A 68,808-nucleotide genomic window follows, 5' to 3' on the forward strand; every position below is an offset into this window, starting at 1 on the left:
AAATAGGAGCAGGTTCAGGCCGTTTAGGCTTTTGGCCCTTCAATCTTGTTTCACCATTCAACATGATCATGACTGATCATGCCACTCAGAATCCTGCTCTCCCTTTCTCCTATACCTTTTGATCCCTTTAACCCTAAGCACTACACCTGTCTCCTTCTTAAACTCATTCAATGTTTGGGCCTCAAATACTCTCTGTAGCAGAGAATTCCTCAGAAAAATTACTCTTTTAATGAAGAAATCTCTCCTCATCTCAGTCTGAAATAGTCTACCCAGGACTGTTAAATTATGATTCCTAGCTCTGGACTCTCCAGTGATCAGAAGCATCCTTCCTGCATTCACCCTGTCCAGTAGCATTAGGTTTCCATGAGATTCCCCCTCAATCTTCTGAACTCCATTTTTTAAGGCCCGAACTGATCCAGTCGTCTTTTATTTGGCAGTCTTGCCACTCCAGGAATCAGTTGGATAAACTTTTGTTGCATTCCCTCCACCACAGGAACATCCTTCCTCAGGTAAGGGAACCAAAACTGAACACAATACTCCAGGTGTGATGTCACCAAGACTCTATATAATTGCAGCAAGAGATCCCTGCTTCTGGGCTCAAATCCTTTGGCTTTGAAAACCAATATATCATTTGCTGTCTTTACTGCCTTCAGCTCCAGCATGCTTACTTTCAGCAACTGGTATACAATGATGCCTAGGTCTCATTACACCTCCCTCTTTCCCAACCTATCACCATTCAAATAATAACCTACTTCCTGTTTTGCTATCAAAGTGGATAAACTCACATTTATCCATATTATGCAGCATCTGCCATGAACCTGCCCACTCACTCAGCTTGCCCAAGTCACAGTGAAGCATTTCTGAAGCATCCTCCTCCCAGGTCACCCTCCCATCCAGCTTTATGTTATTTGCAAACTTGAAAACATTACATTTAATTCCTTAAGTCTACTCATCCATAGGGAATTATCTTTCCACTGCCAGTAAGTTTGCGGGTCAGGAGGGGAGCACAGAAAATTGTTTATACGGCCTCACATCTGCATTAACCTCTCAGCAATTTTACATTGTGACAAACAAGACTTAGGCCAGCCCACCTCACCCATCCTTACCCCGATGGAGGCTTTTAAATAGCTAATTAATGACAGTTTAAGGATCATTTCCTGTCCAGCATCACAGTTCAGGGATTGGGCAGATAAAGGGTTAATGAGGCCTAGAAAATCACACTGCTCATGCTGATTGTGAGAAGGGTGTGAGTCTTCTATCAACTATCTCCTTCAATGTTCCCATTAAGCTGCATGGCTGTGCATACTTGTATTCACACTGATGTTCCACACACAACGATTGGCAAACTCATCGCAGCATTGATTTTTACATTTGCAATTTGCTGCTCAGACAGGCCTCAGAGACCTATGCAATCGTGACGAAAATTGGAAGGAATGATGGTCTCATAGAACAAAGAACATAAAACCGTACAACACAGGAATGGGCCAAACATGACGCCAAATTGAACTTCTGCCTGGCCTTGGTCCATATCCCTCCATTCCTTGCAAATCTCCTTCCAACAACTGGCTCACCCACCACACAAAAAGATCTAGACCCACTGGGTTTTCCATCATCCCTACTTCTCTATCAATGGTTTCAAGCTCTTCTGTCTATCTCATTTTTACCCGAAGATGCCATCACATACCAGATCCTGGACCTCCGGGTCAAAGATGTTGCTCCGTCTCAGCCACTGCAGCCTCTGGCCCAAGATACCTGCCAGCCAATCAGATAGACGTGACTTCCACCGTAGTGGAAGGTGGAAGTCCCACCTCCACCCAGTTAATACTTTTTGGAGCCTTAAGTGGAGCATTCAATATTACTTGGAGCGCATTCATCATTGCCTCTTCAACTGGCACAAAGGGATAAACTGCCATCCTAAAAATCCTAAACATAATTACGATTAAACAGCTTCTTCAACACTGAAAAACAATTTTATATTTATGGATTATCAAATGACTCCATTCAGAGCAACATAGGAACAGAAATGAGCCTTTAGCCCCTCGTGTCAGTTCTCCCATTCAATTCAATCAGGGCTGATCTCAATCTGATTCAATATCCCATTGGTCTTTACCTCATATCTCCTGATGGTTTTGGCTAACAGAATGAAGAGGGAAGTGTTGCAATTTGTTTGTGCAAAGGAGCAGTGGCTGAAAGAAAATAAAAACTTGTACTTATATAACACTTCTCATAAACAACATTCAAACCAAAGCACTTTACAGCCAATGAAGTCATTTTGATAAAGTATTCACACTTTTGAGTCATGGCAGCCAATTTGTGTACAACAAATTCCCACAAACAGCAATGTAATAATGACCATATATTCTGTTTCAATGTTGATTTTATGTCCAGCTGAGAGAGTGGAGAGGGTCTCAGTTTTATATTTCATCTGAAGGACCATAATTCCAAAAGTCCATTAACGTTAATATTATCATGTGTTCTAATTGGTTTTCTTTTCAGTCAAGATGTAAATTATAGGTGTATCCATCTGACTGCAGACAGAACTTTATTCCTAATCACACCCAACCAGAAACATTTCTGATTATTAACTGTCCAATTATTTAAAATATTAAAAACAATTATAATTTATAAAGTGGCTGGGAGATTAAATGGATTTACTGAGCAATTTTATTCTAGCTTGGCAGCACTCAAGAGCTCCACACAGTTTGTAGTTAAATACATGCAAGGACTGCTGTAGAGTTATTCAGTCATTTTTGTTTTACTGCATGGCAGCAACCCATTTAGGGGTTTGCATTTACCAGCCAGTTCCACGCAAAGTATCTGGAATCAAGCCAACTCACTTTGGGGAGTTTGTAGGAGAAGTTGTGAAACACAGTTTCCGTTTATTTAACAGAAATCTTTACAGAGTCACAGAAAGCTGGGGATAAAAATAGGCAAAATAAACCAAAGAACACTGTTTCACACCTCACAAATTTAGACTTTCATGCAATATCTTCACATCAAATATAAATAAAATGGATCAGTTAGAACTGAACCCAATGGTAAGGTTAACTCTTGGTAGTTTTTGGCAAGTGAAGATCAATATCCAGCATATGAGCTATTTGTAAAAAGGTAACTCCAGTCTGTTATTTGTCACAGAAAAGGCAAAAAAGAAGAGTTAGAAAGAACCAAGAATGTTGGTGGTTCACGCACCAAGGGTGGATTCTTATAGGCTCTGAAAGATGTGGGCGATGGCAAGATGAGTGGGCAAGATGGTCATGTCAATGTCAAAATCATCTGAACACAACTCCACTCTTTGCTCTAGGAGTGTGGCAAGATTCTCGCCAGGGAGCAGCGAATTGCAAATTGATATTCCTTAGTGGTTGTTAAATGGCTAGTTAAACAGCTTGTTAATGGTTTAACTTGCCACAGGTTGCAAACTCACTGTACAAACTAGCCATTGGGAAAACCCAGCAAGGAAACAAGAGAGGGTTCGTAATGGGTGCAACTCACTGCTTGCTGTAGAAGCTCTCCATTTTGGACATCTCAGGCATATTCCATGCTCTCCAACCACATATGCCTCATACCCATGGACACTAGCATCCAATATGTCCCACCCTCATGGCACATTTCTAATCCACCTACCAGGTTTTGTTGCACTTTGGACTGCACTAGCAATTAATATTGTAATGCTGCAGTAAGGACACTGTGTGCTCAGCGACACATACCTAGCTCATGGACAGGGCCAGGCTGCACCTCTAGGGTCTTCATTTGCTCTGAGCCCACCTGAATGCATGCAGCATCTTTGTTTTGCAGTGCCTTGCCATTGTGGATATAACCCTTACAGCCAGAGATACCAAGCTCATATTGCTATTGCCTCACCATGCCACTCAGTGCGAACACAAGCTTTCCATAGGTTGTTGGCAGGCCCCTGCCAAGTCAAGTAGCCTTCTTCACTCAGGGGATCTTGGCACAGTATCAAAGGCAGCCTCTCATAGCAGTTCAGTCAGACTCAGGATCTTCTCTTAAGGGGTGAGCTGCAGAATGACAGGCAGAAAATCACCTGTCTTTACTCTCTTGGCTCTATTGTATTGTTTTACTCCTTGGAGAGGGATAAGAGAGGTATTGCGGGAATGAAAGTGGATGGCCCAGTTATTACTGTTGGTGTATACAAGGAGATTTCTAGAATTAATGAGATGGAGGTGCAGAGAGTTTTCAGGATTAGTGGTGTCACAGCCTGGGGTAGCTGAAGGTGATTGGTGAAAATGTTGATGCATTAGTATGAGTGGTAGACTATGAACCTTGGCAGGAAGTCGATACAATCACAAGATACAGTGAGTGCAAGGTACTAGAAGGTATTACACGGTATGAGTTGGCACTCATGCTGGTAGAGTGGAGACGGTCGCTGTCCTTCTTCCTACAGTGTTGGACTCTCTTCCAGACAGCTGAGACTGCTTCAACACTGGTGGCAACTTTGGAGCATTGTGGACATGGTCTGGTGTTGTAGACTCCAAGGCTGGCTCTGCAGATTGAGAAATTCCTGCTTGTGCACTACCCCATCTAGCCAGAGCTCCAGGACAATGCCCACAAAGGGGAGCATCTAACTCTCCCTGATCTGACTGCCTGAACAAGTTTCAGGAACCGCGTAGAGCAGCTCTGTACTGATAATGTTTGTTCCACTGCACAGTGGTCTTTTACAAATGGCACTAAGGATGGCAGTCAAATCCAGGATCTCCAGGGAGGAGTGAGTTGCTCTGGGAATGGTACATGGGTGAAAATTGGACATGATCCTCACCATGAGGGCTCAAACGTCAATTAATGTGCAACTTTGATGAGATACAGTGAGAAAACCTGATCGATTTTGTGGCAAGAATCATTCCGCCAACCTGAACGTGACTCACACTTAGCTAAAACAGACAAAAGATTCAGCCCCAAAGTGCCGAACAGGAAGATGGAATTCAGATCTCACTCTGGAGTCATTTTTGTATTGTTGCGAGGCAAGCTGTTTAAGAATTTACATCTGACAGTCAGATCCGCACTTGCTGTCCAGAACCAACACAAACCATTTTGTCTCACACAACTGAGACTGGATTCTATTCAACTCAACAAAACAGTATGAAAATCTCATAACTCAACATTAACTGGCAATTGCGTTTTGAAACAATGATGATGATGGATTTAGGAAATGGAAAGTTTCACATTGATACAGTTGCACATCATTCCAAGGCAGAGGTTAAGGCTTATTGTTGGGAAAGTACAATACAGGGAATTTTACACTTTTTGTGGCCATGACCTGAGAAATCTTATAAAGGTGTCTAAAATGAAGCTGCTTTATTTCTCACAGCTCATATTTCACACTGCTAGGCTGTTTTTGAAGACTCAACTCTCTGTTCATTCAATTCATTCAGACAGCATTAAAAAGCCTCCCAATCAGCTAAGAATCTCAAGACTGGCAGGTTATGAAATACTCGTCATTTGACTGAATGGCTGCACTTGCAACAAGGTCCAGAGAAGCTCAACACCATCTGGATCAGAGAACTGGATTAATTGGCACCACTATCACAGGTTCAATACCCAGCCCTATGGCTACCAGTATGCTGCAGCTATGGTCTATACCTTCCAAAGTTCCCGTTCAGCTGAAGTGAAGTGCAGCCCTGTAACATCAGGAATGTGAGGCAGGCAAGCTCTGTCTAAGACAGCACAGGGAGCCACGCAACAATCTTAAAGGATCACAACTGCAACAAACAGGTCACACTAAACAATGTTTGTACCATAATAAGATATACTGCAACAACCTACTGAGGATATATTGACAGTTCTCCTCTGCCCTGTTACTTCTACAACTAAGAAAGTGAAGTATAGCAATGTTTCAGAATCACCGTCAGACGCAAGGACACATCCATTCACATAAAATATCGAGATGAACATATATAGCTGTACATATAGCGTTGTGTTGCTATGTTATTCCATCGGTAATGCCATTGTGGGAATGTAGGGAGCAGAAATTTGTGTGAAATACATTTTACTTTTAGCTCCACAGTATGCAAATAACAACACTAATCTCTACCCTGTCCAGAATCTAGTCTGATTGACAGCTAAAGACCCCAGTAAGGGCCACAATCCACTGTTTAGGAAGACCTGGACCAACATTTGACATTGGAAAAGTGCTAAAATCTAACATTCAGAAAGTAGCAACAGGACATTTAGCAAATCATAATGCAATCGAGCAGAGGTTTTTTTGGGTTAGAGAGAGCAGAGTGGATAACGGAGAAACAGTAAACCTAATAGATTTGGATTTCCAAAGGACATTCAGTAAAGTGCTTCCTAAAATCTTAGTACAGGATAAGAGTTCATGGGGGTGATACATTAGCAGTGACAGAGGATTGACCAACTATATGCATTATAGCCAAATTTGTACCAAGGTAGGTTGGAAAGCAAGTTATGAAGATACACCAAGTCTGCAAAGTAATAAAGATAGGTTAAGACAATGGGCAAAGAATGAGTATAAAGTGAAAAAATGTGAGTTTGGCCGCATTAGCAGAAAGAATAGCAAAACAATATAATTTAAATGGTGATAGCCTATAGACTACAGGCTACAGACTACAAAAAGGATTTGGGTGTCCTTGTATGCTAATCACAAAATGGTGGCGTACAGCACAGAAAGTAATTAGGAAGGCATATTGACTGTTGGTCTTTATCGCAAATAGGATTGAGTATAAAAATAGGGAAGTCTTGTTGCAACTGCAAAGTGCATTGTTAAGATCAAGCTTGGAGTACTATGTGTAATTGCAGTTTCCTTACTGAATGAGGGACACAGCTGTATTCAAAGTAGAGCAGAGACTTTTCTCTTGCATGATTCCTGGGGTAATGAGTTGTTTTTAAGGGGAAAAATTAAGAAGATTGTGTCGGTGTACAATGGAGTTTAGAAGCATGAGAGGTGATCTTGTGGAGACATATAAAATTCTGAGGGGGGCATGACAGGAGATAACTGATAAGGCCATAAGACATGAGAGCAGAAATAGGCAAGAAGTCCATTGAGTCTCCACCTTTCAGTGGGATCATGGCTGATCTGATAATCCTCAAGTCCACTTCCTCGCCTTTTCCTCTTGATAACCTATGATTCTTTGCATTATCCTCAGCACTTGACTTCCCACCTATTTCTGAGTCATCCACAAACTCAGTGATAGTAAATTCAACTTCCTTATCCAAGATATTAGCATTTATATTGTAAATAATTGTGGTCCCAGCACTAATCCCCATAACACTCCACTGGTTACAGGTTGCCTTCATGAAAAGGCCTCCCTAATTCCAACTTTTTGTCTTCAATTACTTAGCCAATTCTCTATCCATGCTAATATACCACCTCTAAAACAATGGCTATTTTCTTATTAAGTAGCCTAAAATGTGGTATCTTATCAAATACCTGCTGAAAATCCAAATATACATTGCTTCCACTATATCTAAGCTGCTTGTTACCTCCTCATGGATTTCTAGCAAATTTGTCAGGCATGACTTCCTCTTCATGAAGCCATGCTAACTCGACTTGATCATATGTAGGGAATTAAGGATGCGCTGAATGGTTGAAGGCTCAGTATCCAGGGGGTGAGTTGGAAGCCTCAACAACACAGAGTGTGAGAATCAAAGACCTAGGTGGAGAATTCACAGCATGGAGAGCGGAAGCAGGAGCCTGACAAGGAGGCCAGAAGGTAGGTTTGGAGTAAATCTGAGGCCTTGGTGGAGGTCAGGGGTGTGTGGGTGGGACTAGAAGTCTGAGGTGGATGTTTAAGCTCCTACCTGTGGGTTATAGTTCAGTCCTGGCTTGGAATTTGACCACTAGTGGGGTAGATCAGAAGCTTGGCAGTGATGAGAAACTGGGGGCTTGGCACCAGGGTACAGTGGGATATTAAAGACCTTTAAATATTTTAAGAAGGGCAACCGAGGTCTTATGAAAACTAGAAAATGATTTGGGTTTGGGGGCAGCAACTTGGTTTCACAGCAAGTTGTCAAGTTTCATTCAACATGGCTGTCAGCAGTTACGAGTAGCCATTTATGCCCACTAAGATGCCATCTGGGAAAAACTATGACAGCACTGCAGGATTCTTCCCTGGACATGATGGAAGACCCAGCAAGTAAATTGATGTAGCCTCCCAGCAGCAGACCTGGAAGATATTAATGCTGAATTACACAAGGCAGCATAGGTCCAGTGGGATGAGAAGCCCGCATCTGCACCTGTGGTGGGACTTCCCCTTCTGCATTGATGCCTAATATCTGTGATCCTAATTAAATTTTATTTTAGTGAAATGTTGCAGGCAGTGCCTCTATCTCCCAATGGGAATGCTGGCCATCTGAGTTTCTGGCCCTCCGACTGCTCTTGTCATCTTGGGGAACTCACCTGACTGCTTTAGTTGGACAGTGAATACAGAAGCATCCTTTTAATTAGTCACCTTCCCTGTGACTGCAATAGTACAATCAAGGTCTGGAGACTCATTTCTTCCTAAATGCATAAGATCTTCAAAGACAGCTGGATTTCACCCAATATATTCAAGAATCTGAGGAGGAAAATGAAACAGACCAGAAGTTGGAAAGGAATCTGGTGTCAAACCTGAGCTTCTTGAATAAAGGTGTAATAAGAACTTTAAAGAGTAATTCTCATTATAGAGTCATAGAAATGTATGACATGGAAACAGACCCTTCAGTCCAATTTGTCCATGCCACCCAGATATCTTAATTTAATGTAGTCCCATTTGCCAGCATTTGGCCCATATCCCTCTAAATCCTTCCTATTCATATTCCCATCCAGATGCCTTTTAAATGCTGTAATTGTACCAGCCTCCACTACTCTCCGTGACTGATGCAAGAAAGAGAATCAAATCAGAGGGCACAGAGACGTAACTGAGAGGAATTCTGGGAAAATGTTTGTACCTGCAAAACTAAAAGATGGAAATGGCAGGATTTAGGAACCTTGAGGACAAGGGAAACAGTAAGCTTAGTCAAAAGTAAAAAGGAAGCATAAAATTGGTCTCAGCTGCTACAAACTGACAAAACCCTTGAAGAGTGTAGAGAAAGTAGGAAGGAATTTAAACATGGAATTAGGAAGGCTAAAGAGGGCCATGAAATAGGTTTGGCAAACAGGATCAAGGAGAATCCCAAGGCTTTTTATGCATATATTAGAAGAAATAGGGTAGCAAGGGAAAGAGTAGGCCCACTGAAGGATAATGGTGGGAAGTTATACGTAGAGCCACAGGAAGTGGGAGAGACCTTTAGTGAGAATTTTGTATTGGTATTCACCAAGGATGAGGACATGACTGATGTCGAGATAAGGGATGAGTCTGTGAATACTGTAGAAAATGTCAGTATATTAAAGTAGGAAATTTTGAGTATCCTAAATTGCATTAAGGTATCCAAGTCCCCAGGGCCAGATAGGATCTATCCCAGATTACTCCAACAGCTAAGGGAAGAAGTCATTGGGCCTTTAGCAGATATCTTCACATCCTGTTTGCCCACAGATGAGGTCACAGAGGACTGGAAATATGGATGTAGTTTATATAGTCTTTAGTAAGGCATTTGTTAAAGTTCCACATAGCAGATTGGTACAAAAATTAAAATCACATGGGATTCAGGGTGGGCTGGCGAAATGGATACAAAACTAGTTTGGTCATAGAAAACAGAGGGTAGCAGTGGAAGGGCATTTTTCAGAATAGAGACCGGTAATTAGCAGTGTTCCACAGGGATCAGTCTTAGATCCTCGGATGTTTGTAGTGTATATAAATGACCTGGAGGAAAACATGGGTGGTCTGATTAGTAAGTTTGCAGATAACACGGAGATTGGTGAAGTTGCTGCTAGTGCCAATGACTGTGAAAGGATACAACACGATATAGATTGATTGGCAACTAGAGCACCGAAATGGCAGATGGAATTTAATCCAGACAAATACAAGGTGATGCATTTTGGATGATCAAATTTAGGTATTCATTGTACTGTAAATGACAGAACTCTTAGGAACATTAACATACAGGCAGACCTGGGCATGCAGGTCCACAGTTCCCTAAAAGTGAACCAGGTGGCCAAGGTGATTAAGAAGGCATACGGCATGCTTGTCGCCTTGGCCGGGGCATGGAATATCAGGATTGGCAAACCATGTTGCAGCTACATAAGACTCTTGCTCGATTGCATTTGGAGTACTATGTGCAGTTTTGGTTGCTCCTGTACCAGAAGGACGTGGAATCTTTGGAGAGAATGCAGAGAAGGTTCATTGGGACGTTGCCCAGTCTTGAGGGCACTGGCAATCAGGAAAGGTTAAAAAGACTAGTACTGTTTTCACCGGAAAGATCGTAGCTGGGAGGAGACCTGTTAGAGGTCTACAAAATTATGAGAGGCATAGATAGGGTGGATAGCCAGAGGTTTATTCACAGGGTTGAAGTTTCGATTACAAGGGGGCACAGGTTCAAGGTGAGAGGGGCAAAGTTTAACGGAGATGTACGAGGGAAGTTATTCACGCAGAGGATGGTAAGAGCCTGGAATGCACTGCCAGAAGAAATGGTGGAAGCAGGCATGTTGACAACATTTAAGAGGCATCTGGATGGTTACATGAATAGGTAGGGAATAGAGAGATATGGATCAGAAGGTTTGTTTATTTTTAAGTCAGTTAAGGTATGATGATTGGCACGGGCTTGGAAGGCCGAAGGGCCTGTTCCTGTGCTGTACTTCTCTTTTGTTCTTTTGTTCACTTTCTCTGGCAGCTCGTTCCATACATACACCATCCTCTGCATGAAGAAATTGCCCTTCAGATCCCTTTTAAACCTTTGCCCTCTCACTTTAAACCTATGCCCTCTAGTTTTGAATTCCCCTACCCCAGAGAAAAGATTTTGTCTATTCACCCTAACCTTGCTCCTCATGATTTTATAAACCTCTATAAGGTTACCCCTCAGCTTCTGACACTCCAGGGAAAATAGCTCCAACCTATATAGCTTCTCCCTGTAGCTCAAACCCTCTAACCCTGGCAACATACTTGTAAATCTTTTCTGAACTCTTTCAAGTTTAACAACATCTTTCCTATAGCAAGGAGACCAGAATTGGAGAACCACAACATGACCTCCCAATTCCTTCACTCAAAGCACTGAGCAATACATACCACTCTGAAAAACAATTCACTCTGGTTTGAGGAAAGTGTAAGTGGTTAGTTGGACATACTGGGATAAATAAGGTTTTGTTTTGCTGCAGGTAGCATGCTGCCTCTGTGATTGTGATAGAACTCATCTAAATGTCAAACCCATATGCAACTTCTTCATAGGATCATGTCTGGTGAGCAGTATAGTACTTTCTTCTTCAACATTTCCTTTTAAAGAAATGCCGTACAATGTAATGAGGAACAGGCTGGCAAACAGCCAATTTAAATGCAATATAGAACTATGTTATACTGTACCTCGACATTGTTTATTAAGCACCAGTGCTCTCAACAGGAATTGAAAACTTGTGGGCAAATCTGGTTGGAATAAGCAGGCAGCTTCATATCCAAGTGAACTGTAAAGATGTCTGACAAATTATGTGTTTATGGACGTAGTACAGCTTTACTTTAGTTTCATTTTTGTCACTGAGGTAATGGAATAATGTATTTCAATACAATTTACATTTTCTTGGTGTGTATTTTCAGATGAACGTTTTCGTGAACAGCGTGGCCATTTAAAGAGTTCCAAAATAACCTGGACAGGATTTATGAGACAAGTGGAGGTGCATCCAGGCAGACATAAAGCTAAGGAATATGACAAAAAGGCAGTTACCATAAGTGATGATGGGTTTTAATGACCTCTGGAAAAGAAATACTCAGCTCCTGTTTTTTTCTTTAAATACTATTTAAACTAAATACGTGCAATTCCCATCAGCTGGAGGATTCTATTACCGTAGCTCAAAGAGTGTAAAACATTTTTTTACGATTTTTGTTGACTTCTCTCCTCCTGCAGTCTAGTCAGAACATTCTTGCTTTCCTATTCTTAAAAAAAAAGCATTCATTTTAAGAAAACATAAAATTATTCATTATCCCCAATGGCTAAATTTCTTCTCCCATCAACTGAGATGTCTAAGTACACAGGAATCTCACACAATTCTTTGAACAAATTTACAACACTGACTGAAGCCAGCACTTGTACTGTTTCTGTGGAAAATTCGGTTCGAGTTGAGCAGAACAAGAGAACCCAAGATTAACAAATCATAACTGCATTAGTCTTGGCAGTTAAAGCCCTGCTATGTCCACGGCAGAATCTGTTAGACCAATAATCATTTTTCCTGTGTTATGGCATTGAGCTGACAGGAGTTGTTCACAAATGAGTCCGTGTGGATGAGAAACGCAGTAGCCATGTGACTGCAGGGTGATCGATTGGTGGTTTGTTTACTGAAACATATCCTCATTGATGTTAGCCAGAACATTTGAAATGAGCAGAAAGGAGGACTGCAGCTGTCACACTGTCCCATGAGTCTCTAAGCCCAAGTTCTAATAGGCACATAGTAATCTGGTATTACCTTGACATAAACAATGTGGTCCAATTAACACACTGTGACTGAGGTCTAGCAGGTGTAGAACGTAAGATGAGCACATCAGCATTGCCAAAGAACAACAGAGAAAAATACTGCTCCAAAACCCAATCATACCTTTATAAAGATGACATTTTCGTATTCTCCAATTTTCCATGAAGGTATTCCATTACAATATATGATTCCTTGGTACTAGCTTTCTTGAACCAGCCCAGTGTGATGCACCAGTGAGGCAGTCGTGGAGATTTATCTCAGAGACATATTACAACCAAATCTGTTCTAGTTGTAGCTAATGTCCACACATATTTTTGCCAGCTGGAGCAACTGGAAAATTATCCAAGATTCCCACTAGCTAGAGTTATGACAAACACATCAGGCAATTATGCTTAAGTTAATGATATGTACCTGGTAGCAGGGTTAAGACATGAAGTGTTTCACAAATTTCTTAATTATCAATTCAATAGTATGTTTAAAGGCTCACCAAGTTGTTTGGATTCAGTTTCTAAAATTTGAACAACTGTATAATTCCTTAAGGACATTCTTAAAATACATTTGTAACACTGTGCGGTTGAATGTACTCATGTAGGTAAACATTTTTATTTTAAGCACAATCTGGGAAAATTCTTACACACATTATCGAATGAGCTTTCTTGGCATCAGAATGCTACACAAATCAAAACAGACAAGAGATCCTTTCTTAGACAGATGTTTATATAATTTGGTCAACACATGCAGGTCATTTTACTATATCAGAATCCTGAAGTGGATCCTCAACCATTGGGAGCACATATCAGAAATTTGGACGCTCAACAACACTCCCACTCCACCCATGATTTTCTGTCCAGGAAAACAATTTTTTTAAAATTATTATTAGAAATTGTCAAAACAGCCTTCTTTCTCTCCAAGATTCAACTCTACCACTTAAAAGGTCAAATGTAGTGTTATGGAAGAGGCTGAGTGAAAACAAAATGCTTTTGGGGTGACTTCAAGTTTTCAAGACTGTTCATTGCAAATGAGTTCAAATATCAGGACACTAAAAATGAAAACTTTAGGACTGAATAGCAGAGTCAGGTGGAATGATTTTACATCAAGGGTAATAGGCTAACTTAACAAGATAGCATCGGGAACCATGAAAGAAAATATGGTCGGGTTTATGTAACAAGTAGAAATGCATCCAGACAGACAAAAGATTGAGGGATATGATAAAACACAGTTACATAGATGAGCCTAAGCTATTATGACCTTTTTATATCCCTTCTACCTTAATTTTAAAAATATTTTAGCTTTCATTTCTTATTCAATAACAAATATAACTTTTAATGATTTTGTGAGCTCCACAATATTTATTTATGTGTACTGAAGTGTTTTCTTCTTCCACATAAAATCAAATAAACACACATCTTTTCTAATTTCACTGCATTTATAATATTTAAGTTCTGAAACATGGCATTATAAGTGACGAATGGATCTGCACAGTGGAACACTTGAACAGATCTGAGTGTTAATATTTTCACTTAGGACCCAATGTTTAAAGATGGAAGTCATTTATGAATTTTTATTAAAATTTCATGTAATCTTTTTGAAATTTTGGAGGTAGCAACTTACAGCTTTACAGAGATAGTTAACAGTAGGTTGGATCATCACAAAACAAGCTCTCATTCCTTGCTCATAGATGAGGAATAGATAATAAACGATGTTGGAGTTTCCAGTTCTGCCCTTCTTTGTGATGGTTTTCTGCCAAACTATTTTAATGGATGGAAAACTGCAGGTTGGATGTCGCCTTTTAAATAATAAACAATTATCACATGATTTAAAATGGGGGTATTTAACAGGGTCAAAAGTTCAGAGTAGCTCAGACTAAAATTAATTCTGTAATGGAGATTAATTAATCAAGATGTGGTTTGCTCTCTGATACTAGAACCTGCTATCTCAATGTTGCCCGTTTATCTTGGAACATTGGTGGTGAGCTTCCACAAAATCTCTGCCTTAAACTAATAGAATGAACAGGTCATTTTCTGAGTAACAGCCAGTGACTAATGGGGTACCATCTGGATGCCAGTTATTCACATTATTTATTAATGATTTAGATGGGTGAACTAAATGTGCTATCTTTAGATTTGCAGATGACACAAAGCTGGGTAGGACAGTGGAGAGGCTTCAGTGTGACTTGGACAAGCTGAGTGAGCAGGCAAATGCATGGCAGATGCAGTATGATGCAAATAATTGTGAGGTTATCCATTTTGGTAGCAAACCAGGAGGGAGATTGTATTCTAATTAGCAATAGGCTAGGAAAGGAGGAGATGTAATGTGTCCTGGGTGTCACTGTACAACAGTTGCTGAAATTAAGCATGCAGGAGTGGCTGGCAATGAAGCTGCCAAGTGGTTTGTTTGCCTTCATAGTAAGGAGCAGGAGCAGAGATGACTTGCTGCAATTGTAAAGGGCCTTGGTGAGGGCTGCAGTTTTGGTCTCCTTATCTGAGAAGCAATGTTCTGGTTATGGGGGGAGCGCAATGAAGGTTTACCACGCTGATTCCTGGGATGGTAGAACTGAGGTCTGAAGTGAGACAGGACTGGTTAGGATTATATGAATGAAGTTTAAGAGAATAAAGGGGTACCTCATCAAAATTATAAAATTCTAACAAGGCTAGATAGGGCACACACTGGAAGGATGTTCAAAACCAGTGGTCAGAGTCTAAGGGTAAAGGATAAGTCATTTAGAACTAAGTTGAAGAGAAGTTTGTTCACCCTATGAGTGGTGAGCCTAAGCTTCCAATTGGCAGAAAGTAGCTGAGACCAAAACATTGAATATTTTGAAAAGGATCAATATAATTCCTAGGGTGTTAAAAGAGCAAAGGATATAGAGAGAATACAGTAACAGAGTACTGATAGGCTTATTGTCAGCAGATCAGCAGTAAATGTTCAAGAGGAACAACCTACGATTGGATGAAAGGATAAGAACAAAAGGACAGTCAGTAAGCAAGCCGCATTTTGCCACAGCGAGAGGAGAAGGACAAAGAAAACTTACACCATTGGAGTGGTGGGGGTTGGGGATGCTGTCTGTCAGGAATTGCATCTTCTAGGAGATATGGGGGGTGAAAGAGGCTGCAAGTTATTATGGAGAAGGAAGAAGATGCAAAGCAGGAGATGGGGAAGCTGTGAATAGGAGTCTTTTCTGTGAGGAGAGTGGGAGACTCCAAGCTGTGATGAGGAAGGTAAGCTGAAAGATGTTGGTGGGGGAGGGGAGGCTGCAGTGGACGGAAGCTGAAAAACAGAGAGAGCAGTTGTAAATCTATCAACAACAGTATACTATGCTAAGCAGATCTGGGAAACTTGTACTCACTGAGGTAAAAAACGCTTTACAAAGTAAGGTGAAATCTCTTGGTTGAGGCTGCATATATTCAGGAGCTACTATATGGGAAGTGAATTAGAGTTCTGAGGAAGAGTCATTATCAGACTCGAAACATTACCTCTGTTTCTCTCTCCACAGGTGATGCCTGGCAGTTAAAATATGAATGGAACTTACAGATTTAGATTTAGGCTTTATTGTCACATGTACTCAAGTACAAAAGTACAGGAATACAGTGAAACGTTTTCCATGTTGCCACGCATAGCACCAACTTAGGTACAAGTGCCTAGGTACGAAAACGTAAGAACAAGGCAGAAAAAAACAAAGAACAAAGTTAAAAGTTAAACCTTACAGCCACTCTGAGTATTAAGTCAAAAAATGAAGAAATAAAGCTAGAAGTTCAACCATTGGAGTCATTCTTAAGTGCTTAGCCATGCTGGGACTGCACTTCCTACATGTGCTTGATCACTTCCACTTTGGTGCACTTTCCCTTTACTAGCTCAATCTCCCCTGCTCTCATTGTCGCTGCAGATTGCCACTTTGGATCTCAGACCACCGAAGCCTTGATCCAGGCACTGTCCACCAGGGAGAGTGCCAGGTCAGGCCCCCAAACACTGCCTCATACTGGATAACCGCCATCTAGCTAACCACCAAATTCAGAGAGCCCGAAACCACCACTACCGCTGCCTCGAAGGTGCGTTAGTAGGAAAACAACTATATAAAAACTAAAACTAAAAAAGAAAAGATAAATTAGAAAAGGAGGAAAAGGAAGTGGAAGAAAAAGAGTAGATGGAGTGGATGAGCCTACACTGCCACCATCTTGTAGAGATGCCAACTACCATGCTGGGTCTACTTGCTGGCGCCAATGCTGTTGCCACGATTGAGCTCTCCAACAAGAGGTAAATGAGATAAGATAGGAAAAAAGACAAGAAAAAAAGAAGGAAAAAGAAAGAAACAAAAAGAACAGCAGACAGAGTGTACAAGCCCCAGACTCAGAAGCCCTCCTCCACTGCCATCTTACCAGAAACCCATACTTGGGAATGTTTTAGTATAAACAAGTCTTGGAACTACCCAGGAATCTTGTATATACATGAAGAAACACCTTATACTGGTTGCAGACTACCTGCACATTGAGTGAGTGGAATGATTTCTTGTTCAAAAGCTGTCTATATTCTACAATGGAGCCCTTAAAGCAGCAGAAATAAAAAAAAATCCACAGAGGTCAGTATCCCGTCCCCACATCACCCTTTATTTACACATGAGTGGTCCTTGACTTTAGTACTGCCTCATTAATATTCAGGTACCAGAGTGTCTCAAACACTCCCTTTTCTGTCTGCCAACCAAAGCTCCCTGATTGGACCAGATTAAAAGCCCCAATTAGGGAACTCATATTCTATGAGGTCCAGCCGGCTGACCTTGTTATAATCACTGCAATGGCTGGAATCTATGACACTCGCACACCACACCCAAAGGGAAATGAATGTGCTTTCCCATATGGGCAAACAGAATATTTGTTATATCCTTGACACAGCTATGCACTGCTGACTGGGAAATACCAGCCAGGTCACCTGATGCACCCTGGAAAGTACCTACCTTGCATGAGTTTACTGCAACTATCACTACCATAACCATCGACAGGGCATATGGATCTGGAGATTGTGGCTCACAAAGGCTTCAAGTGACAGATCTCTGTCACACAGCCTTGTGGCTCAACTGGAGTCCCCTCTGGCAACAATTTTTCATCAAATTAGGGTAAGGCATCCTGGGCCTGTAGAACCTCTTCAAATCGGAAGCACCTCTTCTCTTCTCTTCTCTCTCTCTTCTCTCCTACTCCTTTCTCAACCTTGTGGCACATCCTTTTGTTCCCACTGTCTGAGCTCTTTTTGCTCACATTGACTGATTTCTGCTGCTTTTATGTCAGCAACATGACAAAAAATGAGGCCTGTTTTCAAATTTAAATTTAAATCTAAGATTGAGATTTGAGATGCAGTAAAAAGAGCAGGCACTGTTTGGTTAAACCTTCCAGCTTTATGCATATTCAAAGAAAATGCATTTCCCAGTTTGTTGAAGCTACATTTACAATGGAGGTTTCTTTGTACAGTTGTATGTAGCAATTGATTTTTTAATGCTAACTTATGCCTGTTGATTTATGCTAATCTAAATACTATGGTGTCTAAGAAATTTATGCTTTCATTCTGTCTGTTTGTTTTAAGATTAGAGGACTGTTGATAACTCTTGAAGATATTGATGAAATTTCCAATTCTGCTTCCCTAAGACTCAAAACCCCTTATGTAATAACAGAAATAGAGAAGCTATCCTCTCCATGTGAATGCATAAGTGGCAAAGAAAAAGCCCTTGAAACCAAAATGTAGCCTTTGACATCAAAAAGTAGAGGTCAAGGATATCTGGAGAAGAGCCCCCGATTTAAAAAAATTGTACACTTCCAGCAACCATCAAAATACCCTCATTTCCTATTAAAGTGTGATGTCTACGAAAATGTCAGTCATATTCAGATGGAAATTAACAGCAGAGAAAATAGAAATGTTCCAGGTCACATTAGTGCACCAAGTCAACATTGTGTAATGTGAGCATTACCGCAAGATCAGTATTTGCTGACCACCACTAATCACCCTTTAACTGAGTGGCTTGTCATCCATTATAGAGCCACATTATTCTGTCTGGAGTGTAGGCCAGACCAAGTAAGGGTGGAGAAGGGTAAGGGGATCTTATCCCCTCTGCTTGAGGGAATATATCAGAAAACAAAGAAGAATTTAGAAAATTCATAACAATGTTGTATATTATTCAATGTTCATTCCTGATTTAGCTAATATATTCACCTCATTCTATCAATGCTCAAAGTTGGAATAGTTTGAGAGTGGTGCTGAGCGTTAGAAAGGATTTGAAGAAGTGAGAAATGTATTGGTGAGTAACGCTGTTTTGGACAATTAGGATTCCAAGAAAACAATTGGTTTAGCTCGTGATGCCTCTCCACAGGGTTTGGGTGTGAAGCTATCTAACTCATGGAAGAAGGTATGGAGAAGACAAGAGCATGGCTTCATTTACTCTAACAAAGTCAATGCAAAATTTCTCAAGTTCAGAAAATGAAGTAAATGCTCCATTCTTCTTCACACCTTCTTCCATGGTGTAGGAAGGATCGTAATGCTTTGTAATGCTGGGATTTGATGACCCACCATGTCATTGCTATCAAAGGGAAATTACTGAGGTCCATCCTAATTGAAATGCTTTTGAAAGTCTGCTGTGGGGCAATTGACCATGGTATGTCATCAACACCTGTCACATGTTAATTTTGGGTGTTAGAAATAAATTGTAAATATATTCTAGATTATATTGCTGTTCTAGTTTGTATGGTAGAGTATTTTTGGTCGCTCCAGACTGTGGGATCTTTTTCTCTTATAAAATTCCCTTTCTCTTATTTAAAGTTGAAGGCTATTGATCCTTAACCAGACGATACATAATTTTGTAACTGTGCCTGGGATCATTACATAAAGTATGCAGTCAGGTTTGGGATCATGACAATGTAAATTACTCTGGTAGTATTGGTCATAGCTGTTTTGGTTATGATTCATATAAAACAAATAAGTGACCCAACTGAAATCATAGTTTTACAGAAAGAGATCTTTTGCCCCATCATGACTATGCTAGTCATTAAACATCCATTATTCTAACCGAATTTTCCAGAACTTGGCCTTTAGCCTTACACACAATGGCATTTCAAGTGCTTATCCAAATAGTTCTTAAATATCTTGAGTGTTCCTGCCTCTATCACCCATTCAAGCAGTGAGTACAGAGAGAGTTCCACTCCAACTTACTCTTTCTTACCTTAAAACTGTACCTGTTGGGTACAGACTCCTTTACTAATGGGGAAGCTTTTCACTCTATCTACTCTGTCTACTTTGTACACCTCTATCAGTTAAATTTCATCTATCAAATTTCAGATATTTTTAATTTTGGTTGAATCACATTTTATTCTGAGAAATTGATTGCTTGCACAATTTTATTTTTTAATAAACAGGATGTTTATTTTCTGTGGAATGGAGTGTAATATATGGTAAAACTGCCCTCTCTCATCCCATCCCTGTTCATGTTGGGCAAGTGTGAATAAAGTTAGTTCAATTGTGGCTGCTTGCAGTGACAGCACACAGTGAATCTTCTTTATCTCAGTGCGATTCATAACTTCTCAATGATGATTGTATTCTGGCACCAAATAGACTCTGGCATGCTCTTCTCTTTCCTGCTGTCATGTATTTTCAGGTCATTTTAGCAGGTGCCTACATATGTACAAGAACTCACTGAAAATTGTCCAATGTTACTCATCTGGGATCTATGACAAATGTGTGCCAAGTCTCAGAGAATTGCTCTACACTGCGATGCTGCATTAACATTCCAAACTGAAGAATAGTACAGTGCCAGATAGACAAAAACCTCTGACACCTGTAAGGAGTCTGGTTTGACTACCAGCAACAAGACAAATCTCATGGTCTAGGATGTTGCTATACTGCCACCTATCAGCATTGACATGTGTCAATACAGGTTGTTGATAATTTCAAATATCTACACTCCATGAGTCATAATAACTTGTCATTTGACAGTGAAAACGATATACACATCACAAAAGCCACAATTGGAATGTCCAAGCTGTGTAGAACAGCAACCTGACTGAGAGCACCAAGCTCCCAATCTGCCAAGCCTACATCATCAATGCAGCCTTGAAATCTGGACAATTTAAATTTAGCTGAAGATTGAACAGTTTCCACTTTCACTGTCTCAGACATATCCTCAGCATCCCTTGGCAGGACAAAGTCTGAGGACCTGAAGCATGCTAATTCCATCTGCATACACTCATTAATAAACCCTTCATGTTGATCAGTTAGATGGTAGCCAGATACATAAAAAATAGTCTGTGTGGTGCGGTTCCCACTGGACCAAAATATGAAGACGGAAAATACTGACACTTTGCAGACATTCACTGATACTCGGGACCTCTGAAAGCTGGCTGTTTGAAAGGGCATAGGAAGAGGCAGGCAGAAATGGGAAAGCTCAACTGGCCAAGAAGACACCCAATGCAAAAAGGAATCATGGATCTTCACAGCCCATTATCTTCTTTTGCAGCAAATACAGCAGATGAGGGCTCCTGAGCCATACTAGATGATGCTGAATTAAGCCGGCTGCCATAGGCCAAACCAATGTCTCAGGGGATGATCCACCAGCTCCTTACATTAGGACAACCTTGCTCCAAATATGGACAAAAGTACTAAACTAAAAAGGTGTGACTAACCTCGACATCAAGTCAAAATTTGACTGAGTGTGGTAGCAAGGAGCTTCAGTTCATCAATAACCTCTGTCGGGAGAGCCGCCTGGTTTATTGCTCACCAGCTCTCTGGTTCTGACACTGGGCCTATGTAGTGGATTGTGGTGTGGTGGAAAACACAGGAGGCAGGTGTTTCAGAGGCAAAGGAAACACTGATTTTATTGAAGAAAAACAAGCAAATTTAATATATTTACAGAAAACAAGACAGTGGATATTAAAATTAAAACCGACCTATCTCTGACCAAGACCGTGTCTCTCAGTTAACTTAACCTCTCGTTAAGCCTTACAGCTAAGACTTGATACAGTGGGCAAAAGGATATAGTGGATGGCTGTTACTTATACTAATAGGGAAGTTGGGGGAGGAGAGAGAGAGAGAGGCTGCACCTGGAGTACTGAGTACAGTTGTAGCCCCTAAATTTAAGGACAAGCATATTGGGATTGGAGGCAATTCAAAAGTGATTTACTTGGCAAATTTGTGGGAAGAAGTCATAGGGTGGTACAGAGTAGAGACAGACCTGACAACCACCAAACGACATTAATCCCATTTACCTACACTTGGTCCATAGCCTACAATGTCCTAGTATTATAAGTGTTCATCCAGATGCTTCTTTAACATTGTGAGAGTACCTGCCTCCGCCACCCTCTCAGGCATCATGTTCCATATTTCTGTCACCCGCACAGTGGAAAAGAATTACCTCACATCGCCTTTAAGCCACTTACATCTCACCTGAAACTTATGCCCTTAGGTAAGCCTGCCATGGGAAAAAAATTCTCACAATGTTCCCTGTCTATGCCTCTCATAATTTTGTGTACTCAATTAGATCCCTGCTCAAGTTGTGCTCCAAGGAAAACAAAGCCAACCTATTCAGACTCTCCTCATAACTGAGATTTTTCAACCCAGGCAAAACCTTGTGAAGCTCCTCTGCACCCTCTCCAGGGTAGTCATATCCTTCCAATAGTGTAGCGACCAGGACTGCACACAGTATTCTAGGTGTGGCATCACCAATGTTTTAGAAAGTTGTGATTTGCTCCTGTGGTCTATGCTCTAGCTATTGAAGGCAAGCATCCCATATGCCTTCTTTTCTATCCTGTCTGTCTATGCTGATACCTTCGGGGATCTATGCACTTGTATACTAAGGTACTGTTGTTCCTCAATACTCTATAAGCACCTACTGTTCATTTGTGCATATCCTTCCCTTGTTAAACCTCTCAAAATGCATCACATTACACTTATTGGGATTAAATCCCATCTGCCATTGCTCTGTTCAATTTGCCAGCTGATCTACATCAAAGTGTAGTCTGAAACCATCCTCCTTAGATCAACAACACCACAAATTTTTGCGTCATCTGCAAACTTACTGACTAAACCTTCTACATTCACATCCAAATGATCAATGTACATGAAAGGTAAGAGTCCATGCACCATTCCCTGTAGTACACTGCTGGTCACAGGCTTCCAATTTCAAAAGCAACTCTCCATCATCACACTTTGCATTCTATTTGTAAGCTAATTTTGGATCCAGTTTACTAACCTGCCTTGAATCCCATGGGCTCTTACTTTTTGGACCAGCCTTCCATGTGGGACCCCGTCAAAGGCCTGACTAAAGTCCATGTAAACCACATTAACTGCACTACCTTAATCAATATATTTCATGGCCTTTTCAAAAAGTTCAACTAAATTAATCAGATAGGATTCCCTCTAATCCGTGCTGACTATCATTGATCAATCACTGCTTTTCCAAGTGTTGATTAGTTCTACCCTTCAGAACTTTTGTCAATAATTTCCTGACAACTGACATTAGCCTAACTTGTCTGTAATTATCTGGCATACCCTTGCTGACCTCTTGTAATGGGATCATATTTGTTTGAGATAATAATTTTCATCTCACTTACCTAAAGAAGCTTTTGAAATCCATTATTACATTCCTCACTAGTTTGCATTCTAATTCTATTTTCCCTTTCTTAATCAGTTTCTTGGCCCTCCTTTGCCAGGTTCTAAAATGTTCACAATCCTCAGAATTACCACTTTTTCTGACATCATATTAAGCTACTTTCTTTGATCTAATGTAATCTTTAATTTATTTTGTTTACCACAATCAGTATACCTTTCCCTTTGATTATTTGGGCATTAGAGGACTGTACATGCACATCCAGAACTGTGCAGTATTTATTTAAATACTTGCCAATGCCTGTCCACTGTCAAATCTTACATGTATTTTCTGATCCACAATAGCCAACTTTCTCCTCATAACATCTTTCTTCAGATTTAACACCCTGCTTTCAGAATAAACTATATCACATTCAAAATTAATACAGAATTATATTATTTACGGTCACTATTTCTTAAAGGCTCCTTTATAGCAAAGTCATTAACATAGAACATAGAACAGTACAGCACAGAACAGGCCCTTCAGCCCACGATGTTGTGCCGACCATTGATCCTCATGTATGCACCCTCAAATTTCTGTGACCATATACATGTCCATTGATTAGCTCTTCCTCATTGCGCAGTACTACGATCACAACATCCTGATCCCTAGTTGACTCCTCAACACACTGCTCCGAAACCACAACTTAAACACATCCCAGGAACTAATTATCCATGGCATTAGTGCTGATTTGGTTAGTTCAGTCTACATGTAAATTGAAGTCACCCACTGTTATTGTATTATCCACATTATTCAAAAATCTACTTTTCTCAATATTACCATAAGCAACATCATTGAATAATTCAAGATGGTAGGGGAAGAGGGTGCCTGAGCCAGAGATCATCAGTTGCAACAACTCTTTTATTTTCTCTTGTTTTCTTCTACATCTTCCATTTTCCTCATACAACTCTTGTGTTCAGATGGCATTGATGGTGGACCTCACAGACCGTGAGCCAGCCGCAGTGCATACCTCGAGCATTCACAAAACTGGAGCCACGGAGGCAGCAACAGTGACAGAGGATGGCAGCGGCGGGGGCCTAACATGAGCCCAGATGGTGACAGGATTGAGGAAGCAATCGGTGGTGATGGCGAAATATGGTGGGAATGGCAGTCAGTGATATGGGGGCAGCAGCAGAGGATGGTGGCAGACATAGTTGGCCACAAGGGATAGTGGCAGTGACAGTCAGCGACAATGCATCGGTCAAAGCCAAAACCTTGCAAGTGATGGTGAAGCCTGGTGTACCAGGGCGGGTCTTAGCCCAATGCAAGTGAAAGCAGCCCAGAGGATGGGAGAGCTCGCCCTCTTGAGGAAGCTCAGTTTAGAGTATCGGCAGGCCAATGGCTCAAGAGAGGACTGTAATATTTGACATTTTAACTTATATTTCTTTATTTTCTTCCTTTTATGCTAAGAAGACTGTATTGCTGAACTTCTAAAATTATTTATTTGGTGGTTTATAAACATTTCCACCAGCATTTGCTGCTCTTGCTGTTTCTTAACTCCATCCAAACTGATTCCAGATCTTGATTCTTTGATCTAAGACTCTTATACCAATGTACAGATCTCATCCTTTATTAAGAGTTCTTTCTTATGTCCTTCTCCCTTTTTGAATGGTCCTTCTAAACGCCTATCCAGGGATATTCAAATCAGACTCACTTCCCTCAATACGTACACACAATTCATCAACCTGTTTGCAGATCACTCGATATAACAAAGTGTGGAGCTGGATGGACACAGCAGGCCAAGCAGCTTCTTAGGAGCACAAAAGTTGACGTTTTGGGCCTAGGCCCTTCATTAGAAAAGGGGGATGGGGAGAGGATTCTGAAATAAATAGGGAGCGAGGGGGAGGCAGACCAAAAATAGATAGAGGAGAAGATAGGTGGAGAGGAGAGTATAGGTGGGGAGGTAGGCAGGGGTTAGGCCAGTCTGGGCAGGACGGACAGATCAAGGGGGCGAGATGAGGTTAGTAGGTAGGAAGTGGAGGTGCGCAGCTTTTGTGCTCCTAAGATGCTGCTTGGCCTGCTGTGTTCATCGAGCTCCACACTTTGTTATCTGGGATTCTCCGCATCTGCAGTTCCCATTATCTCTGCAGATCACTCAACAATATCTCATCAAAGTAAATAGTCAAGGCAGGTAGAGAACACAGCTGGGCTCAAGAGTCAACTGATGAAACTAAAATCTTTCATTGAAAATTCTCAAAATACAGAAATGCCTTTTTAAAAGTCTTATTTTATGCTTGTCAGTAATCTATTTTCGCATCTATTTCCTTTTAGTAGTTCTGCTTCCTTTAAATCTGATCTCCCTCTCAGGTCCCTGTCCAATCTACTTTGAACCCACAAGCACAAGCAAATATCCATACAAGGATATTAGTCCAGGTCCTGATAAAATGTAATCCATCAATCTTGTGTCAGTCCCACCTTTCCCAGAAATGATCTGTACTGCGTTAGAAATCTGATACCCTCTCTCCAACACCAGTTCTCCAGTCACTTGTTGAATTGCTCAATTCTCCTGTTTCCATGCCCACTAGCAATTTCCTCTTGACCTCCCTGAAATTGAAAATAATACCTCATCCCCTTTCATTCCTAAGTCATTGGTGTTGATATTGACCACAGCATTTTGCTATTCACTTGTTCCTTCTCCCAGAAGAATGGTGTACAGGCTCTATGATATTCTTGAACCTGGCACCAGGGAGGCAACACTGCATCCTGGCCTGACCTCTGCAGCCTCAGAAATGCCTGTCTATTCTGCAACTAATCCACTATCACTGCTCTTCATTTCTTTCCCCTCTTGTATGGCTGAGCTGCCAATGGTGTCATGAATTTGGCTCAGACTACACTTCTCTAGGCAATCAAAGTGCTCACCAGTAACCAAATCAGGAAACTGATTTGCAAGGGGGTTCTTGGAGATCTCCTGCCCGGTGTTCTTGGACAGTCTGACAATCACCAATCCCTCTTTTGCGTACATGCTCACGTGTGACAATCTCTGTGAAAGTGCAATCCACATAGCTCTCAGACTTGTGCATGGGTCACAGAAGTTCCAGCTGCCACTTAAGCTCTGAAATCTGGTTTGCAGAACACACATTCCATGCAACCGAGCTGCCCCACCATGCCTTAGCTTTGCTTCACTTCCATTTTCTCCTTTATTTTATTTTACTTTCTTCATTGTTGTAATAAACCTGACCTAAAACAATTCTTTTCTACATACACCAAATTCCCATGAAAAGCTGTGTTACTCATTCAGCCTTATTTTCACTCAAGCACAATCTCCTGAGCACATAGTCCTTGCTGACTATGGAGTTTGAAAAAGATGATTTCTAATTTAGAATGTCTAACAAATCATAGCTAGCTTAGCTTCCTGCTACAATAATTAAGATATTTTCTGTTCAACCTGCTCAGAAACGTAATTCTGCTGGAGCAGGTGGGACATGAACTTAGGCCTCCTGGCTCAGTGGTAGGCACATTGCCACTATGAAACAAAGGCCCATTTCTATAGAAATTAATTGTTTATAATACAGAAGTATTCAACATTTTGAGGGGCGTCCACAGAGTATTTGGGGGAAAAAATTCTACTAATGGAATAATTGACGACAAGAAGGCACAGATTTAAGGTAATTGGCACAAAAAGCAATGGAAACATCGGGGGAAACATTTACAGTCAAGAGTAGGTAAGATCTAGAGTACTCTGCCTGAGGAGATTGTGGAGCCAGGTTCAATCAAGAAGGAATTGATTAATGTCTGAAAAGGGAGAACTTTCAGGATTACTGGGAGAAGGTGGAGGAGTGACACTAGGTGCACTGTTCATTCAAAGACAAGAAGTGCCACACAGGAAATGCTAAACAGACTCTTCCGAACCATAATTCTATGAAGATTAAGTGGGAATTTGCTGGTTAAGTCACTGATGGCATCACTTCAATGCACCCATTTGCATCAGGAAAACTAACAACATGTTATTACATTGTTAATATTCTGATCAGTAAGTCAAAGGAAGTGAGTTGGAAGTTGCATCTTGCCTTTGTAATACAGCGTCTATACTCTTACGAAACATGATTCAATCTAGAGGAAGAATATGGAAATTAAACAGCTGAGTTATGGGAAAAATCATCTATTAAGATCTGTGCTTTCCTGAAGAGGACGAATACAGGAATTTGGCTTGAGACCTTCAGAAAATTTCAGGGATAATGGAAAAATTAAATCATGAAAATTGGTCAGTTCTGTGATTGGAAAGAAAAAAAATCAACAGTGTAAAGGCAGTGTCTTTTATTTTTGTGCTTTTCGAAATTGTGAACTGAAATGAGAACAAATTATTTTAAAACTAGTATTTCACAAGGATTGCTGCAAGCTTTGAAAATTACATAAAACTGACAGTCAAGGCAAACATCATTTATACAGCTGTTTGAACAAACAGTAACTGAAGTTAAGGTTCCAGACGATCAGGAAGTGGGAGGGTTCTACATTCAGACGGTGCTCGGGTTGGCATCAAGAAGTTGATTAGTCTATGGACTATTGACCAATTATCAATGACAAAAGTCGTTTGCCTGCCAACAACCGGGTGATCTGTTCTCAGGTTAGTGAACAGCTAAGTTAGGATCAAAATAGAGAAAGAAGTGATCTGATATGCATCAGCTCAGGAACTGAGAAAACCTGAAGAAAACCATTTAGTTTTTTCTTTCAGCATTTGTTGCAGATATTTGTAGTAAACTTATTTAGGGATAATTATGACAAACCTCAGGAGTAGACGGTACTTCAACCCAAGCCTCATGGGAGGTTCATGATGAGCCTATCAGCAGCAAACACTGGATAGAAGCAGCCTACAATTGGATGGGTACTTATAGGGTGTAAGTAAGAAGGAGAGAAAGGGAAGTAAGTGAATAAACTGCTGGGAATTTTTTGTGGTGGGTGTGGTTTAATTGGGTTGGAATTTATGGTGTGGTTCAGCTGGGGATGTGACAGGAGTGGGTGAATGCTGAGACCAAGATGTAGGCCTGAGTGTGCAGAGGCCAAGGATGGCCAAGGTGAAGAGAGATCCAAGAATAAATGTGTGCGTCTGTCAGGAATTCCACCTTGTATGATGGTGGTGGAGTATGCAAATAGCTTTTACGGAAAGGTAGAGGCTGCAAGGGAAGTACAGTAAGACAGAATAGGTTACAAAGGGTTACTACTGAAATAAAACTACAAGAACAGAAATAGGCCATTCAGCCCATCAATCTGCTTGGCCATTTGAAATTCAACTCCACTTCCCTGCTTTTACCTCATAACCCTCGATTACTTTACTGATTAAGTATATTTAAGGCTGATCGTTTTATTTTTAAAACCCAGCCCCCTGTTGCAAATAATTCTCTCGATTCACTACCCTCAGAGAGAAATTTCTCATCTGCCTTAATAGGCAACCCCTTACACTGACATTATACCCTCTGGACCTCGTCTCTCCCACAAAGGGAATCAAACTCTCAGCATTTACCCTATCAAGTCCTGAAAGAATCTTATATGTTTCAAAAAGATTGCCTCTCGTTCTTTTCAACTCCAATAAGTACAAGCCCAACCTACTCAACCTCTCCTCAAAGGCAGTCCCTCCATATCTGGTTCTGACCTTCTGAACTTTCTCTAGAAAGTCTGCAATGCCAATCTATCTTTCCTTACATAAGGGGACAAAAATTGTTCACAGTATTTCAGACCACAGCCCAGAGGCTTGATTGCTACAGAAGCAGTAAAGCCCAGACCGATTTGTGGGAAAGAAAATACACAATGATAAGGGCATCCATTAGGACTGAGTAGATTGCTTATCACTAGGACTCACAATGAGTGGATGGGCAGACGATGTTCAACATGTTCAATGTCAAGATCTGTAAATGTTCTACTTGAGACTGTCTTTACAAATTCAAGATACATTGAAGATTGGGTTCATTGCATTTCTATATGGTTGCAAGACCTATTTGATTCATGCTGCCCAGAGATTAGCTTTTGCTTATTCCTTTGCAGGATGTGGCTGGCACTAGCTAAGCCAGCATTTATTCCCCATCCCAACTGCCCTCAAAGTCATGGTGTTGAGTTGCCTTCTTGAACCACTGAAGTTCATGGTCAGTTGCAGCAACAATGCTCTTAAAGAGGCAAATTTCATGATTTTGATCAAGTGAGGTAATGTCAGTACAGTTCCAAATCAGCATAGTATGTGGCTTGAGGAGTAACCCGCAGATGACAGTGTTCATGTATATCAGCTGCCTTGTCCATGTTGACAAGGGGTCACAGGTTTTAACAGTACTAAGGATATCTGATGGATTGTTGCAGTGTATTTTGTAGATGGTACACTGTTACTACAGTGTATCAGTGATGAACAGAGCATATGTCAAAGGTGTTAGACATGGTGCCAATTAAGCAGCAAACTTTGATTTGGATGATGTAGAGCTTCTTGAGTTTTGTTGGAGCTGCACTCACCCAAGCAGCAGAGAGAATTCCATTACACCTCTGATCTGAGCCTTGTAGGAAGATCGCTTTGAGGAGTTACGTGATGAGTTAGTTATCAAAGAAATTCTGGCCCTTAAAGCTATTCATTGGAACAGTAGTTATATGATTAGTCCAAGATAATAAAGTGTGAAGCTGGATGAACACAGCAGTCCAAGCAGCATCTCAGGAGCACAAAAGCTGACGTTTCGGCACTAGACCCAGAGAGGAGGATGGGGTGAGGGTTCTGGAATAAATAGAGAGAGAGGGGGAGGCGGGCCAAAGATGGAGCAAGAAGAAGATAGGTGGAGAGGAGAGTATAGGTGGTGAGGTAGGGAGGGGATAGGTCAGTCCAGGGAAGACGGACAGGTCAAGGAGGTGGGATGAGGTTAGTAGGTAGGAGCTGGAGGTGCGGCTTGGGGTGGGAGGAAGGGATGGGCGAGAGGAAGAACAGGTTAGGGAGGCAGAGACAGGTTGGACTGGTTTTGGGATGCAGTGGGTGGAGGGGAAGAGCTGGGCTGGTTGTGTGGTGCCGCGGGGGGGGGGGGGGGGGGGACGAACTGGGCTGGTTTTGGGATGTGGTGAGGGAAGGGGAGATTTTGAAGCTGGTGAAGTCCACATTGATACCATTGGGCTGCAGGGCTCCCAAGCGGAATATGAGTTGCTGTTCCTGCAACCTTCGGGTGGCATCATTGTGGCACTGCAGGAGGCCCACGATGGACATGTCATCTAAAGAATGGAAGGGGGAGTTGAAATGGTTCGCAACTGGGAGGTGCAGTTGTTTATTGTGAACTGAGCGGAGGTGTTCTGCAAAGCAGTCCCCAAGCCTCCGCTTGATTTCCCCAATGTAGAGGAGCCACACCGGGTACAATGGATACAGTATACCACATTGGCAGATGTGCAGGTGAACCTCTGCTTAATATGGAAAGTCATCTTGGGGCCTGGGATGGGGGTGAGGGAGGAGGTGTGGGGGCAAGTGTAGCACTTCCTGCAGTTGCAGGGGAAGGGCCCTCCAACCCCACCACACCCAGCAAAGCCCTCCAACCCCACCACACCTGGCAAATAGATGACATGTCCATCCTGGGCTTCCTGCAGTGCCACAGTGATGCCACCCGAAGGTTGCAGGAACAGTAACTCATATTCCGCTTGGGAACCCTGCAGCCCAATGGTATCAATGTGGACTTCACCAGCTTCAAAATCTCCCCTTCCCTCACTGTATCCCAAAACCAGCCCAGTTCGTCTCCTCCCCCCACTGCATCCCAAAACCAGCCCAGCCTGTCCCTGCCTCCCTAACCTGTTCTTCCTCTCACCCCAAGCCGCACCTCCATTTCCTACCTACTAACCTCATCCCACCTCCTTGACCTGTCCGTCTTCCCTGGACTGACCTATCCCCTCCCTACCTCCCCACTTATACTCTCCTCTCCACCTATCTTCTTTTCTCTCCATCTTCGGTCTGCTTCCCCCTCTCTCCCTATTTATTCCAGAACCCTCACCCCATCCCCCTCTCTGAAGAAAGGTCTAGGCCCGAAACGTCAGCTCTTGTGCTCCTGAGATGCTGCTTGGCCTGCTGTGTTCATCCAGCCTCACATTTTATTATCTTGGATTCTCCAGCATCTGCAGTTCCCATTATCTCTGAGGAAATAAAACAAGTGTTTTTGTACATCTCCTAGATTTATTTCAGTTATCACTTCAATGTATACAAGCAAAATAAGATGTAATAGCAATCTAAAAAAAGCACTGGTACTGTCATACACACAGCCCATCAACAAAACTGTAGTGCAACAACAGCAAGTTGTATTCGTATAACATTTCTTAACAAAATACCCCAAGGTGCTTCAAAGGAATGCTGTAAAACAAAATATGATACTGATTTACAAAAGGTGATCTATATACAAGATCCAAATGGGAACATATAAAATATCATCCAAATAATTTCTACGGAAGTAACTAAATAAAGTTTATATTTTTCTACAAAGATTTTAAAATAGATGTCATGATCTAAAGCACAAGACTAAAAGCCAAGTTTTGCAGTCACACTGTCACAATATCACTTTTTTCAGTAAACCACTGCTCACCAGTTATTTATCTAATCCTTAGTACAGCCAGAAAGTGCATCCAGCACTGACTCCAGGGAGAAATAAATTACCAAAATTAATTGACTGCTGGAACCACTGATTGGCACAGCATAAAATACAATGTTCATCAGGGGAAGTGCCTTCAAACAAAGAATCCACGTAAACCACCTGCAGCAACTGACATTCACTCTCTGCAAAATTCATTAGAAACTCAGGTTTCTTGCAAGTTAGAGAGTCTTCTTCAGGTTGGTCTAAATTTGTTACTTCAAGAATAAAAACAAAGTTTAAAAAAACTGCGGGTGCATGTCACTGTCTAAAAGAGGAAGAGTGGAAGAAACATGAGACCTAAAGTTTGTACGCAGTCGATTTTTAATTTCGAGGCAGATAGTAGCTCAGCATTTTAACCAACCACTGAAGTGGTTCACAGAAATACTTTTTATTTCAGAGAAAGTATGGCAATACTATTAAATGAAGTATGCGATTGTGAACTTCCTACTTTTATGGCTGATTTTCCCCTTTTACAATTGGGTACCACATCATCAGCTATTTTCACTTCTTTTAATATGTCAGAAATATCCTCCCCCTCTTCCAACCCATTTTCGACTGCTCTGGATATAGACACCCACATAAGACTATTGTGTACTGCAATGAATGCTCCAGTTGAACTTGAAAGCAGTGATATGGGGCAGAATTAATATTGACAAAGATAAGTAACAGATTAAATATTTCAGTGAACTTGTGACTAGATGGATTGATTACTTGCATGGGATTGGCTTGCTGAAACCTCAAAAGGCAATTCTCCTAATTTCCTGTTAAACGTACTGCATATTTTGCACGAAAAAGCTCAAAAAGGATGGAATAAAAATTGAAGCTGTGCAAGTTGCTACCTCCTTGTAAGTTTTTAAAGCAAATTCCCAGCAATATTTAATACTTTTGAACAATGATTAAATGTTTCCTATCAACTTAAAAAAAATCAGCCAATAATTCATGAGTTCATTTTTTAAAAAGTAGTTTCAATTATTCAGTTAAAGCAATGTTCAGCCAGAAAAAACTCTAGTTTCACTTAAATCCTCAATTTATGACTTTTACAAGCAATTAATGGCAAAATGGTCAGTGTTTCCAAAAGTAAAGACATTAAACTTGTCATCTTTTTGAATGAGAAATAGCACTCCTTCTGTTATTGTTCACTCCTACTGATCAACAATCAAGTACACAGGGTCCCCTACACGAATCACTCCAGATTTTTCAATCCCATAGTGTGAGCCAATCACGGGGACAGATTTGTAAATGTGTCTTTCAGATGGGTCACACTGACGGTATCTGAAAGAACAAAGCAAAGCCATCGACATGAGCAGTCTTTAAATGCTTTCATACCAAAACAAAGAGTAACATAAAATGTACAGCAAATATTTAGTAAGAACCAAAAGTTAACCAAGGCTACCTGAATGAAAATAATGAAGGCAATTCATACTAACATTGGTTATAAGAATTAAAGTACAATCCCATTTTCGGTTATATTTTAAATCCTAGACCCACTATAATCTATGTTTGTACCATATGTTTCTGGCTTCAAAACCAACCACAGCAATTGATTCATGAACTTTCCATAGTAAATGCAATACCGCAGCTGTGCTGTCGATGGCAGGTTACTACATTCCAGAGTTATGCAACACTAAAATATTTATTTTGTTTGGTAGCATTAGGCAAAGGTTAGCACCACTATATAAATATATTTTTAAAGAGTTTTTTTTTTCCAGGATACAACTATATGATCACACAAAATACTAGGAGTACCTGAAAAGAATAATGCTGCACTACATAGAGAAGACTATTTTTGACTACAAGTTGAAAGGACCATCACATCTATATGAAATGGCTGTCGTCTTTATTCTAAAAGGTTACATCAAAAGTAACAGTCCATAAGTAGGTATGCTTTTAAATAAAGTAAATGTGAACATACCACTCTGCAGGTGATTTTTTTTTTAAAAGTCCAAGAATTCACAAGTTAACATCATAAAGAACTGTGTTCCAAAACCACTCAAAATTGAAACACGTCACATGGAAATGTGAAATAAATTATGAATTAAGTTTCATCCCATAACCTTTAGGTGCCACCAATCAGAAAACTCAACCTAGGTGTGCCTGCCGTGAATAACTCTGATAGCTCAAGTTCTAAGGAGTAGACATGTTGCCAAATACATGTTAAATCTAGATACTTTAATGATGCAACCAGTTTAAAATCTTAAGATTTGTTTAGTTGATAAATATGGCTACATTTTCGACAACCCTATCAATCAGTTCTGAATTCCAAAGTATGTAATGGAAGGGCAGCCTTCAATCCATGTTCAAGGCTGAGTAAGAAGGTAGATTTGTGATTTTTTAAAAAGTGTTATCAATTGCAGAAAGGGTGTATCTATAGCTTGGTACCTATTGGTTAGCTCAGTTGGCTAGACAGCTGATTTGCAATGTACAGTGGTGCCAAGAGCAAGAGCTCCATTCTTGCATCAGCTGAGATAACGACGAAGGTACTACCTTCTCATCCCTGTCCCTTGCCTGTATGGTGACCCCCATGTTAAACTCGCCATCAAGTGTCTATCTTTAGTAAGACAGCAACTTAGAACATAGAACATTACAGCACAGTACAGGCCCTTCGGCCCTCGACGTTGTGCGACCTGTCATACCGACCTGAAGCCCATCTAACCTACACTATTCCACATACGTCCATATGCTTATCCAATGACGACTTAAATGTACCTAAAGTTGGCGAATCTACTACCATTGCAGGCAAAGCCTTCCATTCCCTTACTACGCTCTGAGTAAAGAAACTACCTCTGACATCTGTCCTATATCTTTCACCCCACAATTTAAAGCTATGCCCCCTCGTGCTCGCCGTCACCATCCTAGGAAAAAGGCTCTCCCTATCCACCCTATCTAACCCTCTGATTATTTTATATGTTTCAATTAAGTCACCTCTCAACCTTCTTCTCTCTAGTGAAAACAGCCTCAAGTCCCTCAGCCTTTCCTCGGAAGACCTTCCCTCCGTACCACGCAACATCCCAGTAAATCTCCTCTGCACCCTTTCCAAAGCTTCCACATCCTTCTTATCATGCGGTGACTAGAACTGTACACAATACTCCAAGTGCGGCCGCACCAGAGTTTTGTACAGCTTCACCATAACCTCTTGGTTCCGGAAATCGATCCCTCGATTAATAAAAGCTAAAATACTGTATGCCTTCTTAACAGCCCTGTCAACCTGGGTGGCAACTTTCAAGGATCTGTGTACATGGACACCAAGATCTCTCTCTGCTCAACTCTCTGGGATTATGGTTATTTTGCCACTTAACATGATCAATGGGTTACAGAGAAGCAAAGTGTGTTTTTCTGAAACTTCGCATTTTCGATGAGTGGAATCATATGATGTGATGTACAGTCTGCATTAGTGCTATGATCAGGAGGATAATTATAACATAGTTAAATATTCATTCAGATTATGCTGTTCACTGGGACATTATGAACAGTCCCTGTTTGTTGCTGCCAAAACTAGCTAATACTCAATCTCCTTAAAATGAATCAGAAAGAGAATTTGAGATTATGATGAAAAACAAAGAAATTAAAATGGAGAAGAAAATGTGTGCATATGGCCAATATCAGGTGAATTATACAAATAAGAATCAAGCTGAATACAGAAAGTTCAGAAAGTGAGAAAAGCATATAACAGAAGCCAAGAGAATGAAAAGAGATTACCAGACAACATAAAAGACAATCAATGCAAGCAAAATAGATGGTAAAGGGAGCAGGGCCAATTAGGCACCAAAAGGGGAACTTACATGGAGGCTGCAGGCGTGGTTGAGGTATTAAATTAACGCTTTGCAAAGGAGCAAGATGTTGTACAGGGTCATAGCGAAAGAGGATGTAACTCTGACACTTGATGGGTTTAAAATTGATAAGGGCATAGTACTTTATAAGATGGTTGTAATTAAAACTGATAATGCACCATTTACCCAAAGGGATGAATCAAAGGATACTGAGGGAAGTGAGAGTAGTAATTGTAGAAGCACATCTGTAATTTCCCAGTCTTCTTCATACTTGGATATGGTGCCAGGGAAAGGAGATATGCAAATATTACGCATTTGTTCAGAAGACAGCATAAAGATAAACCCAGCAACAGCAAGACTTTCAGTTTAACTTCAGTGGCAGGGAAACTTGTAGAATCAATAATTCAAGAAAAATTAATGTTTGGGGCAAGATTAACTAGACCTTGGATATTTGCAGGTTAATTAAGGAAACCCAAAACAGATTTGTTAAAGGAAAATTGCACTTGAGTTTTTATATTGCCATTAATATAGTCTACACTGACTTCCAAAAGACATCTGTTGAAGCACTGCATAGTGGATTTATGAGCAAAGTTCTCACTCATGGAACAAAGGGGACATTGATACAATGAATAGGAAATATGGCTGAATGGCAGGAAACAGAACACGAGATAATAGATGCTATTCGGACTCCAATTATTGTGGAGTTCCGAGGGTCTTGCTGAAATATATATGTTGATGACCTAAACATAAGTATACACGGCATAAGTTCAAAGCTTGTGGATGAATTGGAGGCACTGAATTGTGAAGAGGTAATGTATAACTTCAAAAGGGCATGGACATGTTGATACAAATGGGCAGACGAGTGGTACATTAAATTTAAAGCACAGAAGTAACAAGTTATTTATTTTGGTAGAAACAGTGAAGAGAGACAATATAAAATAGAGTACGATTCCAAAGGGGGTTTAGGGACCTAAAGATACATGTGGGGTAGGCAATGGGGGCATAATTCCAAAATGGTTCGCTTCATTTAGCTCCAGATAAAACTGACATAGCTTTTGCAGACCAGATCAGGCAGCATAGCTTTATTAGGCTAAACACTACAAATGCTTCTGGCAGGGTCTACGGCCTAGATTTATGAAGATTGCATTAATAGACTCACACAACCCCAATTTGCAACAGTGATATTATTACCAGTTGAAAAGCCTCCTGGCTTTTCCTAAGTTAAACTGCCAAACAGGCCTAACATTTGGTGGGCATCCCGTATCCTTACTGTCCGCTCCTCTCAGATCTGATGATCTTGTACAGAGTTGGGTGTCTTCCAGGCACATTTCATATTGGTACTTGATCAGCCAAGATAAGTCAGGAAATATTATCATCTCTCTCCCATCTGCATAATTTCCAATCTTGATCTTAAATGGAGGGGCAAGTCATTCATGCCACAGAATATATTCCCAAAGAATGCCCAGGCAACATAAAATGGCCAAAAACCCAACAGCATACATATATATTTGTCCTCTTTCGACCTGCCACGAACACTTATTCTTTGGAGTAAAGCAGATGAAAACCTGCCTTAGGAGGAGTTATTCAATGTATTCTCACACAAAATGTAATATTACTTTGCAGTAAGTCAAGTTATTTGAATCAGAAAAAAAATTAAAAGAACAAGTTTTTTTGTTCAACAGCTGTTAAGAATGCAATTATCTGCAAGGTGGAAATGCAAGACTAAAAAAATTAGTTACATTCAAAATTGATGTTAAATTGGAAGAGTTAGGGCATTCAGGGTGAAATTATTGGACTAGATGATTTTTCTTGCACTATCTCCTTATTCTAGGGTTCAAATAGGTCCCACAATGACATCTAGTGGCAACAACATTACTTACTACCTGATCCAGTTTCCCAGTAAGTTCTTGGTAGAGACAGACAAGTTTGGGTTAAGAATGTGGCATAGTTATGGTCCTTTGTGGAGTTTCATGCAGTTCCCAGAATGCTCTGAGATAGTATATCTATCACTGATTCCATTAGCTCATCAAACTCAATAATCCTCAAAATGTGCTCCAAATACTTTGGGCCACCCCTTCTGGAGACAACCCCCTTCCATGACTGCGGACTAGATATATTCTCCTTTCATCCCCTACCACCCCCAACACCTGCAAATATCCTATCCCCACCCTCCACCACCTCCTCCACCACTCAGCACCCCAATACTGATATGGAAAACCTCATTTATAAAAAATATGTAGTATCATGCTCATTTTAGTTCACCAAAATAACAAGTGTAACAGAGAAAACAACACCAATGGTTTCCATGGTTCTGTGATTGATGTTTGACACAGAAGCAATGTTAGTACAGTCAATCTTTTCAAGCCAATAGTGATTCATGTGGACTCAGGCTGGACTACAAGCTTAGCTTATGCAATGTTTTCTGACCTGGATGATAAAACCCATCTATTCAATGCAACATTCAAGATTTATCACATCTGTGAGATATATATGTCAGGCCATACCGGCCTAAATCTTTAGCTTATGATTTTTAGTATGTTAAAGCAGCTATGCAAATTCAAGTTGTCGAGCAAGGTGCAATTCCCACTGTCTATAATGCATGTAGTGCTGATATCATTTACATACATAGAATGTAAACATTTTAACATTTTGCATTTAAAGCCTGCTAAATTATTTAGTCCCTGATTATGCTTCACCTACCCTATATGACTCACAATAAGGGTAGTTCAGCTGGAAATCAGTGGTCTGTAATTCAGAACCCTTCATATTTTCCTGTTCTGCCATACACATCATGGTCATTGTATAATGATCAGCACAATTCACACATCAATTGTTCAGGGAAAGTAGAGGCTGAATGATCCTGTTCAATGTTTAGAAAACTTTATCTAGCTTCTCTTCAGATTGATTTCTTCTATGGTTTCATTACCAAGTAGTACAGTAGATAACTCCATCTCATCAAGGTGCAAGCTACTAACTGAAGTTGTGTCTGCCTTAATGTAAACAGCAACTATGCAAATTGGAAAAATAGAGCATGGCAAATATGATTAGTGCTAAATTTAAAACAGGGGCAGTTCAGTGAAGGGATCTTAGCAGGTTTGAGCAGGAACTACTGAATAACAGTCATGTACCAAAATCTTGGCCAGTTTTATCTCCAAATTATACAGTCAGATTTTAAAGGCATCAGGCATCAGTTGATTTAGCACAGACAAAGTCCACATCCCTCAGGTATGCATCAACTGAATTTTCAAGGTATCTGGGAAGCTTGTGCACTGTAACTGATAAATGATTAAATGAGTTTGTCTTTCGTACATACCTCTTGAGTGTCTCCAGTGGCTCCTTCCTGTCTATGATTCCAGTATCAGGATCTACTGTTGTGAAAACACATCTAAACAAAATGTAAATATATAATGTCTCAATGTCAAATAATATGGAAAAGTTGACAATAGTGATCAGCGTCATGTAACGACAGTTCGTTGGAGATTCAATGTCTAGCGTTAAGAACTGATAAGGCACATATTCAACTGAAGAATGCACCAATTGAGGAGAGAAAGAGAGACACTGGGCAGCAAAATGTTCCCTGCTGTTTTTGCACAGCTCCCTCTTCATTCAGCCGGCAGGAGCCACCTCTCTCCACCCAGATGCTGCAGAACTTGTATTTAGTTAAGGCAGAAAACCCAGTAGTACTAGCTAAGGATATACCTGGTGCAGTACATCCTATGGTACAATTTTGTAGTCCCAATCTGTAGACCTTTCCATGTATCCTAAAAATTAAAAAAAAATGAAATTAAGTACATGAAAAAAATTAGGCCATTGGTGTGTAATTATTTATTATTAAGTCCCCCTCTACCACTCTTTCGGGCTGTGCACCCAAGATTATAACATCCCATTGCATAAAAATCTTTCCTCAGGTCACCTTTGGGGCTGTTGACAATTGCTGTACATTTGCGTTCTTTATTTTCTGACTCTTCTGCTGCTGAAATGACCAAAGTTTTACTACACCAAAATCTTTGTGATTTTTAATACCTCCTGATGTCCTTTACAACAGGCCAGCGCTTCTACTGTATTGCAGTGAAGTGTTAGCACATATTTTGTACCCAAGCTTCCAGAGTGAAATATCAGCCTCTCACTTGCAGATTTAAAGTGAAGTGCGTGACATATTTTAGACTGTTTTGGGTGCAAGCAAAAAAAAAAGAAACACTTTTGCACATCACTAATTCTCTGGAAAATTCTCGGCCCAGCTCAATTTAGTTTTGAAACATGAAGGACAGAATACACTTTAATTTCTGAATTTCCATGTAAATAAAGTGAGCTCTTTACCTCAGCATATGGCTTGCAATCCTTCACTACTACCACGGGCCTAAAATTCTCCATTTTAACTTTTTTCTCCAACTTGGTATTAAAATCTTCGACAGTTGCCTCAGACATCATCATGCAGGAACTGGTATCATTATAGACGGTCTAGAACAGGGTGGAAAAAGAAAGGACAAAATTTTCGGTGAAGGATTTCTGCAAGGACTGGAGCAGGGAAATAAGAAACAAGAGTAGTCTAACCTTTCTGTCAAATTAGTTATGCATTATTAGTACATTTGGATGAACAGTAAAAACCTACATAGAGCAACAAGAGACTCTTACAGCCCTTAAAAGCATACATTTTATTAAGTCTACCTACCAACAAAGGTATTTACTTGTATTTCAGACTAATTAATTTCCCTTAGGATTTTTCCATGGTTTGGAGTCAGGCTCACAGTTGCATTTAGCTGTATTTAAATCAATTTGTTCATGCAAGTCAGCATCACTGGCAAAGCTAATATTTATTATTAATCCCCAGCTGCCCTTGAAAAGGTGGAGAGCCACTTGCTTGAAATGCTTCAAGTCAACATAATGTAGATGCACTTGGGCTGATGTTAGGCATGGAGTTCCAGGATTTTAACCAAGTGATGATGAAGGAAAGAGAATATAAATAGGCTCATACTGAAGTGAATAATAGGCCAGCAGGAGATTATTTATTTGTAGCATTAAGCATCGGAGAAAGCATTAGAGGAAAATCTCCAGCCCTTACAAAAGATCAAGAACTGATTAATTTTCCATATTATTCATTTTAAATTTAAAAGGCAAACATTGGTTGATGCATTTTATATATACTAGCAGATATCTGATTTAATTAGTCTTATGAAGTAATTGGTTGTATTATCGCAAAAGGGTTGTTCAGCCTGGGTTAAATAAAAAGGAGACAGCAAGAAGGGTCTAGGCCCGAAACGTCAGCTTTTGTGCTCCTGAGATGCTGCTGGGCCTGCTGTGTTCATCCAGCCTCACATTTTATTATCCAGCAAGAGATTGAGCGAGAGAGAAATGCAAATATACATCTATACCAAAAAGATTTGATAAAAAGGCTCTAACATATGTTCACAAACAGATAAATGTTTCTTGACTGTTTTTGCAAAATAGCTCTTTCCTTTCCCAATGTACACTGGGTGATAAATAAACATATTCCTCTCAACGCAAAAGAAGTTGTATGACTCATTAAGTCTACTTTTTCGTATGGCTGTGTTTAGCAACACTTTACCTGGGTTAACATATTCACATTTGTGTGACACCACCACTCTGCTATGCTGGATAGATTTAAAACAGATCTAGCAACTCAAGAACTGGACATCAGGTGGTGCTGTGGCTCATCAGAACCATATTCACTGACAATCTCTAACTGCACAGGGTATTCACACTTACCAATATTGTCACAAACAGATGCATCCGTGTTATGATGGTATAAAATATGGCAATCTTTAAAATCTCATTGATCAACTTATAAGTTTTGGACACTGGAGTGAAGTCTTAAAGATCCAATTCAAGGGCGAACTATTCAGTAAATGGAAAAGCCCTGGGGAAAATTGATGCACAGGCAGATCTGGGTGTTCAGGTCCATTGTACCCTGAAGGTGGTAAGGCAGGTCGATAGAGTGATCAAGAAGGCACACAGCACGCTTTCAATCATCGGACAGGGTATTGAGTATAAGAGTTGGCAGGTCATGTTACAGTTGTATAGAACTTTGGTTCAACCACATTTGGAATACTGCATACAGTTCTGGTCGCCACATTACCAAAAGGATGTGGATGCTTTGGAGAGGATGCAGAGGAAGTTCACCAGGATGTTGCCTGATATGCAGAGTGCTAGCTATGAAGTGAGGTTGAGTAGATTAGGATTATTTACATTAGAACGACAGAGGTTGGGGGGGGGGGGGCGCACCTGATTGAGGTCTACAAAATCATGAGAGGTAGAGACAGGGTGGGGGACTCAATTACAAGGAGTCACGATTTCAAGGTGAGAGGGGAAAAATTTAAGGGAGATATGCGTGATGAGTTCTTTACGCAGAGGGTGGTGCGTGCCTGGAACGCGTGGCCAGTTGGTGGTGGTAGAGGCAGACACGATAGCATCATTTCAGATGTATCTCAACAGATACATGAACGGGCAGGGAGGAGAGGGATACAGATCCTTGGAAAATGGGCAACAGGTTTAGATAGAGGATCTGGATTGGTGCAGGCTTGAAGGGCCTGTTCCTGTGCTTTAATTTTCTTTATTTTTTGTTTTAAACAGCTTAAAAAAATAGCTAAAATACTTTAAAATGGTAACCTGACCTGAATGTAGCCTAAACACGGTGGCTCAGTGGTTAGCATTGCTGCCCCACTGCGCCAGGGACCAAGGTTTGATCCCACCCTTGGGTGACTGTCTGTGAAGAGTTTGCAAATTCTCCCCGTGTCATCATGGGTTTTCTCTGGGTCTTCTGGTTTCCTCCCACAGTTCAAAGATGTGCAGACTAGGTGGATTGGCCATGCTAAATTGCCTGTTGTGTTCAGGGACGTTTATGATAGGTAGGTTACGTCTGGGTGGGATGCTCTGAGTCAGTGTGGGCTTATTGGGCCGAAGGACCTGTTTCCACACTGTAGGGATTCTATGATCTAAATGCTCAGAAATACACAAAGCAATGCCAAATGGCTAGGACTAAATAATACAGTTGGAAAAAGGTATGCAGGGATAACTGCCTGGACATTTAAGTTCACCTGGAATAGATAGCTCACCATGAGACTTTCACTTGTAGCCGCACCAAAATTTCAGGTATTGCTGGAGCAAAGATTTAAATTTGAAACTGGCTATGCAAAGAGAATTGAGCCTGTCGACATACCCGCCTGCCACCACAGCTACAAAGAACGACAGGGAGTTTTGACACTGGACCATCAACACTCTGGCTGAATCTAAGAAACCAATTCGAAATAACTCCAGAGGCTGGTATCCCATCACTTTATTTACAGTACCTGACACTGGTTCGACTTACTCAGTAAACAGAACCCCTGGTACATCTGTTTATTTCTGTCAGCCAGGGCTCCTTGACTGGACCAGATTAACAGTCCCAGTCAGGGAATTCAAATTCTATGGGGGCTACCTGGTTGACCCTGTTACAATCACTACATTCCTCCTTCTAAGTCCGAGGACGTAAGCCTGTTCTTTCTCTTGTAGCCTCACCTGGGGTGTTTTTGCACTGGGTGTGGTCTCTCCGAATCCGCCTCTGAGACGGGCAGTATGTACCAGACTGTAGCCCAACTCTTGTGCCCAGGGCATCTCGGAAGAAATTCATCCTCTTCTTCAAGCGTTAAAGACATCAAGGCCGCAACAACCACTGCGTTCATCTCAGACTCCAAGGTTTCTTAAATTAGACAGAGGGGCAGAACCCATGGGTTCGGACAGCCTTTCTGGCTGATCAGAGGGTCAGCTGGGTTTTGCTCCTGCCCTGTTTGCTTGTTCAGGACCATTACACCTTCCCAAACTCGGTAGTTGTGAGATCTGACTTAGCTTCGACCACGCATCTTACCCATGCACACAAGGCAAATGGCACTGAGCGGGTCTCGCAGAATCGTGGAATTGCTTCCTGGTCAACACTTTGGCTCCTTGATAATCCCAGACCTGACTGTAAAGCACTTTTGCATGGACACCTCATTACGGACTTCACTCAGGCAGCCATTTTCTAATTGAAAAATGTTGAGCCAATTCAGGTGAATCTTTCTCAAATAATTTCGCCCCATCAAGCTTGGGCCCCAGACTTTTACTACAATCAGTGGTAGCTGAATCAGATGCTTCTCTTACAAGACCAGAACAGAACTTGTACCCTTAATGTATAAAGGTTCCCCGGTGTAGATTCTCAGTCTAGCCAAGGTCTTAAGCAAATTTAAGGGTTGGCATCTCGAGTGAATTTTGATAAAGAATGATTCTACAATCACTGAAATTGCTGCACTAGTATCAACATCCATTAGAACTGGGTGACCATTTAACCAGACATTTATCTTGATAGCAACATCCAAATCAGGCGCAAAGTGATTTAACTATTCAAAGCCCAATGTGGGCGGGCTTTCCAGGGTGTGCCCTCTGCATGATACTGGCCCTAGTTATCTCACTCAATTAAGGTCCAGTAAAACTCTCTTGTTGCTTCGAGTCCACATACCAGCAGCAACTAGGATGGCTTGCCTGCCCGGACCCTGGAGAAAATGCTTACCATTTGGCCAAGGCTTGGCTCTGTTTTGGCATTTTGCTGGGCAGATCTAAAGTCCCTCTTTCCAGAATACGTCCTGTCTGAGCCTACACAACTGCCTTCACCAGTTGGTGTTCCCCAACCTCAGTCTGACTGGCAGGGGCGTCCACTTCCATTGACACACCCTGTAACTCATATGCACCAATACGACATTTTCTAATGATAAAGCCAGTTGTAGTACCTGTTTGAAGTTGGGTTTTAGCTAGTAGGCACTACTGCATGGACACCTCATTAATCCCACATACTAGTGGTCCCTCAGCATCTCATTAACAGCTAAATCAATCTGGTCCAATCAGAGAGCTCTGGCTGACGGATAAGAACAGGAGTATCAGAGCTGGATCTGGGGAAGCTGGATCAGTGTTTAGGACTCTCCACAAGTGAATGAAGGGTGACATGGTGATGGGATAACAGCATAGTTTGAGAATATGAAGTCAATATTGTAGGTCCAACATGAGGAGAAATTTCTTCTCCCAGAGAGTAGTGCGCCTGTGGAATTCACTACTAACGCAAATTTTTGGGACCAAAACTGAATCAGAGATAATGGGAACTGCAGATGCCGGAGAATCCGAGATAACAAAGTGTGGAGCTGGATGAACACGCCAGGCCAAGCAGCATCTTGGGGAAACAAAAGCTGATGTTTCAGGTCTAGACCCTTCATTTTCTGATGAAGGGTCTAGGCCCAAAACATCAGCTTTTGTGCCCCTAAGATGCTGCTTGGCATGCCATGTTCATCCAGCTCCACACTTTGTTATTTTGAGGCCAAAACATTGTCTTAAAGAAGGAGGTAGATATAGGTCATGTGACTAAAGAGTCAAGGGATACCAGAGAAAGTAGGACTAGGACATTAAGCCTGACGATCAGCTATGATCATAATGAATGGTTAAGTAGCCTCAAGGGGTCAAATGGCTACTGTTCTTGTCTTCTATGTTTCTATGCTCTGGTAGAAGTTTGAGATAGCAGTGGAAAAACTGAACAGTCAGGTTTTTATGTATTGCCTGATTTAGCTTGAGGAAGCAATGACAAAGATAGGATTGGTAGAATAGCAGCAATTATTTTGGTGCAACTAAACTGATGGCTTCGGTTTTCCTTGATTTTAGCTGTGGAAATTCTAATTTATCATTACACTGTCACACAGGCCGTTTGATGAAACAGAATTTCAGACAGTAATGGGAAGCAATAAGAGATGTAGCACAGGATACAGTATAAACATTCTTCCCATGTCTATAACGGCACTTAGAAAAGGAAAGGGCCCAAGGAAACTTCACAGCCTAGGGGAGAAACCTGCACTGGAAATACAGGTGGATAGCATCATCAACTATAATCAATGTCCCACACCATGGAGAGGTCTAGTTCAAGGGAAAATAGTGCTTTACAGCAGTCATCATTTCTGGCTTAACCATAATATTCCTTACATTCCAAGCAAACAGGCAACATTAAAAGAAATTGATACATGAGTCGTGAACAATGTGAGCAAGGAGAAGACAATGCCAACTACAGCAACATAAGACAGGGAGTGGTGATTAGAACGTAAGTCAGAGGAGCAGGGGATGGAATCATCCAAAAAGTTTATTTTGTGAAAGGATAATGAGAGCAGTTCTGAAAGAGCAACATAGAGAAACGGTTATGTGCAAGGTTACTGAATTTCCCTCTTTAGAAAGGAATGAAGCAACAAAACCTAACATACAATTGAACATTAATTCTGAAAATGATACCGAATAATACAAGTTAAAATAGTAAGACTGATCATTTCAAAATGTCGACAAATCTCTCACACCAAACAAGCAACTTTTGATCACAGGCAAAAATGAAGGGACATAACTGCCCAGTGCTACACAACACTGACAGTTGTCCGCAAGCTAAGTTTATATTTGCAGATCGAATACTGGAGAGGGATGGAGGACAGTGAAGCTGAAGACTAAAGCAAGCAGAATGCTTACATTCACATGAATCTTTTAGCAGTTGATCCCAAATTGACAGAGGTAGAAACCTAATTATAAGTTCCCAGTCTGCTCTTGAAGGCCAGAGTCATTGAATTGAGTAATTAAAATTATTCCTTACTTCCAGTGTAGTGAAAGTAATAGTTAAAATATTGCAATTTCATTATATGTGTCAAATATGTGCCATGAACTATGGCAAATTACCTTGTCTTTGTCTGAGAACAGTGGTGCCTTTTCGTTTGGATATCTTGGTCGCATGGAAGGTTCGTAGCACACCAGTCGGAAGGCCTTGCTATTTTTTAAGTAGGTACTAATCCAATCGGCAGCTTCGTCACCACAATCCCTACCTTCTATATTGCATCCCCATACTCTTTACAAAAAAAAGGAGTAATACAAATTAGGTTTATCTAACACCATCTTATGTTAATAATTTCTTTTATCCTGATGTGTAAGCCTGCCTGTGAAGATTTCCTTTGTTTGAAATTCAAGCAAAACTGCAAAAGTTACCAGTGGTATTTTCACCATCCTGTCAATATGGAAGTAAATCAAATTCTATTTCACAGCTCATCCACATGGGTTTCAACATCAAATCAACTGAAGTTGAAACCGGCAACATCGACACAGTTCGGAGATCAAAATTTGTCTGGTACTCCCATGTGGTTGGGTGCAGGCAACTGTGATCATGTGCCGGAAATTAGTCTTCTGTCGCGCTATAATATAGTCACATTGTAATCCACTTCTTTATCACACCACACTTTTGTTTTGGACAGTGAGGCTCTTCATTTTAACATCTGCCATTTGTGTCATCTCTGTTGATGTTGTTGCAAAGAAAACACCTCAGGATAACAACTTCGTAATGGTTTTAGGATATGCAATAAAAGTCCAGAATTGAATTACAATTTTTATCTAACTGAGGCATAAGATCAAGCACTGTTAATCAGTAACAAAATACAAAAGAAATAAACCACGCACCAACCTATGCAATTTTTTACCCAGGTTAGATTTAAGCTCAGGGCAAAAGTTAAAAATGAATTGCTTTCAGCAAAATGATCGAACTCACCGCACAGCAAAGTCCACTTCTATATTAAGTACTTTTCTATTCCTTTAAATGTTCACAACTTATAAGTCTGCTTAATGATTCCTTCGAAGGACGGCACCAAAGCATATACCATTTAATCAGATTTGGCACCTGTAAACACAATCTCTTTTACACAGAAATACAGAAAATTCAGAATCAGTTACCTGCACATCTTCACAGGATTTGACTTCGGTAACTTCAAAGGGACTCTCAGCTCTTCCATGTCTGGCGCATTAAGACACAGAAAGCCATTCTCACTGGATACAGAGACCAGCACCAATGTAGGCTCTACCCTACCAGTAATCATATGCCACTTCTCATCAACTATAAGCCACTGCCTAGTAGATTAAAAGAAACACACTTATTAAAGAATGTTGGGTTCAGCTGAAAGAAATCCTCTAGCACAGATTACAGGCTTGAAGAGTCATGGAAGAACATGTAAGTTTTATTTACAGTACAGCCTTCCATGGAGGAAGAAACCAAATTAAACTGGATAGGATTAAAGGAAGTGATTTGGTACAATGCCACATTTGCAAATGACTATGTCTAACACATTCTTTCATCCTGGTGCTGCATTTGTCAAACAAACTGCTACTTTGCATGGATGCAGTTATATAGAACATAGAACATAGAACATAGAACAGTACAGCACAGAACAGGCCCTTCAGCCCACAATGTTGTGCCGACCATTGATCCTCATGGATGCACCCTCAAATTTCTGTGACCATATGCATGTCCAGCAGTCTCTTAAATGACCCCAATGACCTTGCTTCCACAACTGCTGCTGGCAACGCATTCCATGCTCTCACAACTCTCTGCGTAAAGAACCTGCCTCTGACATCCCCTCTATACTTTCCACCAACCAGCTTAAAACTATGACCCCTCGTGCTAGCCATTTCTGCCCTGGGAAATAGTCTCTGGCTATCAACTCTATCTATGCCTCTCATTATCTTGTATACCTCAATTAGGTCCCCTCTCCTCCTCCTTTTCTCCAATGAAAAGAGACCGAGCTCAGTCAACCTCTCTTCATAAGATAAGCCCTCCAGTCCAGGCAGCATCCTGGTAAACCTCCTCTGAACCCTCTCCAAAGCATCCACATCTTTCCTATAATAGGGCGCCCAGAACTGGACGCAGTATTCCAAGTGCGGTCTAACCAAAGTTTTATAGAGCTGCAACAAGATCTCACGACTCTTAAACTCAATCCCCCTGTTAATGAAAGCCAAAACACCATATGCTTTCTTAACAACCCTGTCCACTTGGGTGGCCATTTTAAGGGATCTATGTATCTGCACACCAAGATCCCTCTGTTCCTCCACGCTGCCAAGAATCCTATCCTTAATCCTGTACTCAGCTTTCAAATTCGACCTTCCAAAATGCATCACCTCGCATTTATCCAGGTTGAACTCCATCTGCCACCTCTCAGCCCATCTCTGCATCCTGTCAATGTCCCGCTGCAGCCTACAACAGCCCTCTACACTGTCAACGACACCTCCGACCTTTGTGTCGTCTGCAACTTGCTGACCCATCCTTCAATTCCCTCGTCCAAGTCATTAATAAAAATTACAAACAGTAGAGGCCCAAGGACAGAGCCCTGTGGAACCCCACTATCAAGACACTCAGTCTAGTTATGATTAAACAACTTGCGTGGCAATTTTGGTTTGTCACTTATGGGAATATTCATTCATGGAGTTTCTTACAAGCCATTTTACAAGCAATGTAATTTATCACTTTATAAAATCAATATCTCCATAACAACGATCATACGTTATCCCTCAGGCTCAGGCATGAAATTCAGATTTTGAGGCATCTTTCCTGGCTTGGATCATAATTCTTCTCAACCACATGAATAACATGTTTGAACAAGAATAATTTCCACTCTCTTGAACTCGACTCCTCTACAGATCCTTTTCGCATACTTCTCGAAATCAACATTAAGAAATTAACAAAAATCAGTGACATAAATTTTGAGAATCTGAATTGTCAGTTTCACAATTCATGAAAATAAATATTCACTTTGTCTATTCTCTACCCTGGCCTTATCAAAGAAGCCTTCACAATACTTTGTTTCCTATCTCATTAATTTGATTTTTAAAAAACTAAATGCAGAGCTCTTACTTCATAAATATCCTTTCTATCCAAAGAGAAATACACGGTGTACATCTCATTTCTTCTTACTTCATTATTCATTAATCCATAGATATCTAAGTTTTCATCAGATCCAATTCATCACCAATACTAGGCTAACTTTCAGAACTAAGATGTTGTCAGTTCAAAACAGTAAGCTTATTCATCTTCTCTTATTTTCCAGGATGCTAACTGCAGTTCTTCCCAACGCTATTCTGCTACTGGCCTTAGAGCAATATGATATGGACTCACAGGAAGCTCTTAACCCCCTCAGTTACTTCCCATCTTAGTTTCAAATAATTTTACCTATTCTCAGTCACCCTGTTGATCCTCACAGAAAATAATCCACGATTTTATGTGACGCAGTCAGTAGATTAAGATGTGAAATAATTCCAGCAATGTTAAGTTTGAGAATATTGTGATGAAAGTTCCTAAAATATTAGAATTATTTTGGAGAACTCTGTTTTGAAAGGAGAAGGTAAATGAGGTTTTGGTTTACAATACTGTGAAGTTCTGATCTGTTTCTTTTAAAAGAAAGAATCAGAAAGTAATTTAGAACAGTGATGAAAAACAGCCTTTCCAAAAACAAAAACATAATTTAAATTAAATGACTCAAACCAGCTGGTGAGACAGTTGCTGCCTATTGTTGTCTTGTGTTTTCCCAATTTACAGCAAGACAGTTGGCTGTCTGCAACAACATTGATCTTTCCTTCCAAGCTCAATTCCAGCAAAAGGTAGTTTTCATCTTATGGAAGCTTTCAGGCCAACTGAGCTGAAGGGACGGCTTAAGCCGTTTTAACAGCCTTGAAGTAATCAAAATCAGATGAAAGTCACTGAGTCAGCCTGCGTATCTTGAGGCAGGCAGTAATGGAAAGAATCACACTTGGTTCATGTGAAGAAAGCAGCTAAAAGGGAAATATTGCCACCTTCAGCATCAATAAGAAATATGAAAGTGAAGATAGGAGTGATACTTCTTTGGGATTGATTGTATGTAAAAGATATTACTGAGAAGAAGAGATGAATATGTCTTTTTGCTCGATAAGATATTTCCAAACTATCTTAGAGATATACTGAGTCTAATGTCTTGAAGTTAAATAAAAGGACATAACAATTGTACAAGATGTGAGCTGACTATGTTAAATTGGGGAATGTTAATTAAGGGGATGACACTGGAGAAAGAAAGGCAAACATTTAAAGAGCTACTGATGGACTGCAATAATTATTCATTCCTATCAGGCATAAAAATAAGAAAGTTGACCTAAACATGGCTAAAAAGGAAAATTATGGATAATATTAGATTCATGGAAGGGACTTGGAGTCCGTGTACACCAGTTACTGAAAACAAGCATGCAGGTGCAGCTGTTAGTAAGAAGGCAAATGGTACGTTGACCTCCATGGCGAGAGGATTCGAGTACAAATGTAGGAAGGTCTTGTTGCAGTTGTACATACCATCCGAGAGATCTTGTGCTGTGGTAATGTCCCTACCTCTGAGCTAGGAGGCCTCGGTTCAAGACCTGCTCCAGAGAGGAGTAATAACTTTGAACAGGTTGACTGGAAATACCCACAAGGCGTCGATGAAACCACACTTGGCTTACTATCTACAACTTTGGTCTTCTTACTTCATAAAAGATGTGAAGGGAGTGAAACATAGATTTACCATGCTGATTCCTGCGGTGGCACAACTCACTGCAGTTTAGAAGAACAGTGGGGTGAGGGTGAAGTGGGGGCCGGGTACGATGTAAAGTGTTGTGTTTGTAGTCCTGAAGGCTGCGAACATTAATCTGCTAAAAGTTTGGCAGTCGTTTGAAGGACAGAAGTAGAGGTGTGGGGAAGATTTTTCATGCACAGGTTTGAACAAGACTTATTGGCTGCAAAGAAACTCCAACCAACGCTATAGACCAGATACATTAACAACACTTTCTTCCTTTGAACTCATGGCAAGAAATCACTGGAACAATTGCATAGTGGTATCAACAATTTTCATCCCACCATCCCGTTTTAGCATGGACTACTCTTCAGAATCAGCTTTATTCTTGGAAACACGCATCTCCACCAAGGATAGACAACTCAATCCTCACTCTACCCAAGCCTATAGGTAACCTCACAATGCTGCTCTTCTCTAGCTTCCACCCTAAACATATTAAATGGGCCACTGCCTACAGACAAGCCCTACACATACACCGGATCTGTTCACTTGAAGAGGAACGAGCTGGACACCTGAAGGTACTGAAGATGCCGCTCATAGGAACGGGATACGATGCTCAACTGAATCGATCACCAGTTCTGACGTGCCACAGCGAAAAACATACAGGCGTCCTCAGAAGGCAGACACCGGATATGTCCGATAGTGTACCCCTTGTTATCCCGTACTTCCCGGAAGTGGAGAAACCACTCCAAGTTCTTTGCAGCCTTCAACACATTACCAATGATGATGAGCACCTTGTCAAGATCTTCCGCATGGCTCCACTTCTCACCTTCAAACAACCGCCAAACATTAAACAGACCAGTGTTCACACCACAATACCCAGCCTTCAGGAAAACATCGACCACAACACAATACAATCCTGTCGGGGCAACTTCTGCAAGACATGTCAGATCTTCGAAACGGACACACATCACACACGGGAATACCACCCACCACATGCATGGCAGATACTCATGTGATTCTGCCAACACTGTCTCTCTCATATGCTGCAGGCAAGGATGCCCAAGGCATGGTATATTGACAAAACCATGCAGATGCTACAACAACAGTTGAATGGACACCAGTCTGACTCCCAACTAAAACACAAACTGATTCTAAATGGCCTCGCACCTAGCATGCATTGTCTGACCTAAAACATTACCTCTTCTTTACACTAATAAAACCTTCATTTCTCTCAGGACATTGACTTGAAAGGAATTTGTGGATTTACATATGCATATTAATCAATTAAAACCTTCTGACTGATCAAACATTTAACAGCATCTTAGAGTTATTTAATATATCCTCATCAGTGGTGTGACCCAATGATCATTTACTTATAAATTCTGAGTCTGTTATTCCCTCTCTCTCTAACACTTGAAGGAGGAGTGAGGCTCCGAAAGCTTATGTTTTCAAACTAACCCCGTGTTGTGTGATTTCTGACCTTGCCTTTGAGACTCTCTTCTTTAAATGCTGCAGTCCTCATACTGTAGATTGACTCACAATGCCTCATCTAGTGTTACCACCAGCTGGGATCATAACAATATGCACACTTCTTCAAAGTATCCCCAATGGGAAAGGAAATTAAACTGTTGCAGACCAATAAAAAGATATTACATTAGTGCTGAGAATTTTTAAGTGGCTGTCACTTTGGGTGCATTTTCCAAGAATTGTTCAATGATGCTTCCAGATGCTTAATTTGAGATAATTCTCACCAAAAGATTGTTTTGAACAATGACTCAGCAAAAGTAGTTTGGCTGTTTCCACATATCATTTACAGTCCATTTCCAAAGTGAGATAAGAAGCATGTACCGCACAATGCCTCAGCCATTTATAAAGCAAAAACTTGTGTTTATATGTCTAACTTTCATTACTTCACTATATAAATAAGGCATGATGGCTCAGTAGTTAGCACTGCTGCCTCATGTCTCCAGACACCCAGTTCAGTTACACCCTTGAGCAACTGTCTGTGTGAAGTTTGCATACTGTCTCCGTGTCTGCATGGGTTTCCTCTGGGTGCTCCAGTTTCCTCTCTCAGTCCAAAAATGTGCAAGTTAGGTGGATTGGCTGTGGTAAGTTGCTCATAGTGTCCAAGGCTGTGCAGATTAGGTGCATAAGCCTTGGAAAATGCAGTGTTATAGGGACAGGGTGGGTCTGAGTAAGTGGACTGGTGTGGACTCAACTGGCCAAGTGGCCCACTCCCACACTGTGGGGATTCTTTTATGAAAACACTTTAGAGACAAGACAAAACAAAACTTTGAGAAGTGTAGTCACCGTTGTGAACTAAATCCTTCACCTCCCATATAGGTTGAAGGAAGCACTGTGGAATACCTTGGTAGCTGCCTCTCTCAAAAGGCTACAATTGACAAGAAGATGAGACATCACATCAGCAGCATCAGTTCAGTATTTATAAACATTGGCAGCAAATGTTTATGAAAAAATAACTTGCTCTGGAAATCCGGTCATGGGAAATCACCATCCCTACATCCAGTCGGTTCAGCCCTGAGAATTTCATCTATTTTAATGAGATTCCCTCTCATGCTTCTAAACTCCAGTGAATACAGGCCCAATCAACTCAATGCCTTTTCATACCACAGACTTGCTAGCCCAGGAATCGGTCTTCAGTGCAAGTCCATTTGTGGTAAGATATATCTTTTCTTCTGTAAGGAGACCAAAACTCCATAGTCCAGCTGTGATCCAACAAAAGCTCTGTACAGCTGCAGCAATGCTTCCTTCTGCATCCACTTAAACCCTCTTGCAATAAAGGCCAACATATAATTACCTTTCCAAATGGCTTGGTGCACCAGTGTGCTTGCTTTCATCCCCTCCCCCCACTGCATCACAAAACCAGCCCAGCTCGTCCCTGCCTCCCTAACCTGTTCTTCCTCTCACCTATCCCCTCCTCCCACCTCAAGCCGCACCTCTATTTCCTACCTACTAACCTCATCCCGCCTCCTTGACCGGTCCGTCTTCCCCAGACTGAGCTATCCCCTCCCTACCTATACTCTCCTCTCCACCTATCTTCTCCCTCCATCCATCTTCGACCTGCCTCCCCCTCTCTCCCTGTTTATTTCAGAACCCTCTCCCCATTCCCCTCTCCGATGAAGGGTCTAGGCCCGAAATGTCAGCTTTTGTGCTCTTAAGATGCTGCTTGGCCTGCTGTGTTCATCCAGCCTCACACTTTGTTATCTTGGATTCTCCAGCATCTGCAGTTCCCATTATCTCTGCTTGCTTTCAGTGACTGGTATGCATCAATATGTCCCAAACTATCACTGTTTAAATCATACACTGCCAATCTGCTTGTCCTACAAACTGGGAAACTTTAAACAATCACATTGTACTGCATCCATCACGTACTTGTCCACTCACCCAACTTGCCCGAATAACCCTGAATGCTCTTTACATCCACCTTATAGCTTATATCCCACCAGATTTGTGTTGTTACCAAACATGGAAACACTACATTTGATTCCCTCATCCAAAATCATTGGCATATGTCGTGAATAGCTGGGAGTGAAGTACTGATACCCACTAAACCCCACTAGTCAATATCTTCCATTCCAAACAAAACCTGCTTATTCCTACTTCCTGACTGCTAACCAATTCTCAATCCATACTGGTATCTTATGCCCATTTTCATGTTTTGATTTTGCACTTTCACCTCTTGCTTGGGATTTTAGTAAAAGCTTTCTGAAAATCCAACTACACCATTCTATTAAGTACTTTCTCAAAAAAAACGCCAATAGACTTGTCAAACACGATCTCTCGTTCATAAATCAATGTTGACCTTTTGCAATCCTGTTGATATTTTCTGAGTAGTCTGTTATTTCATTCTCTACAATAGGTGAACTGGTCTGGAATTCTGTTTAGGCACTCGCTCCTTTTTTACATAACGGGGTTATACTTGCTGCCCTCTAATCTGCCGTGACTGTTCCAGATTCTAAAGAGTTTTGACAGATGAGAAGAAATTTCCCACTATTCCCACAGTCACCTCCTTAAGCACCCTACTATATAAATTGTAAAACCCTGACGATTTATCATATTTGTCAACAAAATTTCTTTGTAAATAATACTAATTTCCTTAAATTCTTCCTTCCCAATATTCCATGATGTCCCAGAATTGCTAGGGAAGCAACTTGTGTCCTCTTCTGCAAAGGCAACACTAAAGTACTTGCTTAATTGCTTTGCCATTTCATTGCTCCACATTATTAATTCCCCCATTTCAGAGCATAAGCAATTACATTTGTCTTCACTTAGACTTTAAAATACTTAAAGGAGTTCTTACCATCCAGTTTTATGTCTCTCCCAAATTTATTCTTATACTCCATTTTCCCCTGCTCTTAAACTTGTGGTTCTTATTGCTGAATTCTAAACTGCTCACAGTCCTCAAGCTTGTTATTTCTGTTACTCGTTCAAGCAGCTTTAAAATATTGGAATATTATGGCAAGTCCATGTGCTATCTCCAAGTACAATTCCTTTAATAACCTGCCTTGGAAGGTATGTGGACCAGGTGAATTATCCACTCTAAACACTGGTAGCCTTTCCAACACACCTTTGCCTATCAATTTTTATGCTGGCCATTACTCCTATATCGATCTACTTTTTCAAATATTCTGTCTATATCTATTATCATGAAGGAAGAGGATACTAAGTGCTCTTTAGGTATTCAAGCTTGTCCTGTGCCTTTAAGTATATAGCACCTTGTTTGTCCTTAATTGACCCCACCAGACCTCCTACCATTCTATTATTTTCTCGCTGGTAGAAGGTGTTAGAATTCTCTTTGCTGTTAACTAGAGAGTTCTGTACAGTTTCTACCACTCCATTCTCTCTTTGCCAATTTTATCATTTTCTTCAACTCTCCTCTCAGCATAATGTCCTTAGCCTGGTTCCTGCTTGAAGAATTCACAAATATCATGCAACCTTTTTTAAAATCACATTCTCTACCTCCCTTCACATCAGTGTTTGGTTCCCCCACCTTTCATTTGTTTTGCATTATAGTCTTATTCCAAAGCATGCTCTACTTAAAAGATCACTCATAGGTCCGTGACAGATTTTCTTGTCAATCTTTGTTTTCATTTCAGACTGGCCACACCCCTGCTCATGCCATTTAAATTCACACTCTGGTGAAAGGGTTAATTTAGTGTGCACCTTGCTCTTCTCCATTACGAAACTAAACTTTGTGAATCAAATGCACTCTTATTCAAGTGCTGCCCACAAGTAATTGGTCCAAGTGGGACACTCCCAAGTACTAGATCGAACAATGCCTCCTCATAGCTGGATGGAGAAAGTGCTAGTCAACAAAGTCATCCTGAACACATTTCAGAAATTCCTTCCCCACCCCCTTCTTCACTATCGTCTAATATTATCCCAATTGATATTTCGGTAAATAAAATCCCATATTATCATTGTTCTACAATGCCAGCACGCCTGTTTTCTCTACTGATTTGTTCCTCCATCTCTCTCCACATGAAACTACCATTGCAGCACAACAGCCTACTATTCTAAAGCTACATCCACTACAGGCCAACTGTGATCATTATTTACTGCCCATTCAACTCCACAAAATACAATAAGCCTTTAATACACTGTTGAAGAACTGTACCTTTGGAGATGCCACTGTTTGGCTTAGATGTTAACCCATGGCCCCATTTGCAAAATTTGGTGGATGTAAAAAAAGAATCCCACAGTAGTGCTTCAAAGAGGAACAGGGAGTTATCCACAGCATCCTGGCCAATACTTATCCCTCAATCAAAATGCCCTTATGACACATTATCTGGCCAAAGTGCTGTTTGTGAGAGCTTGCTGTGCACACAATGGCCATACATTTCTTACGCTGCAACAGTGATTTAAAAATACTTCATTAGCTGTCAAATGCTTTGGAACGTCTGCTGGTCAGGAGAACTGTTACTAAATAAGGGCAAGTCTTCCTTTCAATCATTATTACCCTACGCCCTTACACAAACAAAGCTACTACGCCTCTCCCTTAATTCAAACGTTTCTTTGACCTTGATATATTTAATTTGGAGCATCTGGAGCCGAGATTTTGTAGTTGGAGAACAGGATATTGTTCGAGTCAACAGTGAATAGCTCAAATTAACAGACACCTTCAGTGAAACTACATACAAAGTACCTTGGAACAAAAGTAGCAGGAAGCTCAAATGAGTGAGACGTTGCATAAAGGATTCATTATTGGTCAAATAACAAAAAACGTTTTTCTTATTAGTCACAGAGGTCCACAGCACAGAAAGAGACCTTTCGAGTCTGCGCCGGTCAAAAAAAAACCAAACGTTCTAATCCCATTTTCCCGGCACAATTATTAAAACTGATATGTATCCAAATACCTTTCCTACATGTCCAAACGGGTAGTAATTAATATCTCATCATACATCTCATGCTAATAGGAAAACATTTTTTATGAAACATCTAAGGACAGTCTAATTAAAGCACTGTTATAACTTGCTCCGTTTGTCACGGTGTAATATACTGGCTGTGCTCCGGAGAAATAAAAAAAGTTAACAATCGACACGTTTTGTGAAAATAAGTCTGAGGCCAAACATAACAGGTCACTCACTTTCAATTTTAAAACTATAGTTCTTAGCGGGGGGTGGCGGGGATCAATGCAGAGAATGGAAAACAAGAAACATATTTATTTATGAGAATGAAGTTTTTAATACCTGTCCTTCAGCGGGCCCTTCTGCAGTCCCAGTTCATTAACCTCCACCTCAGTCAGCGGAATTCCTTTGCATGATTTGACCGGGTAAATGAAGAGTCGGGAAACCTCGGCCACTTTGACCAGTTTGGGCTCAGGGTGACTTTGCCGGTAAGCCCGGAGGAGACGCCTGAGCCCGAGCACGGCCAACCCCAGGCCGGCGACTCCAGCAAGCCCTGTCGCTACCACCAGCATCGCGCGCCTCGGAGTCTCTGCACGAGTCTCGACAAAGCGGTTCATCTGCAGGCAGCGACTGCACGGAGACGCCCAGGTCACAACAGGTCAACGCTGTGGGCACCACTTCTCTCACCCTCACAAACTCTACCTTCCCTCTACAATTGGCGTCCAACTTCCAGGGAGTCCTGTCAACATCCGGAGGGAGAAGGAGGTGGGTTTACAGTTAGACGTCCCCGGCCCGTTTCCTCCACGTTTTGCTTCTCTCTGGATTAAATTGTTTACATTCGCCAGTTTAGATGAATGATTAAATAATTGTAGGTTTTGATTCCAGCAAACCCTTTAATGCGATCCAAATCCAAATGTCATTGCAGAACAAGGGTCCAAATTTCAAACCACCTCTCCCCCCCCCCCCCACCCCGTTAAGTTATCGGGAATGCCTGTAAAGCAACGATGTTACAGTAAATGTACTTGAAAGGTTTCTATCAACACATGTCACAATCGTGCAACTGGTACTGCCAACGTTGGTGGTGCAAAATAAAACCTTGTTATTTGTATCGGTTCCGTGTCAATATTGGGTCAATCCTGAGATTTATCATCAATATCCAGAAAGTTGTCATTGACATCCAGGAAGGGCTTACAAAGGATTGATGTGTCCAAAGGTCAAATTGCATCTGTTGTAAGAGCTGCAAGCCATAGCGTGACCGGGTTTTAACTAATTTGCTGCCCAAACGCACTGTTTTCCTTTAATCAGTTCTAATCAAACTGCAGTGGTTCAAGAAGGCAGTTCCATAACCAGCTTCTCAAAGGCAACTAGAGACAGTAATAAATGCTGGCCCAGCCACAATGCACACAAGTCCCTCAGAACGTATGGGACGGAGTATTATCATGATGAGGGGCAATCAGGAAAATTGCCCACCTTCCATTAACACTCAAGATGATAAAATGTGAGGCTGGATGAACACGGCAGGCCAAGCAGCATCTCAGGAGCACACCTGAGATGCTGCTTGGCCTGCTGTGTTCATCCAGCCTCACATTTTATCATCTTGGAATTCTCCAGCATCTGCAGTTCCCATTATCTCTGATTCCAATAACACTCCTTTGTCTATGCCTGAAAGTTTTTTTAACCACAAATTGAGTTGCATTTATTGGTGCAATTTAGCTCCAGCCTTCTTAAAGTATGTTTACTGGTGTAGACAGCATCACTCAGGGGCATTTGCAGTTGAAGACTGGATTTACATTCTGAACAAATCCAGTGACATATGCTGAAAACACTTGTTTTGCAATAGGCAAGTACAATTTAGGACAACACACAACAGCCTTTGTAAAAGATAACACAGTGTGGAGGAGCACAGCGGGCCAGGCGGCATCAGAGGATCAGGAAAGTTGATGTTCTGGGCCAGGACTCTTCTTCAGAAGATGAATTTACCATATTTAATCTGTCCACCCAGATTGTGACAAATTGATGCCCCTGTTTCCATGAAGATGTCAAATTTTGCCAGATTATACAGTCAGGACATACTTCATTCCAAGTCAGATTCATCAACCTATTGCACAGTTTTTTTTTACTGTCTAAATGCATACACCACATTCCCTTCTCGTCTAACAGGTCAATAACCCTTGCCCCTCGCTGGGGAGAAGGGAGCTTGGCAATTTCTGGCAGGACTCAAATAAGCTGCCTACCCAGCTAGGCTGTGTGGTCTATTGCCTCACAGGAGTCCTCATGAACCTGATCAACTCATCAATGGCAAAGTTGTAATTTTTTGAATTATCCAGAGCTACCACTATCTGTTGATCTATGTTTTCCAGTATGATGAAATTCTTCACCTCCACCTGAGGCTGCATCACATCCTGCTTGTCCTCCTTGAGGAAGTTATTCCTTCTCTTTTCATTGTAGGTGGCTGCCTAGTGCTTCTTCACCTGCTCCTCTCCTACCCTTCACTGGAGTCACTCTGTGCGGATTTTTCGGTGTTGTTTGTTCTCTAGATTGTTGAAAGCATGGCTTCTGATATTATTTGGCTTCTTGCTGTTCATCACATAGCTTACTGCTATCCTCTTTAGGTAGCCTCTTTAGCTTACTCCATGACAGTCCACACAAGCTTCAACATTTAGAGTCAGCTGTCCTTCACTCACTTCTTAACTTCATTGGATCACCTCCTGTTTGTCAGTGTGGCAACAAAATAAAATTCTTACTTGTACTCAGGCCAACCTTCAGTAAAATTGTCAACAGGGGCACTTCAAATGTCATAAAATTCAAGGCTATGGGCCCAACGCAGGGAAGTAGGACTTGTTTTGGTAATAGTATTTTTTGTTAGTACAGACTGGTTGGGCTAAATGGCCTCTTCTATACAGTATGATACTAGGATTTGAGGAGAAGTTACTTATTATTTTGTACTGTATTCATTCATAATGCTGACCCGCCATTCTTGCAACCTACCACACCATCTTCAATCTTTCTGTCCTTTCAAACATTTGATGACACGTTGTCACCTTAAATTTGCCCCCATGTTTCTCTGAACTTCCTGTTTGAATCCTTCACACCCTTGCACACAACCAACATAATAAAAGACACAAATCATAACGTCTGTAACTGGAAAGGTATATGCTCCCTCCTCATTGTTCTTGATCTGTCTGCAGTCTTTTACATGATTGATCATATCATCTTCCTCCAACATCTTCCACCATTGACCAACTAAGTGGAATTGCACTCACCTGGGTTCCATTTCTGAAGAATTTAATCATAGCCAGAGAATCACCAATTCAAAAGGACCAAGCAATATCTCGTGCAAGCTACCTCTTGTGACCCCTCCTATTTTTCATCCATGTACTGCTGCTCATTGACATTAGCCCAAATCATCCAATGTCCAATCAGCAAAATCTGGATTTATGCTGCCCTGGTGCAGCAGGACCCTGAGGAATCCTGCTACATGTCCATGTGTTGCAATTGTACAGGAAGTTCAACATCCCATGGGCTAATTTGTTTTGCCTAGGACACTATGTGAAGCCTCTGATATTGATCTCTGTACCAGAAATGTGAACCAGATGTGTGGGAATTACCTAAATATATTTACCCTGAAAATGTTACACAAATTACAATCTGATATAACTCTGGAATTAGCCAGGATAGCTGGTCACCACAACCCAGCCCAACCTGACTATCCTTGTCTCTCTACCATCTGACTACCAAGTATCACAGATACCAGTCTTCAGCCAATTTAAATCACTCCAGGTGATACCAAGAAGTTGTTGGAGGCACTGGAAACTGCAAAGGTTATGGACTGTGACAACATTCTGGAAATAGTACTGAAGAATCATGGTCTAAAGCCTGCCACTTCCCGACCCAAGCTCTTCCAGTTTGGCTACAGCATTGGCATCTATTCAACAATGAAAAAATTTGCCCAGGTATGTCCTGTACACAAAAAGCAGGACAAATCTAACCTGGCCAATTATCATTCCATCGGTCTACTCTTGATCATCAGTAAAGTGATGGAAGGCATCATCAACAGTCCCATCAAGCAGCTCCTGCTCAGCAATAATCTGTTCAGTGACATCCAGTTTGGGTTCCACCAGTGCCATTCAGCTCCTGATCTTATTACAGCCTCAGCTCAAGCATGGACAAAAGAGCAGAATTCCAGAGATGAGGTGAGAGTGACAGCCCTTAATATCAAGGCTGCATTCAACTGAGAATGGCATCAAGGAGCCCAAGCAAAACTGGAATCAGTTGAAATCAGGGAAAAATTCTCCATTGGTGGTAGTCATACATGAGACATAGGAAGATGTTTGTGGTTGGAGGTCAGTCATCTCAGGTCCAGAAAATTCTGCAAGAGTGCCTCAGAGTAGTGTCCTTGGACCAAGCATCTTCAGCAGCATCAGCAATGAACTTCTCTCCATCATAAGGTCAGAGGGGAATGTTTGCTAATGAATACATAATATTCAGCACAACTTGCAAAATCTTCAGAAATCCACTGAAGCAGTAACACAGCAAGTCCTGAAAAATCTCCAGGCTTTGGATGGAGCAACAAGTAACATTCATGCCACACGAATGCTAGGCAAAGACTATCTCCAACAAGAGACAATCTAACCACTGCCCGAGATATTTCGTGGTGTTAGCATGAATGAATCCTCCACAGCCAACAGCCATTACAATTGACCAGAAACTCAACTGGAGTTGCCATATAAATACTGTCATTACAGGAGCAATTAGAAGTTGGAAATACTGCAGTGAGTAACCTGCTGACTGCTCAAAACCTGTCCACCATCTACAAGGCACAAATGAGGAATATAATGGAATCTTCTTCATTTGTCAAAATGAATGCAGTTCTAACAACATTCAAAGAGCTTGACACCAACCAGAACAAAGCAGTCCATCTGATTGGCAGCAAATCTACAAACATCCATTCCCTCCACCACTGGGTCTTAGAAGCAGGATTGGGGTGGCACGGTGGCCCAATGGTTTGCCCTACTGTCTCACAGCACCAAGGTCCTGGATTTGAGTCCATCTCAGGCAACTGTTTGGAGTTTGCACATTCTCCCTGTTTCTGTTTTGTTCATAGAATTCCCACACTGTGGAAACGGACAATTAGCCCCACTAGTCCACACAAACCATCCAAAAAGAATCCCACCCAGACTCATTCCCTATTCCTATAACACTGCATTTCCTGTTGCTAAACCCACACAGACTCAGAGAGAATATGCAAACTCCACATAGACAGTCACCCAAGGCTGGAATTGAACCCAGGTCCCTAGTGCTGTGAAGCAGCAGGGCTAGCTGCTGAGCAACCATGCCACCCCATGTGGAGTTCCTCTTGGTGCACAGGTTTCCTCCCACAGCACAAAGATGTGCATGTCAGGTGGATTGGCTGCTGAGAAGTGCTCATAGTTTCCAGGGATGTGTAGGTGAGGTGGATTAGCCAGGGGGAATGCAGGGTTACAGGGATGGGAAAGGGAAAGGGTGGGATGCTCTTTGGAGGGTCTGTGTGGACTCAATCGGCCACATGGCCTTCTTCCACACAGTAAAGATCAATGAAATGAAATGGCATCCACAAGGTGAACTGCAGAAATTTGCCAAAGATCCTTGGGCAGCACCTTCCAAACCTATGGGTTGTACCAGCCAGGTAGACAAGGGCAGCAGGTACATGGAAATACCATTACCTGCAAGTTCCCCTCAAACCTACTCACCATCCTGACTTGGAAATCTATCCCTGTTCCTTTACCGTTGCTGGATCAAAATCCTGAAATTCCTTCCCTGACAGCATTGTGGATCAACTCACAGCATATGAACTGCAGTGTTTCAAGAAGGAAGCTCATCACACCATCTTAAGGCCAACTTGGTACAGGCAATAAAAATTGGCCAAGCCAGCAACATCCATGTTGCCTAAGTGAATAAAAACGGCCCTCATTCACCTATTCACCCATCAATATACCTGAGACCTTTAAAAACATACCTGAAGAGACACTGTCAGCCAATGTCTTAAAAAGGGCATGTCTTCTCTCTTCCTGCTTCTTCTGTCTCTCTTACTGATCTTGGCCTGGAGCTGAGTATGCTGTAATTGAGATCTGTAGTCGCAGATGAAAATGAGCCTATTGCTGAGACATGGAAATCTTAGCAGGCAACGACAATTCACCCAGCGAATTCAAAACCAAAACCAAGCAAACTTTACAAAGAAAATACATTATTCCTATTTAACAACTCACATCACTGACCTACATTGACATTTAATCCAACTGTATGTTATATTTAGAATTTTCATTCTTTTGCTTGAATTCTTCCATGGTCTTACATACTCATGCTCTCTAACACCTCCAGAAATATAGCCCTCTGAGAATTCAGCACTCCTCCAATTCTAACATATTACTCTTTTCCTGCTTCCTTCATCTCACCATTGGCAGCAATCCTTCAGCTATCTAAATCTAAAGCTCTATAATTCCCTCCATAAACCTTTCTACATCTGCTCCTTTAAAACTATTCTTTGACCGTACTTTGGTCATGCCTCCTAATGTTAGGTTTCGTATGACTAGCCTCATTTGTGAAATGACATGGCAATTTTACTATGTTAAGAGTGCTGTATAAATGCAAAACCAATTATTGAATTTTGTTGTTCCTTTCTCCATCTTGTAACAAATAAAACTTCTGTGGGAAATGTATGGCAACAGGAAAGACCATTATATCAGCCAGTTCTAGTGAAACTTGCAAAACTATATGAAAAGGAAGTTGAACTGTATGTAAACTCCAATCATCTGTGCTATGTGGTGTGATTTTTTTAAAAGGGAAGATGACTAAACAAACAAGAGGCAGAAATGCTTTTTTTTGTCTTATCGGACAATTTACTATTTCTGGAACCATTACTCAAAAAGTTCCACTGCAGAGATACAATGAGATAGGCACTAGTAGATATTAAATTAGATTATTTCACTTTATTCTAAATATAGCAAACAAAATAAACTAATAACAATGTATCAACATGGTTTTAATATTTCACAGCTTGATTTCGAGTATTGTTTTATTGCAAACTAAACCCTTCTGTTTCCTTGAAAGTAGCGATCCTTTTATCAATGTCTGCATTGGCTGAGTGAACAACTGTGTAACCATTTTAAAGCATGCACTGTTGAGCAGCCAGGAGCAAATCATCTTGTTGACCTGGCAATGACTAAATAATATAGTCCTAAGTAGGGATGCAACCTGATGCTGCATGATATGCACTGTAAATCTAAAGTCTCATCAACACATTACTGCTGACCAAAAACCTGACTGATTAAATTCAAAATTCTAGCAGGGTTTTTCTGACCAGTATTTAGTTGTGTTATTAAATGGTTCATAGGTGACATTGCTGCAGAATCAATCATCAACTATGATTAAGATGGGTACAAATGGGTCACATTAGTTGTTATCTATATTTCAGTATGTAATTGCTATTGCACAGGAAGGGGAGGTGATAGCCTTGTGGTATAATTGCTGACCTGTTACTCCAGAAACCCAGATAATGTTTTGGGGGCCTGGGTTCAAATCCTACCATGGCAGATGGTGGAATTTGAATTCAATAAATATCAGCATTAAGAATCTCATGCTGATTGTTGATTGCTGATTGTTTGGGGGTAAAACTCACCTGGTACACTAATGTTCTTTAGGGAAGGAAACTGCCATCCTTGCCTGATCTGGCCAATAGATACACAGCAATGAGTTTGACTCTTAACTGCCCTCTGGGCAATAAATGCTGACCTAACCAGCAATGTCCTTATCATGTGATCAAATTTTTTTTAAAAAAATCATAGATAAAATAAATGATACTAGGACCAATATATTAGACTTTGTAATATTTATTTGTGGGATTTCAATGCCAACCCACTGCAGGTGGACCCACAATGCCCTCTGGGAGGAAATTCCAGTATTTTGAAACAGCAACCGTGGAGAAACAGCGATATATTTCCAAATCGGGATGGTGAGTAGCCAGGAGGACCACTTGCAGGTAGTGTTGTTACCTTGTATCTGCTGCCCTTTTCCTTTTAGATTGAAGAGTTATTGGGTTTGGAAGGTCTGTCTAAGAATCTTTGGTGAATTTCTGCAATGTATGTTGTGGATAATATGCACTGCTGCTACTGAGTGTCAGAGGTGGAGGAAGTGGATGCTTTTGGGTGTGTTGCCAATCAGGTGGTCTGCTTTTTCCTGTTTGGTATCAAGCTTCTTGAGTGTAGTTGGAGCTGCACCCATGCAAGCGAGTGGACAGTTTTCCATTATACTCCTCACTTGTGCCTTATAGATGAAAGACAGGTATTGGGGTGTCAGGAGGTGAGTTACTCACCACAGTACTGCTAGCCTCTGATCTTCTCTTGTGGCTACTATGTTTATGTGACAAATCCAGTTGAGCTTCTGGCCAATGGTAACTTCCAGGATGTCGATAGTGGCAGATTCACTGTCACAGAGTCATGGAGTCATGCAACAAGGAAACAGACCCGTCGGCTTAACTCGTCTACGCTAACCAGATTTCCTAAACTGAACTAGTCCCATTTGTAAATCTGGATAAACACAGCAGGCCAAGCAGCATCTTAGGAGCACAAAAGCTGATGTTTCGGGCCCAGACCCTTCATCAGAAAAGGGGGATGGGAAGAGGGTTCTGAAATAAATAAGGAGAGAGGGGGAGGCGGATCGAAGATGGATAGAGGACAAGATAGGTGGAGAGGAGAGTATAGGCGGGGAGGTAGGGAGGGGATAGGTCAGTCCGAGGAGGATGGACAGGTCAAGGGGACAGGATGAGGTTAGTAGGTAGGAAATGGAGGTGCGGCTTGAGGTGGGAGGAGGGGATAGGTGAGAGGAAGAACAGGTTAGGGAGGCAGGGACGAGCTGAGCTGGTTTTGGCATGTGGTGGGGAGAGTGGAGATTTTGAAGCTTGTGAAATCCACACTGATACTATTGGGCTACAGGGTTCCCAAGCAGAATATGAGTTGCTGTCCCTGTAACCTACGGGTGGCATCATTATGGCACTGCAGGAGGCCCAGGATGGACATGTCGTCTAAGGAATGGGAGGGGGAGTTAAAATGGTTCATGAATGGGAGGTGCAGTTGTTTATTGCAAACTGAGTGCAGGTGTTCTGCAAAGCGGTTCCGAAGCCTCCGCTTGGTTTCTCCAATGTAGAGGAAGCCACAACGGATGCAGTATACCACATTGGCAGATGTGTAGGTGAACATATGTGGAAAGTCATCTTGGGGCCAGGGATGGGGATGAGGGAGGAGGTGTGGGGGCAAGTGTAGCACTTCCTGCGGTTGCAGGGGAAAGTGCCCGGTGTGGTGGGGTTGGAGAGGAGTGTGGAGCGGACAAGGGAGTCCCGGAGAGAGTGGTCACTCCGGAAGGCAGACAAGGGTGGGGATGGAAAATTGTCTTTGGTGGTGGGGTCGGATTGTAGATGGCAGAAGTGTCGGAGGATGATGCGTTGTATCCGGAGGTTGGCGGGGTGGTATATGAGGACTAGGGGGATTCTCCTTTGGCGGTTTTTGGGGGGGCGGGGTGTGAGGGATGAGGTGCGGAAAATGCGGGAGACACGGTCAAGGACATTCTCGACCTCTGCGGCGGGGCCAGGTTGCGGTCCTTGAAGAACACGGACATCTGGGATGTGCGGGAGTGGAATGCCTCACCCTGGGAGCACATGTGGCAGAGGTGAAGGAATTGGGAATAGGGGATGGAATTTTTGCAGGAAGGTGGGTGGGAGGAGATGTATTCTAGGTAGCTGTGGGAGTCGGTGGGCTTGAAATGGACATTGGTTTCTAGGTGGTTGCCTGAGATGGAACAGAGAGGTCCAGGAAGGTGCGGGATGTGTTGGAGATGGTCCAGGTGAACTTGAGGTTGGGGTGGAATGTGTTGGTGAAGTGGATGAACTGTTCGAGCTCCTCTTGGGAGCACGAGGCAGCACCAATACAGTCATCAATGTAACGGAGGAAGAGGTGGGGTTTAGGGCCAGTGTAGGTACGGAAGAGGGATTGTTCCATGTAACCTATAAAGAGGCAGGCATAGCTTGGGCCCATGCGGGTACCCATGGCTACCCCCTTTGTCTGTAGGAAGTGGGAGGAATCGAAAAAGAAGTTGTTGAGCGTGTGGACGAGTTCGGCTAGGTGGATGAGGGTGTCGGTGGGGGGGACTGGTCGGGTCTACGGGACAGGAAGAAGCGGATGGCCTTTAGGCCATCTGCATGGGGAATGCAGGTGTATAGGGACTGGACATCCATGGTGAAAATGAGGTGTTGGGCATCAGGGAATTGGAAGTTCTGGAGGAGGTGAAGGGCGTGGGTGTTGCTCCTAAGATGCTGCTTGGCCTGCTGTGTTCATCTAGCTCCACACTTTGTTATCTCGGATTCTCCAGCATCTGCAGTTCCCATTATCTCTAGTCTCATTTGCCTGTGTTTGGTCCACATCCCTCTATACCTTTCCTGTCCATGTACCTGTCCAAATGTCTTTTCAATGTTGTAATTGTATTCACTTCTACCACTTCCTTTGGCAGCTCATACCTTATAAGCACCACCCTCTGTGTGAATAAACTGCCCCTCAAGTCCCTTTTAAATCTTTCCTCTTTCACCTTAAATCTAAGCCTTCTAGTTTTAGTCTCCGCTACTCTAGGGAAAAGACCTTTGCTATTTATCTTATCAATGCCCCTCAAGATTTTATAAACTCTAAAAGATTACCCCTCAGCCTCCTGAGCTCCAGGGAAAAAAATGCCCAGCCTACCTGCCCTCTCCTTATAACTTGGTAACATTGTAAATCTCTTTTGTCCCTTTCCAGTTTGTTAACATCCTCCCTATAGCAGGATGACCAGAATTGTGTACAGTACTCCAAATGTGGCTTTACCAATGCATTGTACAGCTGCAACGTACCGTCCCAACTCCTGTACTCAATGTTCTAACCAATAAAGGCAAGCATGCCATATGCCTTCTTCACCACCCTGTCGATCTGTGATGCCACATTCAAGGAACTTTGCCCCTGCACCTTTAGGTCTCTCTGTTCAACAACACTTTCCAGGATCCTACCATTAACTGTGTTTGTCTTAACAAGACACAACATCTCACATTTAGAGATGGTAGGAACTGCCGTTGGTGCTACACAATGTGATCTCCGAGCCTTCTTTGATTGCGAACTGAGAGACTGCTTTATGTAGCACTACGCTCGGTTCGCAACAAACGACAACACCTCCCAGTCGCAAACCACTTCAACTCCCCCTCCCACTTCCTGGATGACATGTCCATCCTGGGCCTCCTCCAGTGTCACAATGATGCCACCTGGAAACTGGAGGAACAGCACCTCATATTCCACCTGGGAACCCTGCAGCCCAATGGTCTCAATGTGGACTTTACCAGCTTCAAAATCTCCCCACCCCCAACCTCAAGCCAGAACCAGCAGCCCCTCTCATCCCCATTTCCTTGACCTGTCCATCTTCTCTCCCACTTATCCGCACCTCTCACCTCACTGTCCAAGCCCTACCCCTACTTCCTACCTACACTCATCTTTACTAGCTTCATCCCCGCCTCCTTGACCTGTCCGTCTTCTCGCCCATCTATCTGCCCCACTATCCACCTTCTATCACCACCCCATCCTCTATTTATTTCAGAGCCCTCTACACCTCCCCTA

General features: G+C 41.5%; 1 protein-coding gene across 1 annotated transcript; it reads right to left on the reverse strand.

The window, feature by feature from the left end:
• Nucleotides 1-31,179: 31,179 nt before the first annotated feature.
• Nucleotides 31,180-58,083, reverse strand: marc1 (mitochondrial amidoxime reducing component 1). The gene is made up of 7 exons (XM_048536012.2): nucleotides 57,497-58,083; nucleotides 47,179-47,352; nucleotides 46,141-46,306; nucleotides 39,745-39,885; nucleotides 39,127-39,188; nucleotides 38,741-38,812; nucleotides 31,180-32,932 (listed from the first exon to the last, which is right to left on the reverse strand). Exons 1-7 carry the CDS (start codon nucleotides 57,769-57,771, stop codon nucleotides 32,803-32,805), a joined length of 1,020 nt encoding a protein of 339 aa, XP_048391969.1. The 5' UTR covers nucleotides 57,772-58,083; the 3' UTR covers nucleotides 31,180-32,802.
• Nucleotides 58,084-68,808: the final 10,725 nt, after the last annotated feature.

This window comes from Stegostoma tigrinum, chromosome 9 (genome assembly GCF_030684315.1).
Source record: "Stegostoma tigrinum isolate sSteTig4 chromosome 9, sSteTig4.hap1, whole genome shotgun sequence".
In the NCBI taxonomy this organism is placed as follows: Eukaryota; Metazoa; Chordata; class Chondrichthyes; order Orectolobiformes; family Stegostomatidae; genus Stegostoma; species Stegostoma tigrinum.

Coding starts and splice junctions, on each gene's coding strand:
- marc1 (XM_048536012.2), bottom strand. CDS start 57,771: ATGAACCGCTTTGTCGAGACTCGTGCAGAGACTCCGAGGCGCGCGATG. Junction 46,307..47,178: donor AATCCTGTGAAGATGTGCAG/GTAACTGATTCT, acceptor TTTTTTGTAAAG/AGTATGGGGATGCAATATAG. Junction 38,813..39,126: donor CATAGGATGTACTGCACCAG/GTATATCCTTAG, acceptor CATTTTGTTTAG/ATGTGTTTTCACAACAGTAG.